General features: G+C 45.6%; 1 long non-coding RNA gene and 1 pseudogene across 1 annotated transcript; one reads left to right on the top strand and one right to left on the bottom strand.

Annotated features, from left to right (window-relative positions):
• Nucleotides 1–28,484: 28,484 nt before the first annotated feature.
• Nucleotides 28,485–29,856, top strand: LOC139228012 (sorting nexin-18-like; annotated as a pseudogene).
• Nucleotides 29,857–45,422: 15,566 nt separating this feature from the next.
• Nucleotides 45,423–54,019, bottom strand: LOC139228243 (uncharacterized). The gene is made up of 3 exons (XR_011587533.1): nucleotides 53,781–54,019; nucleotides 50,461–50,556; nucleotides 45,423–45,534 (listed from the first exon to the last, which is right to left on the bottom strand). It is a non-coding gene; the product is annotated as an uncharacterized lncRNA (long non-coding RNA).
• Nucleotides 54,020–72,089: the final 18,070 nt, after the last annotated feature.

The following is a 72,089-nucleotide window of genomic DNA, read 5'->3' as shown; positions in this document are numbered from 1 at the left end:
GTCGGTCGACAAGCAGATTTCTTCTTCTCTACAATTGGTGCTTGGCCCGAGCCAAAAGGCCACACCCAGCCAAACTGGAACGACGAGTTTCTGCAATTAGTCAATTAGCATACGAATGCCCAATCAACAGAGAGTGCCATTGAGCAGCAACACTTCAAAGCACTCAGCACTCCCTCTAAGAAGTGTGCAAGAGTAGTGTGTGTGGTCTCACTGTCTGGTTTTCCCTGTGTCCCCATGGGAGAGCATCTGCCTCTGCTCAACCCTTCTTCTAACAGTCTGACTGAGTGGGGATTCATGGGTAAACAGCTACAACCTGCCATTCTGTGACCAAAATGTGTTAGCATGTACCAACTTGGCTCATTTGGCAATTCTTGCTTGTGAGCCAATGGATTCGGGTTTACTTCAGGACTTGAAGTCCAGTGGAGTGCTATACCATTGGAGGAGCCATTCTTGGGGGGTGATGTTAAACTTAGAAAAACATCCTAAAGTGTTTCACGGAGATGTAATCAACAAATGTAATTCAAAGTAATTCATTGTACACGTAGCACTTTAAAGTGTTTCGAACAGATGTGATATGATATTATAAATTCACACCAACCTGCTACACAACTTTCCTATCTATACTTTATATATTTACAAACAGCTGGGGTCCATGCGTGCGTGATTGGAGGCGGGTCCGGTGGGAAACTTGAAATATCTTGCAGCGGGTTGGGAAACTGCCCCCATGCGCCTTTCCGTCGAGCGCGTTTGCCGGCATGGCAGTGACCCGAACGGCAGAGGCGGGCGAGCTAATTTAAATCATTATGAGGTGCTTGTCAGACCCTTAAGAGTCTTTTTAACCCTACCTTTCAAATGTCAGTGGGTGACCACAGGAATCACACAGCTCGGGAACCACGTCTGTCAACCTGATCCAGTGCACAGCATGGAATGTATAATTAAAAACTCCCACCTCACAGCTGCTCACCTTCCTCAGGCAGTAGCTGTTGCTGACTGCATTGCCAGCACAGATTTAGCTGTCTGCAGGCTGCAAGTGTTTCCAGCAATGTTGTCATCCAGTGCCACCTCATTGTTAGAACCTATCACATCCTTGACAGTTGCTTCTGTCGTCTCTACTTGGCCTGCCATCTATTGCATCAGCATGGGTGCCGTTTATACTGTCTCATCTTGGTTCTCAGAATTGGACCACGATGAGCTCCAACACCAGTAGCACCAGGCACACCAGCAGCACCAACAACAACAACACCAACCTTATCATCAACACCCTGATGCTGCACAGAACAGAGGCCATCAGCGCAGGGCTGCACCATGCCGGAGGCAATACCCCCAACAAAGGGTCATCATCATCATAGGCAGTCCCTCGGAGTCGTGGATGACTTACTTCCACTCTAACAGTGAGTTCGCAGGTGACTGAGGAGTCCAATGCAGAACCTGCAGTCTCTGTCACAGGTGGGACAGACATCGGTTGAAGGAAAGGGTGTTCAAGGGGCCTGGGTTGACGCATGCTCCTTCCGCTGTCTGTGTTTGTCTTCTGCTTGTTCTCGCCGATGGGACTCGAGATGCTCAGCGTCCTCCCGGATGCTCTTCCTCCACTTTGGATGGTCATAGGCCAGGGAGTCCCAGGAGTCGGTGGGAATGCTGCACTTTGTCAAGGAGGCATTGAGGGTGTCCTTGAAGTGTTTCCTCTGCCCATCTGGGGCTCACTTGCCGTGTCGAAACGTCACGTAGAGTGCTTGCTTTGGGTGTCTCATGTTGGGCATGCGGACATTGTGGCCCACCCAACGGAGCTGATCAAGCATGATCAATGCTTCGAAGCTGGGCATGTTAGCCTGAGCGAGAACACTGATGTTGGTGAGTCTGTCCTGCCAATGGATTTGCAGGATCTTGCGGAGGCAGCACTGGTAGTACTTCTCCAGCATTTTGAGGTGTCTGCTGTATATAGTCCACGTTTCTGAGCCATATAGGCGGGCAGGTATCACTACTGCCCTGTAGACCATGAGCTTGGTGCCGGATTTGAGGTCCTGGTCTTCAAACACTCTCTTCCTCAGGCAACCGAAGGCTGCGCTGGCGCACTGAAGGCGTTGTTGGATCTCGTCATCAATGTCTGCTCTTGTTGACAGTAGGCTCCCGAGGTATGGAAAATGGTCCACGTTGTCCAAGGCCTCATTGAGGATTTTGATAATCGGGGGGCAGTGCTGTGCAACGGGAATAGGTTGATAGAGGATCTTTGTCTTGCGGATGTTTAGTGTAAGGCCCATGCTCTTGTACGCCTCGGTGAAGGTGCAGATGATGGCTTGGAGTTTGACCTCCGAGTGTGCGCAGACACAAGTGTCGTATGTGTACTGTAGTTTAATGTCAGAGGATGGGACGACCTTGGATCTGGCCTGGAGGCAACGGAGGTTGAGCAGATTCCCATTTGTTCAATAATTTAGCTCCACTCCGGCGGGGAGCTTGCTGAGGATGAAATGAAGCATTGCAGCAAGGAAAATCGAAAAGAGCGTTGGTGTGATGATGCAGCCTTGCTTGACCCCGGTCTGGATGTGGATTGGGTCTGTGGTGGATCCATTGGTTAGGATCATGGCTTGCATGTCATTGTGAAGCAGGCGGAGGATGGTGATAAACTTTTGAGGGCAGCCAAAACGGAGAAGGACACTCCATAATTGCTCATGGTTGACAATGTCAAAGGCATTTGTGAGGTCAAAGAAGACCATGTACAAGGGTTGGTGCTGCTCCCGCATTTCGCTTGTAGTTGTCATGTGGTGAAGACCTTGTCTGTTGTACCCCATAGTGGACGGAATCCACATTGTGACTCCGGGAGGAGATCTTCAGCCACAGGGAGAAGATGATTGAGAAAGATTCTTGCAATGATTTTCTCTGTGGCCGATAACAGGGAGATTCCTCTTTAGCTACCGCAGTCGGACTTGTCCTCTTTTTTAAAGATGGTCATGATCACGGCACCCCTGAAATCTCCTGGCATGCACTCCTCCTTCCAGATAAGAGAAATTAGGTCATGTATTCGTGTCAGAAGTGCTTCTCCGCCATGCTTTCGTGTTTCGGCGGGAATTCGATCTGCTCATGTTGCCTTGTTATTCTTCGGCTGACGGATGACCTTTTCTAGTTCGTCCCGTGTTGGAGTTATGCTGAGATGGTGGCGAGTAGCATGCTGCGGGATGGAGTCGAGGACACTCGCGTCAAAGACAGAGTCTCGGTTAAGGAGATCTTCAAAATGCTCCTTCCAACCAGCACTGACTGCCTCTCTGTCCTTGAGGGGTACTTCCCCGTTCTTGGCCAGCAGTGTGGTAGGACCTTGGGTGCTTGGGCCGTACGTGGTCTTGACTGCGCCGAAGAATCCACGCACGTCGTGGTTGTTGGCTAACTGCTGGATCTCCTGTGCTTTTTCCACCCACCATCTGTTTTTTAGGTCACGGGTTTTTTTGTTAGACCTCAGCCTTCAGCCGTCTGCAGAGCTGCTTTCTTGCTGTCGTGTTGGGTTGCTGTTTTAAGTTCAGAAATGCCTTGCGTTTGCAGCTTATCAGCTCCTGGATCTCCTGGTTATTCTCGTCGAACCAGTCTTGATGTTTCCCAGTCGAGAGATCGAGCGTCTCTTCGTATGTGCTGATTATGGAGGTCTTGAGGGCAGACCAGGCGCTGTAGACACTCTGAGTCTCTGGGTTATCGAGGGTTGCCAGGTTGGCAGTGAGGCGTTGGCTGAATAAGGCTTTCATAACAGGGTTTTTGAGGTCCTCTGCGTTCATTTTCCTGTGGCATTGTTTTTGTTACCGTCGATGTTTTGGGGCTACATTGATGGTAATGATGGAGCGGAATAGGCAGTGGTCCGTCCAACAGTTGTCGGCTCCTGTCATGGTGCGGGTGATGCACACGTCATTGCAGTCCAACACAGGGTATACAGGCAGAGGATGAGCTTCCTCAACATGATTGAGCAGCAGTACCATAGGAGGCCAGGCTATCGCGCCAAGTCGTCGCAGACATTTGCACATTTGCACAAGACTTGCGGCCAAAGGAGTTGGTGAACACGCCTTACCAGTGACTGTCAAAGTCACCAGCACCCTCAAATTCCTGGGCAGCTGCCATGACTCTTTTGTCCTGTGCCAGTCCACCCGCCCTCAGCTCTTCACACCTCCAAACAGGTTTCCAGCTGGCTGTTTGGAGACGAGGGCTATTCACTGAACATGTGACTCATGACACACTTGAGGAGGCCAAGTACTGAGGCCAAGGAGAGATATAATGAAAGCCACATTTCCACCAGATGTGTCTTAGAGCAGACAATAGGCATGCTGAAAATGTGCTTCAGATGCCTTGACAGATCTGGAGCCTCTTCAGAGGAGGAGGAGCAAGAGGTGGAGGAGCATGAGCTGGAGGATGAGGAGGAGGAATAGGAGGAACCTGCAGATCCCACCAGCACCTGAGCACATTGCTGCCTGGGAGGCCAAAGATAGGCTCATCATAGCCAGATTTATTTCACTTTATGCATTACACACATATGGCTGCCTCATGCTGTGCCAGGTTGGTATCACCCCAAGCAATATCATAAATGATCCGTACAATGACCAAGCCATTTTTTTTACACTGACCACCAGTGCTGGAGGTAACCTTATGTCTCACCATTCATTCCAACTCACAAAGCCACTTCCAAAGGTGCACACAAATTTATCCATGACCAGAAAGTGGTGAAAAAAGAGATTTTTATGTGTGAAAATACATGACGGAACCTATACAGAATCATTGAGCAAAACACTCAAGTGGCTACCATTGTGAATCTAATTGTGGTTCATCTTTCTCTTACCTGTGCTTCTACAAGATGCTTCCCCTGTGGCTTCTACAGAGATAGAAGCAGCCTGCTTACTTCCCTGCTGTGATTGCTTAGATGTTTTTGGCAGATGTCCTCTGGGTTTGGAGCCCTGCCAAAGTCTGCTCCTTCTACGATTGTATAGGGGTAGATTGGGCCATCGCTATCCGAGGAGGCAGCTGTAGCGATGTGTGAGTGCTTTGTGAGGAGCCCCCACTTCCATGTCCCCTCTCACCATCATCCCTCGTGGGCCATCCGCACTTCCCTGCTAGCAAGGAGATGGAGAGCATCTTGCTGTACAGCACAGAGGCCATGAGGACCCATGTCTACATTGACATCCATCCTAGAGAGGAGGTCTATGAGCATCTGCCATATTTTGTCCGTAGATAGCCATCTATTCTTTATAGATAGCCATCTATTCTCCACAGAGACCATGTGCTCCAGTGAGTAATGCATTAGCTGCTCCATGCAAGTGGCCATCCTATCCATGGAAGAGCCCATAGTAGCCATTGCCTGCGACATGGTGGTGCTCATGTTGGAGATGGACTCCTCCATTCTCTGGACATTTGCAGACATCACGGTCGCAAAACCTGCCAGAGCCTCCTGCACTTCTTGCTGCACCTCCAGGATCAGCTTCTTTCTGGATGGTCCCCATGCAGCCGAGCAGAGCTGGGAGTGTCCTGTGTTCTCTGGCGAGGAATCTCCACTGCTGGCCTTGTCTTCACCATCTGCTGTTGATCACTTGTGAGTTGTGAGACACCAGCTGACAACACTACTCTATCTCGCGTGGCACCTACCAAGGTGTGCGGATCTGCATTGATGCTGAGTGTACTTATGTCTGGTGACAGTCTGCCCTCAGAGCCTGGAAGCTCCTCTGAGGAATCATCATCCTCTTCCTCCTGGACAGTGGGGGCACTCTTGAAGGACCTGGGGGAGAGTAAAGAGATGTGTTGGATATGTCCTATGAAGAATGGGTACAGATACCATTATGCACATGATGACCATTCAGTGGCTACTGACATAAGCCCCTATATGAGTGACTGATGTACGCCATGTGTCTGTATGAGATGTAATTCTGTCACCGGGTTGCTGAGATGTCCCCCTCTCTCTGTCTCCCACCTCCAACTGCTCAGTGACTCCAGAAACTTCCAAAGCAGCCTCCCCTGCTGATTTTAGGGTCGCCATTGATGGCGTTCCATCTCTAGTTCTCTCCCTCTCCCTCTTATTGTGTGCTGTCTTTTCCTTTAAGGTGGGTAAGAAGAGAAGGTAGAGTGAGAGTGACGGAATGAGTGTAAGGAATGGATGGGTTTACACCTTGAGAGGGAGACTATGATGGAGGGTGGTACCAAAGTCAAGTGGCCTCCTTGTGTGTTGTTGGTTAGTATGATTGCATTCAGATGAGGGTGAGTGTGAGGGGTGGCTAGTGAGGTGGGGATGTGATAATGTAGATAGAGAGGGACGGAGGTGCAAGGTATGTTGGTGTGAGTAAGGATGTGCAGGAGTAGGGTTGGGAAGGCAGAGTGATGGGGATGTGATGAGAGGCACAGCAGGAAGAAGTTGAGTGTGGCCTTATGCTCACCTTTCCTGATCGAATGAGATTGTTGAAACGTTTCCAGGTCCTCCTGACCACATCCCTGCTGTTTACCCCCCCTGCTATTTGGAGCCAGGCTCTTTTGGCCTCCTAGGGAGGTCTCTTCTGCCCATTAGAAGGGAAGAGGACCTCCCTGCATGCTCTGACTCCCACCACAAGCATATGGAGCATATTCTACAAATACTCTGGGAGGACAGACGGACCAACGTTAGCGTCCTCGACCAGGTCAACATCCCCAGCATTGAAGCACTGACCACACTTGATCAGCTCCGCTGGGCAGGCCACATTGTTCGCATGCCAGACACGAGAGTCCCAAAGCACGCGCTCTACTCGGAACTCCTTCACGGCAAACGAGCCAATGGTGGGCAGAGGAAAAGTTACAAGGACACCCTCAAAGCATCCCTGATAAAGTGCAACACCCCCACTGATACCTGGGAGTCCCGCCAAAGACCGCCCTCAGTGGAGGAAGTGCATCCGGGAGGGCGCTGAGCATCTCACGTCTAATCGCCGAGAGCATGCAGAAATCAAGTACAGGCAGCGGAAAGAGCATGCAGCAAACCTGTCCCACCCACCCTTTCCCTCAACGACTATCTGTCCCACCTATGACAGAGACTGTGGTTCTCGAATTGGACTGTTCAGCCACCTAAGGACTCATTTTTGGAATGGAAGCAAGTCTTCCTCAATTGCGAGGGATTGTCTATGATGATATGTCGATGATGATGGAGGGAGTCACCAGAGAACCTGGGTGCAGTCACTTTTGGCACTCTTTGCAGCAGTCCAATTGTGCAACCTGCAAACTTCGAGGTGAACCTTCAAATGCAATGTGGCCATGGCTCCTTTAAATATTCCGGCTGAAAATACGACATCGGTGACGTCATCAGACCCGTGCCATTTAATTGGGCCGGGAAACATGCAGGGCGGCCTTAATAGGCCCCATTAAGTCAATTTGCGGAGCGGTTTGGAATCAGGAGCGAGGTCGCGTCTCACCACGGTCACTGCCTGCACCCGACCCGCCCAGGTACGGAAAATTCCGGCCAGTAAGTTGATTCGAAGAGTGGCTTTTCCAAACTTCTCAAAAGGCAGACTATGAAAACACTTGGTAATGGGTGGCTAGATATAAATCATTAAGTGACCTTATTTCACAGGCAGCAAGTGAACATACATAGCAATATTCGGACTCTGTTCAAATATTACAACTTATTTTCACATAATTAATATACAATAATGAGCTTGCTATGCTTCCCTACATCAGTGAATCATCTCACTTGGCTTAAACAAAATAATTTCTAACTACCCTCTGCATTCCTATCTTCTCGCAGCCTATGCTGGATCTGAATGCCCATTTAATAAAAACCTGGCTACCTGTGAGTGCCTCTGTTTTCTCTCCCGGTGTTCACAGCCTGATAGTTTTCAATAGTTTCAGCCCCGCCACTGGCCACGGCCTCAACAATAGCCGCTCCAATGATGGCAACTACCATCTCCTCCATGAGGGTAAGTACATACCACCGTGCCTGTCTCCCGCCGGGTTTGACGATTTTGAGTCTAAGCAGCAAAAGTGCATCTCCGAAACAAAGGTGAATTCTTAGTAGGCCGATGTGGGCTGTGCCTGTACGGGTAGCATGTTATGCACCCCATGCCCGGCTAACTCTAGAACTCTATTCCTGTGCATTTTCAGCAGAGTAGCCGGGCGTTTATGAAGCCTGGTGATCAATGTGCTGGCGGCCGAGGATAGTTTTGCTTCCTTCTTTAACAAACTCTTTTTGTCTTCACAGGAACAGTCAAATTGAGAATTGGCAGGGTTGATGGTAAGAGGTTGTTTACCCTGGCTGGAGTGTCAGGAACTGCGGGTCACAGTCTCAGGATAAGGAGATAATTCTCTGCCCCAGAGGGCTGTGGATGCTGAGTCTCTGTATATATTCAATGCCGAGTAAGATAGATTTTTGGAGTCTAGAATCAAGGGATATGGAGATCGGGCGGGAAAGTGGAGTTGAAGTCAATGATCAGCCATGATCTTAATGAATGGCGGAACAGGCTCGAGGGGCCGTAGGGCCTACTCCTGCTCTTATTTCTTATGTTCTTATCTTCTGCTGCTACTGGTTTTGCGTCCACTTGTCCTGCAAGAGAGAGGGAAGTGGGTCAGTGAGTGTGGTGCAATGTGTTTGGGTGATGTGGCTGTCATGGTTGAATAGCTGGCAGTATGAGCAAGTTGTGAGATGTGGGTGTGAGCCTGAGTGCTGAGCAGTGCTCAGTGTGCAAGGGTGAGGTGAAGCTATGAATGTGATGTATGAGTCATGATTGATAGAGATTGATGGTAGGTGAGTGATTGGGATGTGGTACACTGAGCAGTGTCTGAGCCTAGTGGTTCAGTTGGTGGGATATGGCATTTGAAGATTAATGCACTGACCGTGACCTCTCATGTTAGGTCACTGAATTTCTTGTGGCAAAGCATCCAGGTCCTTTGGGGCTTGACTCCTGGAATTGACTGCCACAGCTATCTATAGATATGTGAAGAGAAAAAGATTAGTGAAAACAAACGTAGGTCCCTTGCAGTCAGATTCAGAAGAATGCGGAACAAAGAAATGGCGGACCAGTTAAACAAATACTTTTGTTCTGTTTTCACGAAGGAAGACACAAATAACCTTCTGGAAATACTAGGGGACCAAGAGTCTAGTGAGGAGCTGAAGGATATCCTTATAAAGCAGGAAACAAAGAAATGGCAGACCAATTGAACAAGTACTTTGGTTCGGTATTCACTAAGGAGGATACAAACAACCTTCCGGATATAAAAGGGGTCAGAGGGTCTAGTAAGGAGGGGGAACTGAATGAAATCTTTATTAGTTGGGAAATTGTGTTGGGGAAATTGATGGGATTGAAGGCCGATAAATCCCCAGGGCCTGATGGACTGCATCCCAGAGTACTTAAGGAGGTGGCCTTGGAAATAGCGGATGCATTGACAGTCATTTTCCAACATTCCATTGACTCTGGATCAGTTCCTATGGAGTGGAGGGTAGCCAATGTAACCCCACTTTTTAAAAAAGGAGGGAGAGAGAAAACGGAATTATAGACCGGTCAGCCTGACCTCAGTAGTGGGTAAAATGATGGAATCAATTATTAAGGATGTCATAGCAGTGCATCTGGAAAATGGTGACATGATAGGTCCAAGTCAGCATGGATTTGTGAAAGGGAAATCATGCTTGACAAATCTTCTGGAATTTTTTGAGGATGTTTCCAGTAAAGTGGACAAAGGAGAACCAGTTGATGTGGTATATTTGGACTTTCAGAAGGCTTTCGACAAGGTCCCACACAAGAGATTAATGTGCAAAGTTAAAGCACATGGGATTGGGGGTAGTGTGCTGACGTGGATTGAGAACTGGTTGTCAGACAGGAAGCAAAGAGTAGGAGTAAACGGGTACTTTTCAGAATGGCAGGCAGTGACTAGTGGGGTGCCGCAAGGTTCTGTGCTGGGGCCCCAGCTGTTTACATTGTACATTAATGATTTAGACGAGGGGATTAAATGCAGTATCTCCAAATTTGCGGATGACACTAAGTTGGGTGGCAGTGTGAGCTGCGAGGAGGATGCTATTAGGCTGCAGAGTGACTTGGATAGGTTAGGTGAGTGGGCAAATGCATGGCAGATGAAGTATAATGTGGATAAATGTGAGGTTATCCACTTTGGTGGTAAAAACAGAGAGACAGACTATTATCTGAATGGTGACAGATTAGGAAAAGGGAAGGTGCAACGAGACCTGGGTGTCATGGTACATCAGTCATTGAAGGTTAGCATGCAGATACAGCAGGCGGTTAAGAAAGCAAATGGCATGTTGGCCTTCATAGCGAGGGGATTTGAATACAGGGGCAGGGAGGTGTTGCTACAGTTGTACAGGGCCTTGGTGAGGCCACACCTGGAGTATTGTGTACAGTTTTGGTCTCCTAACTTGAGGAAGGACATTCTTGCTATTGAGGGAGTGCAGCGAAGATTCACCAGACTGATTCCCGGGATGGCGGGACTGACCTATCAAGAAAGACTGGATCAACTGGGCTTGTATTCACTGGAGTTCAGAAGAATGAGAGGGGACCTCATAGAAACGTTTAAAATTCTGACGGGTTTAGACAGGTTAGATGCAGGAAGAATGTTCCCAATGTTGGGGAAGTCCAGAACCAGGGGTCACAGTCTGAGGATAAGGGGTAAGCCATTTAGGACCGAGATGAGGAGAAACTTCTTCACCCAGAGAGTGGTGAACCTGTGGAATTCTCTACCACAGAAAGTAGTTGAGGCCAATTCACTAAATATATTCAAAAGGGAGTTAGATGAAGTCCTTACTACTCGGGGGATCAAGGGTTATGGCGAGAAAGCAGGAAGGGGGTACTGAAGTTTCATGTTCAGCCATGAACTCATTGAATGGCGGTGCAGGCTAGAAGGGCTGAATGGCCTGCTCCTGCACCTATTTTCTATGTTTCTATGAAATTGTGTTAGGGAAATTGATGGGATTGAAGGCTGATAAATCCCTGGGGCCTGATAGTCTGCATCCCAGAATACATAAGGAAGTGGCCATAGAAATAGTGGATGCATTGGTGATCATTTCCAACAGTCTATCGACTCTGGATCAGTTCCTATGGACTGGAGGGTAACTAATGTAACACCACTGTTTAAAAAAGGAGAGAGAGAGAAAATTAGTAATTATAGATCGGTTAGCCTGACATCAGTAGTGGGGAAAATGTTGGAATCAATTATTAAAGATGAAATAGCAGCACATTTGGAAAGCAGTGACAGGATCGGTCCAAGTCAGCATGGATTTATGAAAGGGAAATCATGCTTGACAGATTTTCTGGAATTTTTTGAGGATGTAACTAGTAGAGTGGACAAGGGAGAACCAGTGGATGTGGTGTATTTGGACTTTCAAAAGGCTTTTGACAAGGTCCCGCACAAGAAATTGGTGTGCAAAATCAAAGCACATGGTATTGAGGGTAATGTGCTAAAGTGGATAGAGAACTGGTTGGCAGACAGGAAGCAGAGAGTCGGGATAAACGGGTCCTTTTCAGAATGGCAAGCAGTGACTAGTGGAGTGCCGCAGGGCTCAGTGCTGGGACCTCAGCTCTTTACAATATACATCAATGATTTAGATGAAGGAATTGAGTGTAATATCTCCAAGTTTGCAGATGACACTAAACTGGGTGGCGGTGTGAGTTGTGAGGAGGACGCTAAGAAGCTGCAGGGTGACTTGGACAGGTTAGGTGAGTGGGCAAATGCATGGCAGATGCAGTATAATGTGGATAAATGTGAGGTTATCCACTTTGGGGGCAAAAACACGAAGGCAAAATATTATCTGAATGGTGGCAAATTAGGAAAGGGGGAGGTGCAACAAGACCTGGGTGTCATGGTTCATCAGTCATTGAAAGTTGGCATACAGGTACAGCAGGCGGTGAAGAAGACAAATGGTATGTTGGCCTTCATAGCTAGGGGATTTGTGTATAGGAGCGGGGAGGTCTTATTGCAGTTGTACAGGGCCTTGGTGAGGCCTCACTTGGAATAGTGTGTTCAGTTTTGGTCTCCTAATCTGAGGAAGGACGTTCTTGCTATTGAGGGAGTGCAGCGAAGGTTCACCAGACTGATTCCCGGGATGGCGGAACTGACTTTTTGAGGAGAGACTGGATCAACTGGGCGTTTATACACTGGAGTTTAGAAGGATGAGAGGGGATCTCATAGAAACTTACAAGATTCTGACGGGACTGGACAGGTTAGATGCTGGAAGAATGTTCCCGATGATGGGGAAGTCCAGAACCAGGGGACACAGTCTTAGGATAAGGGGTAGGCCATTTAGGACTGAGATGAGGAGAAACTTCTTCACTCAGAGAGTTGTTAACCTGTGGAATTCCATACCGCAGAGCGTTGTTGATGCCAGTTCATTGGATATATTCAAGAGGGAGTTAGATATGGCCCTTATGGCTAAAAGGATCAAGGGGTATGGAGAGAAAGCAAGAAAGGGGTACTGAGGGAATGATCAGCCATGATGTTATTGAATGGTGGTGCAGGCTCGAAGGGCCGAATGACCTACTCCTGCACCTCTTTTCTGTGTTTCTTGGTCTATGTTTCTATGCTCCCCCTGCCTTTGCAGAGTTTGCCTGCAGGGGCTCCTGGCCCCCTGTAAATAGAGAACCTGTCTCCTCCTGACTACCACCTCCACCGAGGCCTCCAGTGCAGGTTCAGAGAACCTTGGAGCACACTCTCTCCACTGTTGTGCCATAATTCAGTCTTCTACCTGCTCAGACTCTCTTCCACAAACATTTCCAGCCAGAATGCACCTTCCCTTTAAGATGTGCAGGCTAGCTTTAACCACAAACTTGGGCACCATGATGAGGCATGCAGGCACTCAACATCACATTTAGTGCTGGCTTCACACTGCAATCATTTAAATTAGCAAGCATTTTAAATGTGCAAGTTAATCACGCACTCATGATCCCTGCACTCGTTTTCGAAGGGCTATCACATTTAGCCCCTCTTGGAGTATTTCTGGCTAATTGTTAGATTTTAGCTTTGTTAGGTTCAAAATAATTAACAATAAATAAATGGTTCAATATTTGTGCAACTTCTTATCAATCCACAGCAAGTTAACGGATACAATTCAGTTTACTGCATGAGAAATGTTGCATTACAGTGAATGCTTGCACAAATTTAGACAGCTGAAAATGCTTCCTAATGTTTTGCTGTGCTTCACACCTTGCTGGATGAAGCCATCTGATTTTTTTTGAACAGCAGCCTCATTGCTGCTAAACTAGGAATGGGGAAAAATTCAGCCAGGGCCCTACTCCTGATCACTATCCAGTTAACCTCTAAATTCCATGGCCTAGAAATTCGGTAGCCCCCGAAAGTGGGCCTGGGGATTGCGATGTGATAGGAACCCGTATCCGTTCGGAGTACTGCAGGCAACATGCAAAATTCGTGCTGCCTGTTACTTTGTATGATTGTGTTTCTTAGCCGAGCGCTGAACACGCTGCTGAGTGGCTAAACGCTCAACAGGAGGCCCAAGGTAATGTGAGGCTAGCACCAATTAAAGTAAGCCTGCACAATATAAAGGCAGTCTGCGCCTCTTAAAGGGGAGGTGCCTTCTGCCTGCAACTTCTCCTGCAAGAGAGAGGGAAGTGCGTCAGTGAGTGTGGTGCACTGTGTTAGGGTGATGTGGCTGGCATGGTTGAATAGCTGGCAGTGTGTGCAAGCTGTGAGATGTAAATGTCAGACTTGCAGCAGTGGTGGAAGTGATTGTGAAGGCTGCTGTCAGAAAAAGAAGACTGAGTAATGGCTTAACAGGCCAGAGAAAGAGCTCCAAGATTTTTCGATTCAGAACTGGAGGCATTGGTCCAGGAGGTCAACTCCAGCAGAGAAGTTCTCTCCCCACAGGGGGCCAAGAGGCCCTCCAGGCAACAGACGGGAGCAGCTAGGCAATGTGATTAATGCCAGCAGTATAGCTGTGAGGACTTGAACTCAGTGCAGGAAGAAGTTCAATGACTTCACACATCAGGTCAAGGACAGTGAATTCATCTTCAAATGCCATACCCCACCATCAGTGCAGGAACCACTAACCTCACACAAAGCTCAAAGCACCACATCCCATCACTCACCTAACAACAATTTCTACCAAACATGCTTCATATCTCCCATTCATAGTTTCACCTAACCCGCACATACTTACACTTACATCTCACAGCTTGCACACACTGCCAACTATTCAACCATGACAGCTACATCATCCAAACACATTGCACCACACTCACTGACGCACTTCCCTCTCTCTTGCAGGACAAGTTGACGCATAACCGAAGGCAGCTGGAGCTAAGCGGCGGGAGACAGGCTCGGCTGCATGTCCTTACCCTCATGGAAGAGATGGTGGTTGACATCATTTGAGTGGCTATTGTTGAGGCCGTGGCCAGTGGCAGGGCTGAAACTATTGAAGATGATGGTATCCTCATACCTAATCCTTCTTCTCACGCCCCACTTGCCCCTCATCCCAGAATCTCTTTTGCTTTACAAGCTGCAGTTGGTGTAGGTTCACACCTCTTGCTTCCCCCCACCTCCCTCACCACAACCCTACTCTTGTGCCTTTCTCCTTTCAGATACTCAAGAACTGCAACCTGGTCAGGAAGTGGTGGAAGAGCAAGAGATGGAAGAGTAGGAAGGCAGTGATGAAGAAGAAACATTGTCAGTTAATTTCACACTCTCAACCACCAGCTCAGACATTGACACTCGGGGTAATTTAATGGATTGTTTAGAGGTGGGATCTGCATGTGATGAGTCACTGGGCATGAGTGGCCTACAGCACGGCAGGGGGCAAGGGTAGCAGAGGTGCCAGCTCACCGAAGCGCGAGGTCACACATGTATTCTGCTGCAGTGGACTCAGATAAGGACTTCGATGGGATAGCCTACAGATGAAGGCTGATGGGTGTGCACACTGAAATATTTGGTGCAGACCTGCCAGAAAGCCTGCGTACAATGTCAAGGAGCATGGACTAGTTCGACACCAACCTTGCATAGAAATTTGTGCAGAGCTTGGAGCCCATCCTTTCCAGCATGGAAGTGGTGGCCAAATCCATTCGCGCACTTGTGGACCCAACCATGATGCAGCATCTGATGCTCGATGTCTCAGCTTCCATTGCAGCACAAGCAGAAGCCACCCAACATCTGGGTGCTGCAGCAAAAGCTCAGGCTGAAGTCATGCAAAGTCAGCTTGCTGCCACGCAAGCTCAGACTGCTCTCATGCAAGCTCAGTGTGCTGTCATCATGCCGGCAGATAGCAGTGCTCAACGGGCCTTGCAGGGTGTCACAGCAGCCCAGCAATCTCTCCTCCAACAGATTACTAGGATTGGTGAGGTGTCGCCCCAGGGGAGTGGCAGTGACTCCGTGGAGCACGCGCCTGCTGTCCTCTCTCAGGATGACAGCGGTCATCCTCCCATCCCTGCCACTCCACCAGTGCCCTAGCTGTTGCCTGTCAATCAGCCAGCCCAGACTGCTGCCGCCCATGTCGAGATGGTACAGTCCGACGCTGGGCCTTCGAGGCCCAAACCTGCTCGAGGTCGTCCACAAAGCCATCAGCAGTCTTCCTTCCAGCAGCCATATTGCAGCCACTGGGGTAGGGCTGCGTAGGAGCACTAGGACAGGCAAAGACACATGGAAGAAAGGCACTAAGAGAATGCACATGGGTGACTAGTTGACGTTTGTATGCAATATGATTTGCAAATTTGGGGGTCAAAATTCAGTTTCACCCCATTTGGGGGCGGTAACTGAGGCGAGTCGGGACTTCCTGCGTCCAGCACTGAAGTCCCACCCCGGCCACGAAATTGGGAGTACTGCCCCCAAGAGGAAGTGGAGCGCAATGTCGGGTGTCCACTTCCCCTCAGAGACGGCACTGACGTGCTAACCGTGGGAATTTTCAAGCGCTACGCACAACGCCGTGTAGACCGCCCCTTCCATTAAAGGGGAAGGCATTTTGTGAGCTCTGCAGTGGGGTGAGGGGTGCCGTATCAGCAACCCAGTACAGAAGCAGAGTGCCGGGCTGTATCAACGTGGCACGGCTCCCGTGAAATAAACAACGGTAGGCCAGACCGATAAGTCAGCCGGGAAAAAAAAAATGGTGCCGCGCATCTCCCCTTTAATTTTCACCCGGCAAGCGGAGTGCAGCCCGGTTCGCGACCCATGAGGCTGGCACTGACATCGCCCACGGCAGCCTAATGGGGCGCTGCTCAATTTCCACAGAGCAAAAACAAGTAGCCGCGCATGGGTAAAATCCGGCCAAAATTTTTTTGCATCTTCAACTTATTTTACAGAAATAGGTTATTTCATAGAAATGATAACTTGAGGTATTTGTGTAATTGAGTTGGTTACTGGAAAGGAAATAACACTTTTGAAGCATGTCTCTTTGTCACAATTAGCTTGCTTCTCACTTCTGTTTGCATTTGCAGGCATTTGGTGCTGTTCTGTGTATGTGTGTGAGGACACTTGCATGAAATATATTTATAGCAATTCATAGAATTCCCTTGACAGTTGACTGATCAATAAACAAGAGCCTGATAATAAACCTCTGGTCATTACGCATGTGTACCACAGCAGGAGGTGCACTGTGCCATTGGTGGACATTTTCTTTTTAAAGCATTTTATAGAAAATAACTGTCTATAAATGGGTGAGGTAAATAAAATGGACTTCATGCTCCAGTGCTTGAGAAGAAGTTACTCCGATAGAAGTCAAATAATGCACTTTGCTGTTGGCTCATCGGTAAAAAGAATTGTGTTACATTTTATGTCGCAAAGTTTCTTATTTGGTACTTTCAACAGTTTATACAAGGTGACATGTCATGCATGTCTGGATAATTCTGTATATTTCTAAATATATGTTACATACACTATTGGTACAGCTTTTTACAGTGTTGGTATTTCTGATAGAAACATAGAAACATAGAAAATAGGTGTAGGAGTAGGCCATTCGGCCCTTCGAGCCTGCACCACCATTCAATAAGATCATGGCTGATCATACAACTTCAGTACCCCATTCCTGCTTTCTCTTCATACCCCTTGATCCCTTTAGCTGTAAGGGCCACATCTAACTCCCTCTTGAATATATCCAACGAACTGGCATCAACAACTCTGAGGTAGAGCATTCCACAGGTTAACCACTCTGAGTGAAGAAGTTTCTCCTCATCTCAGTCCTAAATGGCTTACCCCTTATCCTTAGACTGTGACCCCTGGTTCTGGACTTCCCCAACATCGGGAACATTCTTCCTGCATCTAACCTGTCCAATCCCGTCAGAATTTTATATGTTTCTATGAGATTCCCTCTGATGGAGGTGTGTAAGAAAATGGACTCTGAAAACTCCTCTCTTGTATTCCTAATAAGTTGCAAATATGATTTTCCTTTTCCTGGCATCTCCACAATGTTGAAATATGGCTGATCATCTTCTAACATTCTTTCTTAGAACCTCCAAACTTTGGATTTCGATCCCTCCGTTACCATTCCTTTCTTCTCTGAAAACAGCAAACAAAGTCTCATTGGATAAAATGTCAGTGTAAAACATTTTCAGAAAGCATTTTAAGCAATTGTGGGAACCTGGTAGCCAAATACTACAATCACAGGGTAAGATACACTCATTAGAAAATAGCAGCTGTGATGTGTCAGACAGTGTGACACCTTTAACATGGAAAATGTCCATTACAGCATCACTTACAGGAGTAACAGGTACTGTAGGATTTTAATGAAATGCACACTCCATGATGGGGGTGGGGGAGCTGGATTTTAGCACCTCCACAAATGGTGGAAGAGGTTTGGGGGAGGTATTAAAATGTCAAAAATCCCAAACCTGACCAGCGCAGGTCTTCCTGCCCGACAACATGCCAGCCTTCCAATTTGGCTAGCTACCGGCCTGGAAACGGAGAAAAATAATTTAAATGAGGCCCTGCTGTTAAATTCAGCATAAGAACGTAAGAAACAGGAACAGGAGGCCATTCAGCCCTTCGAGGCTGCTCCGCCATTCAATAAGATCATGGCATCATGGCTGATCTTCTATCTCAACTTCACCTTTCCGCACTATCCCCAATTGCCTTGGTTTCCTTAGTATTCAAAAATCTAACAATCTCTGTCTTGAATAGACTTGATAACTGAGCATCCACAGCTCTCTGGGGTAGCGAATTCCAAAGATTCCCAAACCTTTGAATTAAGAAATTTCTCCTTATCAGTCCTAAATGGCCGACCCCTTATTTTGAGACTGTGACCTCTTGTGCTAGCCTCCCCAGCCAGAGGAAACATCCTCCCAGCATTTGCCCTGTCAAGCCCGATAAGAATTTTATATGTTTCAATGAGATTACCTCTCATTCTTCTAAATTCTAGTGAATATAGGCCTAGTCTCCTCAATCTCTCCTCATAGGACAATCACCCCATCCAAGCAATCAGTCTGGTGAACCTTCGTTGCATGCCCTCGAAGGCAAGCATATTCTTCCTTAGGTAAGGAGACCAAAACTGTACACAATATTCCAGGTGTGGTCTCACCAAGGTCCTATCATTTGCAATAAGACTTGGTGGGGGTGAAATCCAATAGCATGGGCATTGCGATGCGAGGTATGTCCACACACGTTGAAAGGAGCTCAGGCTGCCTGCTACTTTACAGGATTGTAATATTGGATGCGATTATGGGTACAGTTGTACAGGAAAGTTTGCTTTGTGGTGGCTTTTATTGAGCATTGTGACCAAGAGGACAATGTTCAGTAGCAGAAGGAAGTTAAGGCGTGGGACAAATGTCGAAAGGGGAACTGGATTTGTGTTCACTGGTACCGCAGGCGGAAGATTCGATCCCAGATATCATGACTCTTTACTCTTGTACTCCAATCCTTTTGTAATAAAGGCATAATACCATTTGCAAGCAAAACCTCCACATTACGCAAGATTGTCAGCTGTGGCTCAGTTGATAGCACACTTGCCTCCGAGTCAGAAGGTTGCGGGTTTAAGTCTCACTCCAGGTATTTGAGCACAAAAATCTAAGCTGACACTCCAGTGCAGTGCTGAGGGAGTGCTGCACTGTCGGAGGTGCCGTCTTTTGGATGAGACGTTAAACCTAACGTCTGCTCTTTCAGGTGGACGTAAAAGATCCCATGGCACTATTTTGAAGAAGAGCAGGGGAGTTATCCCTGGTGTCCTGGCTATTATTTATCCCTCAATCAACAAAATAAAAACAGATTGTCTGGTCATTATCACATTGTTGTTTGTGGGAGCTTGCTGTGTGCAATTGGCTGCCACGTTTCCCACATTACAACAGCGCCTACACTTCAAAAAATACTTCATTGGCTATAAAACGCTTTGAGATGTCTGGTGTTTGTGAAAAGGCGCTATATAAATGCAAGTCTTTATTTTTAATTATTACCCGCCTTTACTGGTTGCTACGACTGCACCCGGCTCCCTGCTCACTCCCTTTAAATATCGGGGCCCATTTATCAAATTTGATATGTAATAGATGATTGAATGTATCTAAACAATTGAACTTTTTGTTTTTTTAAATGGCTGTAACAATGTTTTCTATCAGAGGTTTATGCCTATGTGAGAAGCCTTGAGTTCATACTTTTTTTTCTATAAAAGCAGAGACTTTGGAGAGATTTGATTGAGGTCTTTAAAAAAAATGAGAAGACTCTGTTCACGTGGATAGACTATTGAATTAGATAGGTTATGGAGAATTAGGGGAAAAGTGTATAGATTATGTAAGTATAAAATTAAATTAGGTTTTTCTCTTTGTGCAGAAGACTATCGACTCAAGTTGCCGTCGCATGCAGCGCGTGCGGTTCAAAAGGGAGCTGGACAAATTTCTAGCTATGGCTGATATCACAGCATACAAAAGGTATGTGGGGTATTGGGCAGTGTGTCTGATGGTCCCTGTGGTCAGCTGGAACTTGGTTTTGTCATCTTCGGGAGTCGGAGAGGAGTTTCCCAGTTCTTTTCTTTGAATTGGTATTGGTTTTTTTCCAAGGTTTTCTCCCCCTCTCCCAGTAGATGATATGGCTGCTGGTGAATGGGGGAGGGCAGTGGAGTTCATGGGGAGCCTATTATCAGCAAGGGTAGACATCGATGACGAGGTCCAACACCGCCTCCAGTGCGCCAGCGCAGCCTTCGGTCACCTGAGGAAGAGAGTGTTTGAAGACCAGGACCTCAAATCTGGCACCAAGCTTATGGTCTACAGGACTGTAGTGATACCCACCTTCCTGTATGGCTCAGAGACATGGACCATATACAGTAGACACATCAAAGCGCTGAAGAAGTACCATCAGCGTTGCCTCCACAAGATCTTGCAAATTCACTGGGAGGATAGATGCACCAACGTCAGTGTTCTCGCTCAAGCCAACATCCCCAGCATCGAGGCATTGACCACACTCGACCAGCTCCGTTGGGCGGGCCACATTGTCCGCATGCCCGACACGAGACTTCCAAAGCAACCGCTCTACTCGGAACTCCTACACAGTAAGCGTGCCCCAGGTGAGCAGAGGAAACGTTTCAAGGACACCCTCAAAGCCGCCTTGATAAAGTACAACATCACCACCGGCATCTGGGAATCCCTGGCCCAAAGTCGCCCTAAGTGGAGGAAGAGCATCCGGGAGGGCGTTGAACACCTCGAGCCTTGTCGCCAAGCGCAGGCAGCAGATGGAGCGGCAAACCAGACTCCCCATCCGCCCCTTCCTTCAGCCACTGTCTGTCCCACCTGTGACAGACTCTGTAATTCCTGTATTAGACTGTACAGTCACCTGATAACTCACTTTTAGAGTGGAAGCAAGTCTTTCTCGATTTCGAGGGACTGCCTATGATGATGATCATGAAGCTCAGCAGCATCTGATGGTTTGATTGCATGTTCAGACTTTCTCTGCTTTAAAGGAGGCCCGTGCCTCCTTCAAGCTCTCTGTGAGGAAAAATTTGTCTGCCAACTATTGTATAATCTGGTCACTGTGAAACCTTCCTCGCCTCAGATGTAAACCGTGGGTATGTTGGTTGCATTGTGGGGAGTTTCCCTTTGCCCCAAATTAGAGAAAGTGGAAAGGCCACGAGTGGTTTTTAGGCAGGCGCAGGCCTCTTTCCAGGCTGACAGTATTGTTGCCATTGGTCTGTTTTACAAATTAATCTCTTGGGCTGCTGACCAAACCTTAATAACACTGCATTTTCTTGCAGAGTCATTTGTCATCATATATAAGGAAATTGTTACTAGATTGAGGAGATTTTGTAAGTAGACTAATTTTAAGCAAAAGTCAGTTCTAAAGATTTAGGCCAAATGTGACTGTTTTGATTGGGCCACAACATGTTTGGATAGCAGTAGATGATATATCACAAACTATGATGGCTCCAGCCTTCCCATTTACCCTTCAGAACTGCAAATTTACTAACTTTCCTTTCAGGTGCAGCTTAAAACCATTCCTCTCACAGTTCCAATAAGTATCATTTTCATTGGGGATTATCCCTGAATATCCTTTGTAACCATCGACCATACATCACCTTTTCCTAGCAGACCTCAGTTCTGGTCATTTTTCTTCTACAGACACAAGCTTTACGTCTTTTTATAGAAATGTATGTACCTTCCAGGCTCTCATTAACTAGCTTCAGCACATGATTGTGTCTTGAGCAGTACCAGGCACATTGTTGGGCACTAAAGCAAACATTCAGTATGGTTCAGTATTAATCTTTTTTCAGATAAAATACTCCTTGGAGAATCACTCAGCCCCAATATGGTTAGGTTCAGAGGTACAGACAGTAATCCATTAGGTGATTCTTAGCAGAAACTTGAGCCAACTGAACACAGATGCCCATATATCACTCCATGAGCGCTTCATATCCTTTACTGTAGCCCAATTCATCCAGCTGTTTTGTTGTCCCATCTGACCTGATCTCACCAGTCCTTTTTCTTCTCTTGTCCTCTCAATTCTATTACCACCAATGAGGACTCCCAACCCTCCAGGATTATCCTGCAGTCTCCAGGAATTAAAGATCTGTAGGATTTGTCTACACAATTCAAACATCAACCCTTGGCAACATGAGCAAAAACGTTTTTACACAGCGAATGGTTAGGATTTGGGATGCGCTGCCTGAGAGGGTGGTGGAGGCGTATTCAATCACGGCTTTCAAAGGGAATTGGATAAGTACCTGAAGGAAAAAAAATTGCAGGATTATGGGGAAAAGGCGGGGGAGTGGGACAAGCTGAAGTGCACTTGCAGAGAGGCAGCACAGGCTCGTTGGGCCAAATGGCCTCTTTCTGTGCTGTAACCATTCTATGGCCCCAAGTTTCCACACGCGGCAAAACAGGCGCCCCTCCGAGCTGGGTGCCCGTTTTTCGCGCCAAAAACGGCGCCTGAAAAAAAACGCGCTATTCTCGAGCGCTTTGCAGCTCGATGTCTGCTTGGCGCGGCGCCCGGGGGCGGAGCCTACCACTCGCGCCGATTTTGTAAGTAGGAGGGGGCGGGTACAATTTAAATGAGTTTTTTTCGTGCCGGCAACCCTGCGCGTGCGCGTTGGAGCGTTCGCGCACGCGCAGTGTGAAGGAAACATTGGCACTCGGCCATTTTAAAAAGTGCTGCAGAAAAAGTGAAAATTTGTTTATTGAACCCTTGCGAAGGCTTGTATTTTAATTTTCTTGATATTTCTGTGTGTGAGGGTGAGGGAGTGCATTCTGTAATTAAAGATAGACTGATAAACGGGACACATGCACTTGTTTGAGACTATTCAAATTCTTTGTAGCTGTTCAATTTTTAAAATTTTTTAATAAAACCACATTGCCCTTCCATGATCAGCACTGAGGCTTCTTGTAGCTTTCTCCCCCTGCCGTCCGTCGGGCCCAACGGCAAACCGCTGCCTGAAAGGTCTGCCTGAAGCACTTTCACAAAGGTAGGAACATCGTTTATTTAATCTTTTCTTTGCTTATAAATTTTTATTCAGGTTGGATTTATTTGTATAATATTTGTATAAGTATAACTAAGGATTTATTGTAGAATTTAATGACTTCCCTTCCCCCCCCTCCCTCCCCCCACACCTCGTTCCCGACGCCTAATTTGTAACCTGCACCTGATTTTTTTAATGTGTAGACAAGGTTTTTTCAAGCGTACAAAAATCTTCACTTGCTCCATTCTAAGTTAGTTTGGAGTATGTTTTCACCGTGGAAACTTTCAAATCAGGCGTCAGTGGCCGGACACGCCCCCTTTTGAAAAAACAATTCTGTTCAAAAGTGAAACTGTTCTATCTGACTAGAACTGCAGAAAACTTAAATGTGAAGAATTCCGATTTCTAAGATATTCCGTTCTCCACTAGTTGCTCCTAAAAATCAGGAGCAAATCATGTGGAAACTTGGGGCCATAGATTCTATGATTATCAATCATTTCTGAAAAGTACTATGCAAACAAATCTCTTTCAGGCTAAACAACTTTATTTTCGGACCAGCTGTGACTCAGTGGATAACACTCTCGCCTCTGAGTCAGAAGGCACTTGAGCACAAAAATCTAGGCTGACACTCCAGGGCAGTGCTGCACTGTCGGAGGTGCCGTCTTTCGGATGAGACGTTAAACCGAGGCCAGGTCTGCTCTCTCAGGTGAATGTAAAAGATCCCATGGCATTATTTCAAAAAAGAGCAGAGAGTTATCCCAGTGTCCTGGCCAATATTTATCCCTCAATCAACATAACAAAACAGATTATCTGGTCATTATCACATTGCTGTTTGTGGGAGCTTGTTGTGCACAAATTGGCTGCTGTGTTTCCCACATTACAACAGTGACTACACTCCAAAAGTACTTCATTGGCTGTAAAGTGCTTTGAGATGTCCGGTGGTCGTGAAAGGCGCTGTATAAATGCAAGTCTTTCTTTTTTAAAATAAAAACAGAAAATGCTGGAAATACTCAGCAGGTACTCAAATACAACTCTCTACTTCACAAAGGTTGTATGAACATGTGGCAATCATTTAAATAAAGTTAGAAGCAAAATACTACAGAGGCTAGAAATCTGAAATAAAAACAAAGTGCTGGAAATACTCAGCAGATCAGGCAGCATCATTCAGTCAGTCATAGGCAGTCCCTCGGAATCGAGGAAGACTTGGTTCCACTCTAAAAATGAATCCTTAGGTGACTGAACAGTCCAATATGAGAACCACAGTCCCTGTCACAGGTAGAACAGATAGTCATTGAGGGAAGGGGTGGGTGGGACTGGTTTGCCGCATGCTCTTTCCGTTGCTTGCGCTTGATTTCTGCATGCTCTCGGCGATGAGACTCGAGGTGCTCAGCGCCCTCCCAGATGCATTTCCTCCACTTAGGGCTGTCTTTGACCAGGGACGCCCAGGTGTCAGTGAGGATGTTACAATTTATCAGGGAGGCTAATCATTTAAATAAAGTTAAAAGCAAAATACTACAGACACTAGAAATCTGAAATAAAAACAAAGTGCTGGAAATAATCAGCAGATCAGGCAGCATCAGTGGAAAGAGAAATAGAGTTAATATTTCAGGTCAATGGAATGTTATCGACCTGAAACAATGGGCCCAAATTTGGCACACTCATTTTTTCGGCGCCAGAGATACGCTGACTTCGTAGGCTGAAAACGGTGCCAAAAAAATCTCCTCGGATTCTGGCCGCTCTGATGACTCTCCCGGGGCTTGGCGTGGCCAGTGGATTGGGGGGGCGGAGCTAGGGCCCTGCGTGTGAAAGAATGCTGGCAGCACTGTGCATACGCATGCGCAGTAGCGAATAACATTGGCAATCGGCCAGTTCCCTGTGCTCTCCCGCCCGGTCGTCCCGCCCACACTTATCCCCGGCCGAGTGGCCTGCCACACTGACCGGCTGGCCCGCTGTCCATTGATTCCTACAGCCAGCCAGCTTGTGTCTTCTGCGAGCCCAACCCAGCCCAGCCTGCCTGTGTCTTCTGCGAGCCTGTGGCCAATTCCTTGTGCTCTTCCACCCGGTCGTCCTGCCCGCACCTATCCCCGGCCGACTGGCCTATCGCACCAGCCGGCTCGCTGACTTCCCAGGCCGAGTTTGGAAGGTAGGACTTAAGTTTTATTTTTTTTTTTTTCTTGATGGTTTTTATGCTTCTTGAATGTTGTTGTGCTTTGTTTAGCGCTTTGCAAGGTCTTCTCCGGTTCCCTTCCCGCCCCTATCTCTGGCTACCTGCACTGATTTCTTAACTCTCCGCAAGGGTTTACTGTGCGGCTACAAGTGGCCACAAACACTGGCCTAAGTTAGTTTGGAGCAACTATTAGCTGTCCAAAGTGGCTTAAATGGCCAAAACGGGCGTAGGTGGCTGGTAACGCCCCCTTTTGAAAAAAACTAAACTAAACTAAAAAAATTCTAACTAACTCAGTTACACTGGTGCAAATTGAATGTGCAGAATGGGGATTTTTAAGATACTCCAGAAAAATCAAGTTGCTGTAAAAAAAACGGAGCAACTCCTGGCCAATTTTGGGCCCATTAACTCTGTTCCTCTCTCCACAAATGCTGCCTGATCTGCGGAGTATTTCCAGCACTTTCTGTTTTTATTTCAGATTTCTAGTCTCTGCAGTATTTTGCTTTTAACTTTATTTAAATGATTGGCACATGTTCATACAACCTTTCTGAAGTCGAGAATAATATTTGAGTTCTGCCAGGTGCTCAGTCCATCACATTCAAGGATGTCCTCTTCTTATACATTCCTCTTGGTTGGGCATGAGTACCATTTGTTAGGCCTCAATGATTGATAGTTTATACTCGATCATGACTGACAGGTAAGTCAATTGAGGCTCGGTGCATCTCACATGACTCATCAGACCGATACGTTCTATTGTCTAATCATGCTGCTTAATCACCTTGTTTGTTGACAGATTCCATTACGTCCGTGGCCTCTTAATGATCACTTTGTCTATTATCAGATTTAACTGTCTCCACAATCTCTTAATTGTTTTAAAAACAGAAAATGCTGGAAATATTTAGCAGGTCAGACAGCAGCTGTGGAGAGAGAAACAGAGTTATTGTTTCAGGTCGATGACCCTTCGTCAGAACTTAATTGTTTTGTCTGATGGCCCCATTTGCCAAAGACACCAAAACCTGTTGGGCAACTTCTGGTGACAGTTTTGAATTGACTGTCGACTTTAAGCATGTCCTGTTTTCACCAGCATTGTCTAGTTTCGGGATGGTTGTTTCTTTGTTCAATCTCTCTGCCAGACAATCAGTCTGCATGCATGTGATTGTGGGTTGCTTTTTAATTATCTGTAAGTAGCAGGAGTTAGCAGCCAAAAGTTTAACTTTTCAAATGTCACTTCTGAAAACTGCTTTGAGCAACCATTGGGAAAAATCACAGGGACATTAAAAAAATATAGTTTTTAATTTTCTTTCAACACTTTTGCTTATAAGTTATGGAAAAGAAAGACTTGAATTTATACAGCGCCTTTCACGACCACCAGATGTCCCAAAGCAGTTTACAGCCAATTAAGGACTTTTTGATGTGTAGTCACTGTTGTAATGTAGGAAATGCTGCAGCCAATTTGTGCACAGCAAGCTCCCACAAACAGCAATTTGATAATGACCAGATAATTTGTTTGAGTGATGTTAATTGAGGGATACATTTTTGGCCAGGACACCGGGGAGAACTTCCCTGCTCTTCTTCAAAATAGTGCAATGGGATCTTTTATATCCACCTGAGAGAGCAGACTGGGCCTCAGTTTAACGTCTTATAAAAGTATTGGCAATGGGAAAAAAAGGCTGTTTGACTGGGCGGGTGGTTGGAGGCAACAGGTCATGTGATGAAACCTCCAACCCTACCACCAATCCCACTGATCCTAGAACAACAGTGTGGTGGCCCTGACCTGCGAGAGACCATCAGCAACAGGTCGGGGCCATAAAAGGAGCGGCGAGCAGCAGCCATGGGCAGCGTGGCGGCACACCATTTCAAGGTACAGCACGAGCTGGTGGTGACGGCAGCGAAGAGGATGTCATCAAGGTCCAGGTCGGTGATTGGAGATACAGCAGGAGCGGCGAGGTCGGGACGAAGGAGCGGCGAGGGAATGCAGAAGGATGTGATCAGGACTTGGGAGAGGTGTGAGTTCGGGGCCAGAAGAGGCAAGGGCCCAGGGGCAGGACCGGCCAGCTCACACTACAATATGTGTGCACACAAGGCCCATGCAACAGACCTGGTCTCCAGTTGTCCTGGGTAATCCTTTCCACTGGACCAAGACCTAGCTCTGTCAAGCCTGTGTGGTGGCTGGTGTGCAACGGACACCACACATTAAAGAAATCCACGTACAGGCATCTTCCACCCTTCAAGATGTAGTTCGGGACCTGGAATATTAGGTCCTTCATTGAAACACCTGTGAACTCATCCCTTTTTGGCGAGGAAGCAAGTCATCCTCATTTCGAGGGATTGCCTATGATGATGATGAGAATAACCAAACTGTCCGTTCATCAAACTTGACGCTGCCTTTTCTGTTGTTTTTCATGTACTCCATGCATTTTAAATCTACCAAAACTAACTTCAGTCTGTAAAATAATTGTGGATACATGTGGTTTGAATGATCCCAAGAAAATTTGGACTGAAATTACCCAATATGTGAACACTGTAGCCTACATTTAGCAATACTGACAGCATTATCAATGATATTTTTCGAGAAATATCGATGGCAAATATTATAAGCTGTAATTGGGACGTGCCTATGTTATTTCACAAGTAAGAAAAAACCTGCAAATCACAAGCACTGCAAGTGTGAGTGGATAAGTATCATTTAATGTATTTTCTCTAGAATCTATACCTGAATCAATCTAAGCTGACTCAATTCAAAGAGTTTGTTAATTTGAGTATAGTGCCAACTGTTGAGAGATAATACACATGTGTATCTAGGTTTTGGCACTGATTTCTGATCATGAGGCAGTGAAACATAAGGACCCATTGCGCTTATTTTAAACTTGAGATGTTCATAGAATCATAGAAAAATTACAACACAGAAGGAGGCCATTTGGCCCATCGTGTCCATTCCGATCGAGAAAGAGCAACCCAGCCTAATCCCACATTCCAGCACTAGGTCTGTAGACCTGTAGGTCACGGCTCTCTAAGTAGTTTTTAAATGTGATGAGGGTTTCTGCCTCTACCACCCTTTCAGGCAGTGAGCTCCAGAGCCCCACCACTCTCTGGGTAAATTTTCTTTTCCTCATCTCCCCTCTAACTCTTCTACCAACTACTTTAAATCTATGCCCCCTGGTTATTGACCCATGTTCTTCAAAAACAGTACCATTTTAATAATTTTTATTGGTGGATAAATAGTTACATTAGTAATATTTCTGGAAAGCATCGTACTTTAATATTAGCCCTGTAACCTCATGACACAGGAGCGGTGGCGTAACTAGAGGATGTGGGCCCCAATGCAAACATAGATTTTAAAAAATCACAGAACGACAGGGAAAAGTGCAGCTGGCCAGGGAACACCCCGCGCAGCCACCCCTCGTGTGAGGGGGTCCGGGGGGCCGAAGAGCGAATTCGGGGTCTGGGGGAGCCGGTGTGAGGGGGAGCTGGGACCGGTGTGAGCGAGGGTTTACAGGGTGGGGGGTTACGGCGGGGTCCGGGAGCGCAGCTGAGCTGGGTGTGGACGGCAGGACGATGGCGTTCCAGGCTCGGGCTTTGTACGATTTCCAGAGCGAGAATGTGGGCGAGATCTCAGTGCGGGAGGACGAGGTGCTGATCGTGTACAGCGAGCATGACATCGAGGGCTGGCTGGAGGGGGCCAAAAGCCGTGGCCAGAGGGGCCTCTTTTCGGCCTCGTACGTGCAAGCCGGGAGCGGGGGCGAAGCTGCACCCGCTGTCGGTGCCGGTGCCGCCGAGACTGCGCCTCCCGCTATGCCAACATGCCGACTGGCAGCTACGACAGCCTGGCGCCGCCTCAGCCCCCCAGCGGCTTCCCCCTGCCGGCCTGCCCTGCCGCCAGCACCTTCTGCCCCCCACCTCTCGCCCAAAGGGACGGTGGCGGCCTCGGGGGGGCTGTTCCTAGCGGGGCTGCAGCACCAGGCGTCGAGCAGCATCGCCGACAACTGGGACGACGACTGGGATGATAACTCGACGGTGGCGGATGGGCCGCTGTCCAGGGGCGGCATGAGTGGGGGTGGCAGTGGCGGTGGGTTCTCGGATTTCGACGGAACAGGCCGTTATTGAGTGAGCACGGAGGCCGGCGGCCGGAATGTCGGTGGGGTCGGTGTCCTCCTCCTCCTCGGCCGCCGCCGCCTCCTCCAAGAGCACGGACATGGTCAGCAGGAACCTCAACCGCTTCGCCACCTTCGTCAAGTCGGGCGGCGAGGCGTTCATCCTGGGCGAGGCGGCCGGCTTCGTCAAGGACGGCGACAAGATCTGCGTGGCGGCTGGCCTGCATGGTCCCGAGTGGCAGGAGACCCCTTACCCGTTCGCCTGCTCCATCGACCAGCCCACCAAGCAGACCAAGTTCAAGGGCATCAAGAGTTACATCTCGTACTGCCTGGTGCCAGCCACACCCAGTGCCTGGTCAACCCGCGCAACAAGCACTTCGACTGGCTGTAAGGCCGGCTGGTGGAGAGGTTCCCCGTCACCCCAGTGTCCCATATCCCCAAGAAGCAAGCCACCGGCCGCTTTGAGGAGGACTTCATCTCCAAGAGGAAGAAAGGGCTGACCCTGTGGATGAACGACATGACGAGCCAGCCGGTGCTGGCCTGCTGCAACGCCTTCCCAACACTTCCTCACCTGCAACAACGAGAAGGTTTGGAAGCAGGGCAAGAGGAAAGCCGAGAAGGGCGACATGGTGGGGGGCAACTTCCTCCTGACGCTCAGCACCCCGCAGAGACCCCTCGACCTGCAGGAGGTGGAGAGAAGGTCGACAGGTTCAAAACTTTCACCGAGGATGGACGAGAGCATTTTCCAACTGAGCCACACCGCCAACGAGTTCGCGAGGAAGCAGGTGGTGGGCCCCCCTTCAGGCGAGGGCCCCAATACCACTGCATTGGCGTAGTTACGCCACTGCACAGGAGGTCAATATTTGCATCAGTTGAGTGTGCTGTTACTTCAGGCCTAAGTGATCAACACATTTTGTCAACAACCTGGGAAAGTTCCAGCATGAAACTGGTGCATCTCTATAGATCAAGAACATCCTTGCAGCTGTGTCTTATGGAAACCTGCTGTGTTGTGTGAGGATCGTTAGTTCAATGGTGTAATGGTGAGCACTCTGGACTCTGAATCCAGTGATCCGAGACCGTGCCATCCTCGTCTGCCATCCGGACACGCCATGGCACAACATCTTGCCATCCGGAGGAGGCGGGGGTCCCCGATGGAGGGCACTCTACGCGGGAGTCCTCCCACTATTTATCGGGGACTTAGCAGTCCCGTGCAATAAATTTTTAAGCCGGTTCACGGGCTCCCAGGCTGCCTGCAATTTCTGCAGTCTGGAAGAGTCTGTGTTCCACGTTTATATGGAGTGTGCGAGGTTGCAGCCCCTGTTCCATTATTTTAAGGGGTTGCTCCTCAATTTCTGGCTGCACTTCAGTCCCACACTCCTGATCTTTGGGCACCCTGTGCGGAGGGGAGCGGGTAGGTCCGAGGGCCTCCACGTAGGACTGCTCCTGGGCACGGCCAAGGGTGCCATCAGCCGGTCCAGGCAGCGGGCGGTCGAGGGGGTCGTTCAGCCCGACTGCCTGCCTCTCTTCCGCGCGTACATCCGGGCCAGGGTTTCCTTGGAGATGGAGCACGCGGTGTCCACCGGTATGCTCGCGGCCTTCCGCGAGAGGTGGGCGCCGGAGGGACTGGAGTGCGTCGTCACCCCCAGCAACCAAATTTTAATTTGATTTTCTATGTTTTAAAGTTTCATTTGTTTTAATTGCTGGTTTTAGTGTCCCCCTCCCCTTTTATAGGGGGCACTTGTAAAATTTATGATTTTAGAGCCCAAAAAAAACACACAAAAATCCACAAAAAACAAAAAATTTTTTTAAATGGCAGTTGAAAAGTGTTTGGAGTGTCCCCCAGATCGGGGGGTGGGGGGCACTTGATTTAATGTTTATTTTGTTTCCAACCAAAAAGAGTTGAGTTGTGTGAGGACAATTAAGATAATTAACAGGTGCATCTTAGTATAAACAGTAATTCTTTGAGAGATTTGCAGAAGGTTGCAGTTGTTTTGTATGAGCACGATAGCATTTATGTCTTTTGTTTCCCCAAATCTCTTATGCACTTATAATGTGTTTTGTGCATTCGTGTAATGTTAAAACCCGTGCTAAGAATTTGTTTTGCATGATTTGTGATTATATTGCACATTAAACTTTTAAGAGTACAAGATTAGAATGGAAAGGGGCGCTTGTCTTTTCATATAATTTTGAAACCTAATCTAGTATCAAATTTAGTATCTAGTGTCAAATTTTGTCTGACACCACTCTTGTGAAGTGCCTCAGGATGTTTTACTGCATTAAAGGTGCTATATAAATACAAGTAGTTGTAGTAGTAGTAAGAAAGAATGTATGTCACCCTGGAAGAGATGAAGAAACACAATTATGGTAATATCTTGCACTATAGCTCTTGGAAGTCATGAGTAAAATTATAGTTGCTAGTGGGAATGCAATTGTAACTGATTTTGGGGGGAAAATTAAATTACATTCTTCGTTTTAAACTGCGTATATGAAAGTCACATTTGTATTTTTGGTTTACTTATTCTATGGAAGTGTTCACATGCAGTGATTTTTTTTTTCCATCTCTGCAAAACATCCATCAGATGGTTTAAGATAACAACATTGAGCAACCTTCCGACAACCTAACTTTAAATTAATAGTGCAATGTAATGTTTGGCTATTTTGGGAAAAAATGATAGGCTGTGAAAAGTTACAGCTTTTGAAATTGATCAGATCCTAGTATGATAGACATTACACATAGATGGGTATAATTAATAAACAATTATTTTAGCTTTTAACATTGTTGTCGGCAATTTATAAGTGTATCTAAGGGTTAAGTCATGGCAGGACAGCTGGGTCATGTGATATGCTCCTCCTGTACCATGTGGGAACACGGGGACAACACCAGTGTCCCTGACGACTACATGTGCGGGAAGTGTGTCCACCTCCGGCTACTGACGGTCCGCGTTGTGGAGTTGGAGCTGAAGGTGGATTCACTCTGGAGCATCCACGATGCTGAGAATGACGTGAGTATCACGTGTAGCGAGTTGGTCTTACCGCAGGAGAAGGGTCCACAGCCAGCGAGGGAATGGAAGACCAGCAGGAAGAGTAGTGCAAGGAAGGTAGTGCAGGGGTCCCCTGTGGTCATCCCACTGCAAAACAGATACACTGCTTTGAGTGCTGTTGAGGGGGATGACTCATCAGGAGTGGGCAGCAGCAGCCAAGTTCATGGCACCGTGGCTGGCTCTGTTGCACAGGAGGGCAGGAAAAAGAGTGGGCGAGCGATAGTGATAGGGGATTCAATTGTAAGGGGAATAGATAGGCGTTTCTGCGGCCGCAACCGAGACTCCAGGATGGTATGTTGTCTCCCTGGTGCAAGGGTCAAGGATGTCTCGGAGCGGGTGCAGGACATTCTAAAAAGGGAGGGAGAACAGCCAGTTGTCGTGGTGCACGTTGGTACCAATGACATAGGTAAAAAAAGGGATGAGTTCCTACGAAATGAATTTAAGGAGCTAGGAGCTAAATTTAAAAAGTAGGACCTCAAAAGTAGTAATCTCGGGATTGCTACCAGTGCCACGTGCTAGTCAGAGTAGGAATCGCAGGATATCTCAGATGAATACGTGGCTTGAGCAATGCTGCAGCAGGGAGGGATTCAAATTCTTGGGGCATTGGAACCGGTTCTGGGGGAGATGGGACCAGTACAATCCGGACGGTCTGCACCTGGGCAGAATCGGAACCAATGTCCTCGGGGGAGTGTTTGCTAGTGCTGTTGGGGAGGAGTTAAACTAATATGGCAGGGGGATGGGAACCAATGCAGGGAGATAGAGGGAAACAAAAAGGAGGCAAAAACAAAAGACAGAAAGGAGATGAGGAAAAGTGGAGGGCAGAGAAACCCAAGGCAAAGAACAAAAAGGGCCATTGTACAGCAAAATTCTAAAAGGACAGAGGGTGTTAAAAAAACAAGCCTAAAGGCTTTGTGTCTTAATGCAAGGAGTATCCGCAATAAGGTGGATGAATTAACTGTGCAAATAGATGTTAACAAATATGATGTGATTGGGATTACGGAGACGTGGCTCCAGGATGAGCAGGGCTGGGAACTCAACATCCAGGGGTATTCAACATTCAGGAAGGATAGAATAAAAGGAAAAGGAGGTGGGGTAGCATTGCTGGTTAAGGAGGAGATTAAGGCAATAGTTAGGAAGGACATTAGCTTGGATGATGTGGAATCTATATGGGTAGAGCTCCAGAACACCAAAGGGCAAAAAACGTTAGTGGGAGTTGTGTACAGACCTCCAAACAGTAGTAGTGATGTTGGGGAGGGCATCAAACAGGAAATTAGGGGTGCGTGCAATAAAGGTGCAGCAGTTATAATGGGTGACTTTAATATGCACATAGATTGGGCTAACCAAACTGGAAGCAATACGGTGGAGGAGGATTTTCTGGAGTGCATAAGGGATGGTTTTTTAGACCAATATGTCGAGGAACCAACTAGGGGGGAGGCCATCTTAGACTGGGTGTTATGTAATGAGAGAGGATTAATTAGCAATCTCGTTGTGCGAGGCCCCTTGGGGAAGAGTGACCATAATATGGTGGAATTCTGCATTGGGATGGAGAATGAAACAGTTAATTCAGAGACCATGGTCCAGAACTTAAAGAAGGCTAACTTTGAAGGTATGAGGCGTGAATTGGCTGGGATGGATTGGCGAATGATACTTAAGGGGTTGACTGTGGATGGGCAATGGCAGACATTTAGAGACCGCATGGATGAACTACAACAATTGTACATTCCTGTCTGGCATAGAAATAAAAAAGGGAAGGTGGCTCAACCGTGGCTATCAAGGGAAATCAGGGATAGTATTAAAGCCAAGGAAGTGGCATACAAATTGGCCAGAAATAGCAGCGAACCTGGGGACTGGGAGAAATTTAGAACTCAGCAGAGGAGGACAAAGGGTTTGATTAGGGCAGGGAAAATGGAGAATGAGAAGAAGCTTGCAGGGAACATTAAGACGGATTGCAAAAGTTTCTATAGATATGTAAAGAGAAAAAGGTTAGTAACGACAAACGTAGGTCCCCTGCAGTCAGAATCAGGGGAAGTCATAACGGGGAACAAAGAAATGACGGACCAATTGAACAAGTACTTTGGTTCGGTATTCACGAAGGAGGACACGAACAACCTTCCGGTTATAAAAGGGGTCGGGGGGTCTAGTAAGGAGGAGGAACTGAGGGAAATCCTTATTAGCCGGGAAATTGTGTTGGGGAAATTGATGGGATTGAAGGCCGATAAATCCCCAGGGCCTGATGGACTGCATCCCAGAGTACTTAAGGAGGTGGCCTTGGAAATAGTGGATGCGTTGACAGTCATTTTCCAACATTCCATTGACTCTGGATCAGTTCCTATGGAGTGGAGGGTAGCCAATGTAACCCCACTTTTTAAAAAAGGAGGGAGAGAGAAAACAGGGAATTATAGACCGGTCAGCCTGACATCGGTAGTGGGTAAAATGATGGAATCAATTATTAAGGATGTCATAGCAGTGCATTTGGAAAGAGGTGACATGATAGGTCCAAGTCAGCATGGATTTGTGAAAGGGAAATCATGCTTGACAAATCTTCTGGAATTTTTTGAGGATGTTTCCAGTAGAGTGGACAAGGGAGAACCAGTTGATGTGGTATATTTGGACTTTCAGAAGGCGTTCGACAAGGTCCCACACAAGAGATTGATGTGCAAAGTTAGAGCACATGGGATTGGGGGTAGCGTACTGACATGGATTGAGAACTGGTTGTCAGACAGGAAGCAAAGAGTAGGAGTAAATGGGTACTTTTCAGAATGGCAGGCAGTGACTAGTGGGGTACCGCAAGGTTCTGTGCTGGGGCCCCAGCTGTTTACACTGTACATTAATGATTTAGACGAGGGGATTAAATGTAGTATCTCCAAATTTGCGGATGACACTAAGTTGGGTGGCAGTGTGAGCTGCGAGGAGGATGCTGTGAGGCTGCAGAGCGACTTGGATAGGTTAGGTGAGTGGGCAAATGCATGGCAGATGAAGTATAATGTGGATAAATGTGAGGTTATCCACTTTGGTGGTAAAAACAGAGAGACAGACTATTATCTGAATGGTGACAGATTAGGAAAAGGGGAGGTGCAAAGAGACCTGGGTGTCATGGTACATCAGTCATTGAAGGTTGGCATGCAGGTGCAGCAGGCGGTTAAGAAAGCAAATGGCATGTTGGCCTTCATAGCAAGGGGATTTGAGTACAGGGGCAGGGAGGTGTTGCTACAGTTGTACAGGGCATTGGTGAGGCCACACCTGGAGTATTGTGTACAGTTTTGGTCTCCTAACCTGAGGAAGGACATTCTTGCTATTGAGGGAGTGCAGCGAAGGTTCACCAGACTGATTCCCGGGATGGCGGGACTGACCTATCAAGAAAGACTGGATCAACTGGGCTTGTATTCACTGGAGTTCAGAAGAATGAGAGGGGACCTCATAGAAACATTTAAAATTCTGACGGGGTTAGACAGGTTAGATGCAGGAAGAATGTTCCCAATGTTGGGGAAGTCCAGAACCAGAGGTCACAGTCTAAGGATAAGGGGTAAGCCATTTAGGACCGAGATGCGGAGGAACTTCTTCACCCAGAGAGTGGTGAACCTGTGGAATTCTCTACCACAGAAAGTTGTTGAGGCCAATTCACTAAATATATTCAAAAAGGAGTTAGATGAGGTCCTTACTGCTAGGGGGATCAAGGGGTATGGCGAGAAAGCAGGAATGGGGTACTGAAGTTGAATGTTCAGCCATGAACTCATTGAATGGCGGTGCAGGCTAGAAGGGCCGAATGGCCTACTCCTGCACCTATTTTCTATGTTTCTATGTTTCTATGTTTCTAAAGTCACAATTGTAAGATGTCCTCAGAGTTCCACTTTAGATGCCATGGCATTAAAATTAGCGGATTGTTTACATGCCCAATTTGGCACATCCAGGGTGGAGGTAAAACTGAAGTCTTGGCAACAGCACTGTTTTTGAAGAGACTTTTTATAATCGTTCATTTTTTAAACATCTGATACAGAATAAATACTACGATTGAAAAGAGAGCAGATGCAGCAACTTTGAAGAAACTGGTAGAGATATCTATGAAGATGATTTTCTAGAGAGAGAAGGAATTGAGAATATGATGAGAAGGCAGGTAAGTGGGGTTGATTCTTAAAAAGGTGATGCATTTGTTTGAGTTTAATGTCTGCTCTGTTCCTAAAAATTATTGTGTCTTTATTAGTAGAAAAGCTGATGATAGATGTGGACATGTTCAGGAATTCTGGCATACTTGGCACGGTTAGCAGTTTCAGAGCTCAAATCTCTCCAATGCTGTTTGGCAGGCTGCAGAGAAAACTCCTTTCATGTTCCATAACTAAATAAAGTTCAAAGCTGATAAAGATGAACAACTCCACGCACTACAGTCCAACCTCCTACAACAGGAGAAAAGTAGGCAGACTGTGGATCCTCTATGACGAATTGGATTGTAACTGAAAAAGCATTGCTAGTACTTAGATAGATCTCCCAGAATTCTGCCAAGAAGTGATGCTGTATCCTTCACATTCTATATCAACTTCTCCTGTCTGTGAAATTTGGTGGGTGGTTGGGTAAAGTGAGAGTTAAAAATGTGGCTTTAATTTCCTAAATACTATTGCAGTATGCTATAATATGCTGCAAAATACCACAACTCTTTTTATATAACACAACATGCATTGTTAACAATTCCATTGATTCTTCAAAACATAGAATGATACAGCACAGAAAGAGGCCATTCGGCCCATCGTGCCTGTGCACCATCTTTAGTAGAGCTATCCAACTCGTTCCTCTCCCTTGCTCTTTCCCCATAGGCCTGCACTTTTTTTCCCCTCAAGTATTTATCCAATTCCCTTTTAAAAGTGCTTCCACCACCTTCTCCTTCTCTGCTCGAAGGAAGACAACCCCAGCTTCTCCAGTCTCTCCACATAACTGAAGTCTCTCATCCCTGGTACCATTCTAATAAATCTTTCTGCACCCTCTCGAAGGCTTTGACATCCTTCCTAAAGTGTGGTGCCCAGAATTGAACACAATACACCAACAGAGGCCTAACCAGTGTTTTATAAAGTTTTAGTCTAACTTCCTTGCTTTTGTACTCCATGCCTCTATTAACAAAGTCAAGGATAAAATATATATATTTTTAACAGCCTTCTCAAATTATCCTTCAAAGACTTGTGCACATACACCCCGAGGTCTCTGTTCCTGCACCCCCTTTAAAATTGTCTAATTTAATTTATATTGCCGCTCCTCATTCTTCCTACCAAAATGTTTCACTTCATACTTCTCTGCGTTAAATTTCATCTGCCATGTGTCTGCCCATTTCACCAGTCTGTCTATGTCCTCCTCAGTTTTCCAGTGATTTGCGGCGTTTTATTGGCGCGCTGCTTTTTTTGGCCTAATACAATTTTCCCCAATCAAAGTGCGCCAGCGTAACTCGGTTAGTTACGATTTTTTCGGTTAGTTTTTTTTCAGTCATGGGGGCATAACCTGCCACCCGTGCCAATTCTGGCCATTTAGGCAAGTTTGGCCAGCTCCGATTTACTCCAATTTTTCTTAGGCTGGCGTATGTGGCCTCTGTAGAAAAACCTTCTGGTGAGTTAAGAAAATCGGCGCAGGTCAGTAAATCAGCAGAACAGGTGCCCAGGCAGCAACAGCAGGAGAGGTGGGAGAGTGGGAGAGAGGCGGCTGGGGGGAAGCCTTTTGGGCATAGTTAGGAGTGGGACCAGGAGGGAGGAGGCCAATCAGCCAGGGATAGGAGCAGGGACCGGCATTGGGAGAGGAGAGGAGAGGAGGGGAGGGGGGCGTGGGGGGTGAAGACTTTAATAATTTAATGGAGGTAAGTTGCTGTAATGTGCTTGTGCAGGTTGCTGTGAGCTGGCTGTATGTTTCACTTTGCAGCCTCAGCCTGCATTATGTCCCTGGTTACCGTGGCAACCCAATCTTTTTGGCGCAGATCTTGGGCTCCACCCCCAAAACTAAACGACAGGCTAGGCGGCGCCAAAATGAAGAATTCAAACGGGGAAACTTGGATGATTTTTCTTTGGCATACTTGGGCCCCAAAAAAACGGGCGTAACTCTTCAAGTACGGCAAAAAACAGATTTGGGGAAAATTGAGCCAGAAATCTCTTACTATCCTCTTCATCATTTACTACATTTCCAAGGTTTGTGTCATCTGCAAACTTTGAAATTATGCCCTGTATACTCAAGCCCAGGTCATTGATATATATATCAAAAAGAACAGTGGACCTAATGATAACCCCTGGGGAACACCACTGCATACCTTCCTCCAGTCTGTAAAGCAACCATTCACCACTACTCTCTGCTTTCTGTCCCTTAGCCAATTTTGTATCCATACTACCACGTTCCCTTTAATCCCATGGGCTTCAAATGTGCTAACAAGTGTATTGTGTGGTCCATTATTTCTACAATGTATCCTTTGCCATTACATGTTTTTGTTTTGGCTCCAAATGAACTCCAAAGGAAAATTGTGAGTCAGATTTCTGAACTTAAGTGGGTTGAATTATGAGGAAAGGTTGTCTACTGGGACTTTGCTTCCTGGAGGGAAGAAAGAAGATGAAGCAGAGTTCTTTTGAGATTATCATGGATGTGGAGAAGTTGGATTCTGAAAAGTTCAAGTGCGAGGACTGGGGATATATGTTGAATCTCGACAGTCAAAGCAAAAAAATTGTAATTATAGAAGTAAATGTCTTGGGAGATTTCTGTTAACATAAAGTGACAAAAGAATATAGGACATTTAGGTAAATATTATTTAGTAAGAGGGGGATAACATTTTGGAACAGATTGTCAGTGGGTTTCGTAGAATAAAAAGCCATGAGACATGTTAAAAAAGGACTAGATGAATTCCTGCTTGAAATGGGTCACAGGACTATTAATTTTAGAATTCTGGTGAGGAAAATGTTGAGAGATTTAGAAGGGTAGGCTAGATGGACTGAGGTCTGCATTGTTATCACAGATGCTTGGTCAGATTTATTACATTGAATTGAATTTCAGAATTTGCCATGGTGGAATTTAAACTCATGACTCTGAGGTTGCAAGTCTTGTAGCCTAACTGCTTCACAAAGGTACCATTTAACATTCTATCACTACTCGCAAAGGTCCGTTTAAAATTAGTTTGAAAAAAAAAGTAAACCTGAGCATTATGCATTTTTTCCTGGTTTATGTGCACATTTGCTTTTACCCCTTAGTGGACAAAGTTTTAAACAGATTTTTCTACAGGGTTAAAATAATAACAGATGCTACACTTAACCCTTGCCTACCTAAAACTGTAAAAAACATTGTGACTTCTCATTGATATTTCTGGGATTTACAGTGGCTTGGTTGGTTGTGCACTATCTGACAAAAAAATAATTCCTAAAGAGCAGGAAGGAGCAGACTCTCCAGTTTGATTGTCTGTCTGTGCTGAGTTAGCTGATCATAATAAGAGCCTTAGTGCCCCTGGACTGTCCATGTCTGCATACAAATCTGTGTGTCTGCATCCAAGTCTGTTGAAAATACAATCGGCTTGGCTTTGAAGATTTATATAGTTAAACATGGAAATAGCCACTTGGGTACGATGCAGGCTTCCGCAATGCTATATCCCAGGATGTGTCAATGCCAGCAGGAGGTTATCAGGGTGGGCAGGACATTAGATATTTCTTAAACAACAGTGTGCATAAAGAGCTACCAAGGACATCAGACATAAGAATTGTTCTGTCAAATCCCACCAAACATTAAATGCTTACGTGTTTTGTTTTGCACAGAGTGCAATGGGTGCACATGTGTTTATATATCAGAAAATCAAAGAACGCATTCCAGATTCTTAAAGCCACTGCACTGTGTTAAACTATTGTAAAATAAGCAGCCAAGATGCTGTTTTATCATTTGGACTACGTCACTGGTTATGTTATTTGCACACCACTCTTTTTGCTGGAAAACTAGGTGACACCTATGCCTAGAAAGTTCCTATATGGAGTGCCAGCTGTGGCTCAGTGAGTAGCACACTCACCTCTGAGGTCAAGAAGGTTGTGGGTTCAAGTCCCACGCCAGGACTTGAGCACATTATAAATCTAGGTTGACATTCCAGTGCAATGCTGTGGGAGTGCTGCACTGTCAGAGGTGCTGTCTTTCAGATGAGACATTAAACTGAAGCCCTGTCTGTGCTCTCAGGTGAATGTAAAAGATTCCATGGCACTTATCCCTGGTGTCCTGTCCAATATTTATTCCTCAATCAACATAACAGAAAATCTGGTCATTATCATATTGTTGTTTGTGGGAGCTTGCTGTACCCAAATTAGCTGCCGTGTTTCCCACAGTGACTACACTCCAAAGTAGTTCATTTCTGTAAAGTGCTTTGAGACATCAAGTAGTGGTGTAAGGTGCTATATAAATGCAAGTCTTTCTTTCTATACTGCCACTTGGATGAAAATGGGACATTATGATTCAAGAATAAACACAAAACATCTGCTTGATCATAATAGAATTGTCAGTGGGGAGACTTCAATCTTGTGTCTAAAATAACTATTCCTGATGTTTAATGGGCTGCAGCACCCACTTGTAGCCAATAAAGCAATTTATTAACGGACTCACTCAGTGCAGAAAGCAGTCACTATTCTCACCATGTACCAAATGCTAACCTACAGGAATTTATTTATAACACAATGCTGTGCCTGGATCGTGTACACTTTTAGGTACTGGTCCTGGGCTTGGCTTTTCTACATGTTGATAATAGAGACTGAGATCACAGGATAAATATTATTAAGAAAGGTCACTTGGCACATCTTAGTGAATCCATTCACAAGAAATCTGCAGTTCCTCATCCAAATCTCCAGCTGTTTCTTAAATTAATCCAATTTGTTTTGCCTCTACTACCCTACTCAAGTCCATTTCATGTGTTGAGTCCTTGAGTAAAGAAATACTTCCTGATATTAATCTTAAATTTCTTCATCCTCCATTGCTTTTTTCAAGTTGGTTCCTGTGAGCCTGGAGTTTGTGATCTGCACCTGCTACTTAGGATGTTAAATCCAGTTTCTGTAGCCTACCAGGAGACTTGTAGCTGACAGGTTTGAAGGAACTGCTCTATGCAATGAAGATGAAAAGAAGCAATTTTTTTGCATGTAAAATATTTTCAATAAATGTTATCATAATTTTGGTATGAAAATGGAATTTTGCCCAAAGCTGTTTTTTGGTGTATTACCAGCGTAACGCCTGTTTTTCTAGGCCAGAACTACTCCAAAAATAAATGTGCCAAGTTTCCCTGCTTTATTTTTCAAAATTGGCATCACGCAGCGTGTCCTGTAGCCTCGGGGGGTGGAGCCTACTGTCTGCGCCGAAAAAATGATGCCGCCCCTCCTGCGCAGGCGTGAAAAAAAAAAAGATGTGTTTGACGTGATTCCTTTCGCATGCCCAGTACAGCTGGCGGTCTGCAAACGGCCATTTTTAAAGAGCCAGTTGTGTGTGAGAACTTTAATTCTCATTGGAAAAATCGGAGCTGCAATACAAGATGCATCGCAGCACAAGGACCAAGAATTTCTTACAGGATGAAGTGCAGGCACTAGTTACTGTGATTGAGGGCAGGTAGCAGGAGCTGGACACCAGCAGAGGTCACATAAAAGTTCCACTCAAACAAATGAAGAAACACTGGAACCAACTTGCAGAAGATTACTGTGCAATGGTAACCACCCTGAGGTCTGGAGGCCAGTGCAAAAAGAAGTGGCAGGACCTTGGTCAAGTAGTTAGTGTAAGTAATATTTTCATTTTTCAATGGAATTGCAATTGTAAATGTGACCATCTGTATATGTCCCACCCAGCAGAAAGTCACCCTCTCTAAAAAGTTATATTTTCATCTTTGCAGAGGAAGGTGGCACACAACAAATGAGAAAGAACTCGAACAGGAGGAGGCCCGGCAAATCTGCACCCACTGGCACACTTGGAAAAGAGGGTCGCTGCTTTGATGGGTCCTGCCTGGAAAAAAGCAACCACCACTGCACAAGCTGGGCCCGCACTCCAGAGAGAGGGTAAGTCCTGCAAATTCAACAGTTTGGCTTTCCTAAATGTTAAATACTGCATGGGCTAGCCATACTTCGGTTCATGGGGATGTCTCCTTCAGCTACGCATCGGTTGATGCAATGTGCTATCATTTATTGTGGTCCTTCAAATCAGCCTGCTGCCTATGCAGTTTGAGCCTAATCATGCCACCCTGCTCTCTCCTCTGCTGCTAACCATTTGTCTGTTCTGTTATATTTTGCAGAACTTGAGGTCAACACTGATGATACAGAAGAAGATTCAGACGAGGATGAGCCTGAAGAGGAGAACATCTTCCAATCCCACCTTCCAGACCAAGAGCATGGGGGTGAGGGTGATGGGGAGGGGATGGATGAAGTCCCCACTATTGTACTCACATTGGAGGAGCTGCAGGTGCCCCCCATTCCGATGCTAGCCTCTTCCCTGAGTAGTGGTTTGAGTGTTGGTGGGACATTCCATGATTTCCCACTGTCCAAGACTGGGGGTTCCAGTGGGTGCAGCGAGGCACACCGAGGGCCCCATTGTCCCAGGTTGCAGGTCCCAGTGGGATGCAGCAAGGCATACCCAGTGCCCCACTGTCCGAGGCTGCAGGTCCCACTAGGATGCTGCGAGCCACACCCAGGGTGAGGAGGGGAAGGAGAGCTCGACTGCGCTGTCCTGAGGTGCAGGATCTAACAGATGTGGTTCAGATGATGGCAATGAGTGCAGAGAGTATTGACCTTACACGATCACTCCTGGACACCATCAGTGGAGTGGGTGATGAGGTATCGGGACTGTCGGGAGAAGTAACAACATTCTCTCGAGAAATGGGAACGCTGCCCACGAACATGAGGGAGGGAATATCTCAGTCAGCTGAAACCATGTCGGCGTACATGAGGGAGGGAATGCCATAGGTCGCTGATGTGTTGTCAGTGAACATGAGCGAGGGAATGTTGCACACAATGTTGCTCAACATGAGGGAGGGCATGTCACACATAGCTGAGACACTGGCATCAAACAAAAGATTGGGAATGTTGGAGTTAGCTGCTGCAATAAGGGAACACGCCCAGACTCCGTGCCCATTGACAGAATCAACTGCCACTCCCACTCCAATCCTCAGACCAGCCTCTGAAGAGGCCCAAGCCAGGTCTTCCACATTACCATCTGACCCCTCCTACCCCCCCATCAAGAAGTGCGCATTACCCGAGATTTTCGAAAGAGTAAGTTTCGTACCAACCCGAGAAACACTGCGCCACCGCCTACGGGCAGGGGTAGAGTCACCAAGACCAAGCACAACGGCGATCTTAGAATAAGGTGGAGGAGAGATGGGTGAGGCCTTTCTTTGCTGCTGCTGTTGTTATTATTGTTACTGTTGTAACTGTTCTCAAATTACAAGTTTTTTGTAAGTTATGTAAATTTACAAGTTTAAAAGTTAGCAAGTGATCTTAAAGTTTTTAAGTGATCTTAAGTGAAAACTTTAAAGTTTGATACAAGAATATGTTTATTGAAGTTAAGTACAAACAAATGTTAAACTTTTGAATAAAATATATTTTAAATTATAACTGAATCATTTACATTATTTGTTCCATTATGAACACAACTTTTGAAGTAAACAAGAATAATTTCCATCATTTGCTCCTTTAACACAACACAACATTATGGAACAGGTCCAAACAGTAAACATGGTCCATGTGGAATAGTTGCCGCTGAGCCTTCAGGCAGCAAAGCGTTCACGGATGAGCTGCTGGCACAAGGCTCGTGCAATCGTTAAAGGGGCAAGACAGCCCACCCTCCTCCGCCGTCATGCTCCGGGTTCAGGTAGTTGCATGGCTTCCTCGTCCTCGTCCTTGTCATCGTCCTCCTCATCATCATCTGCATCTTCCTCATTATCATCAGCCACTCTCACCTCAGGTGAGTCTTCTACTACCATCTGCTGCTGCGTCATGATGGCTAAATTATGCAGCATGCAGCATGCAGCACACAACAGTGAACTGACCGACAATCTCGGGAGTATAGCAAGTAGCCTCCGAAATGGTCCAGGCATCGGAAATGCTGTTTCAAGATGCTAATGGTCCTCTCTATTATGCTGCGCGTTGCAATGTGCGACATGGTTTATTCCTGGTCAGCTTCCGTCCGGGTTATGCGTAGGGGCGTCATGAGCCAGATGGCGAGGCCGTATCCTTTGTCTCCCAGTAGCCAGCTCTGCCCTTCTGGCTGCTGCTGAAACATGTCAGATATAACACTCTCGTGTAGGATGAATGCATCATGGGTGCTCCCAGGGAATCTTGCATCAACTGACATGATGCGATGCATGTCGTCACACACGAGCTGCACATTAATGGAGTGGAAGCCTTTTCTGTTCCTGTACATCTCTGAATCCTCCAAAGGTGCCCGCAAGGCGATGTGGGTACAATCAATGCAGCTCTGTACCTTTGGGAAACCAGCAATCCTGGAGAAGCCCACAGCCCTGTCACGCATTGCCTGGGTGGTCATGGGGATCTTTATGTAGCCATTCCTCCGAGCATATCGTGCAGCAGTCACCCGCCGAATGCAAACATGTGTTGCATGTCGAGAAATGGCACACACATCCCCAGTAGTAGCTTGGAACGATCCGGATGCATAGAATGAAAGTGCAGCTGTAATCTTGACTTCAACTGACAAAGCAGTCCTCCTGATGCTTCTAGGTTGCAGGTCTGCTTTTACCAACTCACAGATCAAATTCTTTGCAAAAACGCAGCCTTCTGACACAGTCTGCATCACTCAGGTGCAGGTATGAACGCCTGCCTCGATATGCCTGACATGAGTAGGCCTCCTGCCCATCACCCTACGGGCTCTGAGCTTCCTCATGCGATGACGTCGAATCAATTGTCTCCTCTGCAGCACCATCATGCAGAAGGCTCGCACAAGGTATGGCATTGTCAGTGTTGCCCCCATAATTAAATGTTACCTTTGCCAGTAGCTCAAAACGGCAGGTAGGCAGGGCAAGGTTCTTTGTTCTCTCTCTCGACAGGTCTGTGTGGACCACCCCCAGGTCTGAGCAGGTACAGTATCGGGACCGCCCCCCCCCGCCCCCGCCGCACCATCCCCCAACATCCTGGGCTACATTTGATGTGTACTGCAGTCTTCTGATGCCTTCCGATCACCTTCCAAAGCCCCCCACCTCCCTCTTCCCACTCCCCACGGGCTTCTTTTGCAGCTGAGCCCCATGTCCGGGAGCAGGACCAATTCTGCCAGCCGACACTCTGTCCCTCAAACCCTGTTTGCAGACGTTCAGTGGTGGCGTGTCAGTTGAAAAAATAGGAAAACTTACAGAATTCCATTAACTTCCATTTACTATGTTATAAGGTAAAAAATGTAATCTTTATTACGCACATTTAAGTCTTCTTGACTCTCCAAACTTCGCTGGCTGAAAAACAATGGCGTCTTTGTACAATGATTTTTCTTAAGTCACCAGAAGGTTTTTCGGGGGTGGTCACATACGCCGACCTAGGAGAAATATTTTGGGGACAAACTTACATAATTGACAAAAACTGCCGCAGACATCAGGTCATGACGCAAAAAGAAAACTAACCTAAAACAATTATAACTAATTAAGTTACACTGGCACACATTCCTTTGGGAAACTTAAATTTTTTAACCTACGCCAAAAAAAGCCGTGCACGCCAAAAAACAGCGCAAATCACTGGGGAAAATTGAGCCCACTTCAGCAAATTGGGTCACAGCGGGTGAAACGTGTTGGAAAGCTGTTCCACAGGCTCCCCTACATCAACTACTAACCTTGGGATCTTCCAGCGCAAGTGGCGAGGGACGTTGAATGTGCCCATATTTGGGCAGACATGAACAAATGATAGGAATACACCATCCAGTGGATTTCACTGCTGCATTCCTGGCATCCAGCATTGCTAAGGCAACTGAGGGAGGTGCTTTAAAAGTTAAAGGGTCACATTGCCTCGTGCAATCGATAGCACGAGGCAAGTTGTGCCTTTCATAACATCTTTTAATTTGCTGCTTTGGCACCAAACATCTTTTTATGTGTTGAGACTACCCAAACTCATTTCACATTGGTCCTTTGTAGCTGACAGACAGAAGTGACTTTATTTCATTGAACTGGGTTTGATGCCAACTCCAAATACTAGTTATGAAAGGACAGTGCTCTGTGTTATTGCACCACCCAGTCCCCATAGTAGTATTTTACTAAAGTGGTCGATGCATTGAATACTCTTTCCAAAGATTGTCTTGATGCTGGATTGGGGGTGATATATTAGTATGGATTGAGGATTGGCTAACAGAGATATGAGTTCAGTCACAGATCAGCCAGGATCTCACTGAATAGCGGCACCGACTTGAAGGGCTTAATGGCCTTCTCCTGTTCCTATGTTTCTATAGACAGAAAGCAGAGAGTAGGACTAAACGGGTCATTTTCCGAATGGCAGGGTGTACCTCGTTGAGTGCCGCAAAGATCAGTGCTTGGGCCTCAGCTCTTTACAATCTCTATCAATGACTTAGATGGGGGGACTGATAATATATCCAAGTTTGCTGACAATACAAAGCTAGCAACAATAACAACAACTTATATTTATATAGCGCCTTTTAATGTAGTAAAACGTCCCAAGACACTTCACAGGAATATTATGAGACAAAATATTTGACACCGAGCCACATAAGGAGAAATTAGGGCAGGTGACCAAAAACTTGGCCAACGAGGTAGGTTTTAAGGAACGTCTTAAAGGAGGAAAGAGTGATATAGAGGCTGAGATATTTAGGCAGGGAATTCCAGAACTTAGGTTATTGGCAGTTGAAGGCATACCCACAGTGGTGGAGCAATTAAAATTGGGGATGCTCAAGAGGCTAGAATTAGAGGAGCGCAGATATCTCGGAGGGTTGTGAGGCTGGAGGAGATTGCAGAGATTGGGAGGGGATGAGGCCATGCAGGGATTTGAAAACAAGGATGAGAATTTTAAAATTGAGGCATTGCTTAACAGGAGCCAATGTAGGTCAGCGAGCACAGAGGTGATGGGTGAGCGGGACTTGGTGCGAGTTAGGACATGGCGGCAGAGTTTTGGATGACCTCAGATTATGGATGTTAGAACTTGGGAGGCTGGCCAAGCGTGTGTTGGAATAGTCAAGTCTAGAGGTAACAAAGGCATGAATGAGGCTAAATGCAGCCAATTATCTGAGGCAGGGGAGGAGTCAGGCGATATTCCAGAGGTAGAAATAGGTGGTCTTAGTTATGCCACAGATATGTGGCTGGAAGCTCATTTTGGGGTCAGATATAACACCAAGGTTGCAAACAGTCTGGTTCAGCATCAGACAGTTGCCAGGGAGAGGGATGGAGTTGGTGGCTAGAGAACAGACTTTGTGGCAGGAACCAAAGACAATGGCTTCAGTCTTCCCAATATTTATTTAGAGGAAATTTCTGCTCATCCAGTATTTGGACAAGCAGTCTGACAATTTAGAGACAGTGGAGGTGTTGAGAGGGGTGTCATCAGCGTATATGTGGAAACTGATGCTGTATTTTTGGATGATATTGCTGAAGGGCAGCATGTAGATGAGAAATAGGAGGGGCGGGCAAGGATAAATCCTTGGCCCCCTCCGATTTCTAAAGATAGGTGAGAAAGTAAGCTGTGAAGTGGACGCATAGAGGCTGCAAAGGTATTTGACCGGTTAAGTGATTTGGCGAGAAGCTGGCAGAGTATATTATGGGAAAGTGTGAAATTATCCACTTTGATAGGAAGAATGGAAAAGCAGAATATTTTTTAAAAGCTGAGACTAGTAAATGTTGAAATTCAAAGGGATTTGATCCCTTTGGTCCCTTTGAGAGAAAGTTAACATGCAGGTATAGCAAGCAATTAGGAAAGCAAATGGTATGTTGGCCTTTTTTGCGAGGGGGTTGGAGTATAAGTGTAAGGATGCTTTGCTGCAATTATATAGGGCTTTGGTGAGACCACACCTGGAGTACTGTGTGTGGTTTTGGTCTCCTTACCTGAGGAGGGTTATGCTTGCCTTAGAAAGGTGTAACAAAGGTTCGCTAGATTGATTCCTAAGATGGAGAGATTGTCCTATGAAGAGAGTTTGAGTAGAATGGCACTATATTCTCTGGAGTTTAGAAGAATAAGAGGTGATCTCATTGAACGTATAAAATTCTTAGAGGGTTTAACAGGGTAGATGCTGGGAGGCTGTTTACCCTGACTGGAGAGTCTAGAACGAGGGGGGTCATAATTTCAGGATAATGGGTCGACCATTTAGCACTGAGATGTCATTCAAAGGAGTGTGAATCTTTGGAATTCTACCCCAGAGAGCTGTGGATGCTCAGTCGATGAGTATATTCAAGACTGAGATCACTAAGGGAATCAAGAGATATGGGGATCGGGTGGGAGAGTGGAGTTGACGTAAAAGTTCAGCAACGATCTAATTGAATGGCGGAGCATGCTCGATGGGCTGTATGGCCTACTCCTGCTATTTCTTATGTTCATTTCAATTTAAGCAACCATCAATGTGACTATACGCCTTTTAACTTCTCTTGATGACGGCTGCACCACTTTAATAGCTTCCAGTGGAAAGCGGTAGAAGTTCTTCTTTTATGCTGTGCACGAATCCTGTGTTTGCATATCGTGAAAGGTACCAAGTTCACCCCTGTTGCCTCCTTTTATGTTGTATCAGTTTCCTTTGCTTTTTATAAAATGAAATTTGGTATTGCATAAAAGCCTCACCATTCTGTTTTGAGGTCTTGCATTTGTTTTGCTTACATCATTCTTGTGCTCCACCTCTTCATCCCTGAATTGAGTTTTAAATTGCCTCATTGTCTACAGTACTGACTTCATTAATAATGCCAGTGGTAACCCAACATGCCTTATTGTTTGCGCCATGCAATTATTTGATTGGAATTTGGTTGTGACTGGATGCTGCAGTATCTTCTGCTGACAATAAACTGAAAGTTGTATTTTAGCAGAACCTTGGTGGAATTGTTGTAAGATTGTCAGCCGTGGGCCTTTATTGCAAGGGGGTTGGAGTATAAGAGTAAGGATGCTTTGCTGCAATTATATAGGGCTTTGCTGCAATTATATCGGGCTTATTAGAGAAGTTGGTAAGAAATCGTGAATTGGAACAAATAACTTGAGATTTTAAAAGTCTCTTCAGATTGATTTATAAGAATAATTGAATACATGCTTAGAATTTGCATTTTTTTTTAAATTCCCTGCGGATGTTATAACATTTAATGATTCATTTCATGATACAATAGCTAAAGCTACTTGAACAGTGTGAACATAAATAACTGATAACAAGCATCTGAAAGCCAAGAATGGTGTGACTGACTCCAACCTTGGGAGGATAAGGACAGGAGAGATGGGCCTTCAGGAAGTATAAGCAGGAAATACATGTGGAGAGGATGTGGATGCAGAGAGGATGTTTCCACTGATGGGGAGACTAGAACTAGAGGGCATAATCTTAGAATAAGGGACCATCCATTTAAAACTGAAATGAGGAGGAATTTCTTCTCTCAGAGGGTTGTAAATCTGTGGAATTCACTGCCTCAGAGAGCTGTGGAAGCTGGGTCATTGAATAAATTTAAGACAGAGATAGACAGTTTCTTAACCGATAAGGGAATAAGGAGTTATGAGTAGTGGGCAGGGAAGTGGACCTGAGTCCTTGATCAGATCAGCATGATCGTATTGAATGGTGGAGCAGGCTTAAGGGGCCGTATGGCCTACACCTGCTCCTATTTCTTATGTTCTTATGTTATGTTTTTATGTTTCACCTAAGAGTTGAGACAAAGAACTCGACATACCATAGGTTAAGTTGTCCTGCCCATTATTTTACGCCAGGCTCACCCCTAAAAAGAGAATAAATGAGATATCTAAAGAGCTTTTCAGGGCAGATGGTGCAAAGAAGAGCTGTTCGTGCCACCAGCCGTCTGTCCGATCAGAACTAATACTAGCTACTTGTCATGGTCATATGTCTATCCTAATTGTGTGTTGTGTTTGACTATATTTGAACTATCGCTCCTTAATAAAATTCCTTATGACTCCTAAGACCCTTTGGGTAATTGTGTGTGACCTGTGATCCTAATCTTACAAATTGTACTTTTATTCTTTCCCAACAAGTTGAAATGAGAGCACAGATGGATTGCGCTTCGAAAGGGACAGCGCAGACTCGATGGGCCAAATGGCCTCCTTCTGTGCTGTACTATCCCACGATTCTATACTGATGGCTACCTGAAGCTCCTGTTCACTAAAAGAAGAGACAGACTGAATGATATCTGATAACCCTCCGCACTCAGTATCACTTGTTTAGGACCCACAAAGCATTAATCATAAAGGGTGATTTGCAGATAATTGGATGGGACAGGCCTTTTTGTTTCTTTCTGTGCATTCAGACAGAACCAATCAATGCAAACAGCATGTACTCACTGACCTTTGATGAACTGTGTTCCAAAACATTGTTCTTCAGAAAAGACAGAAGATTGACAATGTGTCTATTTGGGTGTGTTTATGTAAATAGATTTTGAGGCTGTAGATCAATAACAAACACCAATATGTTAGAAACACTGACTATTTCAAACTAATGTTTTTAAGTAATTGTAATACTTTGCATAACACTGAACACGTAAATGCAGTCTTGGAAAAAATAGAGTGAACATCTTCATCTCTTTCATTTCCATGTCTGTTCAGCAGACACGGAGTCCAAGGCTCAATCCCTGTTCTCTGCTGAGTTGGCTGATCTCAGTTAGAGCAGCAGTTTGACATTTCAAATTGGCATCAGTGCCCCCGGGCCGAGGGAGGCAAAATGTTTCCTGCTATTCAGTGACCCCTGCTGAAAAGTGCATGTGTGGACTTAAGGTGAAGACAGGATTGGGGTTGAGGCGATGCCCTCTATAGTTGAATAGCCCGTTGGCGCACTCTGTCTAGGTTCAAGAATAAAGAATGGCCCCTTGGGAAAAGTACTAAACAACTGTTAGTACCTGTGGAACCACATCCCAGTTCAACCCTTACTGGAAGAGATCCGAGAAAATACTCCTTATAGTTTTCTAGCAGAGTTTTGTAAAAGCTATATTTCATATTTTCCGCATGTGGAACACTTCTTCAGTGACTCAGTTCGCAGCACCCTCGCCTCTGATTCTGAAGGTTGTGGATTCAAGTCCCACTCCAGAGACTTGAGCATGAAAATCTAAGCTGATACTCCAGTGCAGTACTGAGGGAGCGCTGCACTGTCAGAGGTGCCGTTTTTCAGATGAACGTTAAACTAAGGCCCCGTCTACTCGCTCAGATGGACGTAAAAGAACGCAGGGCACGATTTTGAAGAAGAGCAGGGGTGTTACTCCTGGCGTTCTGGCCACTATTTATACCTCAATCAACATCACTAAAACAGATTATCACATTGTTGTTTGTGGGACCTTACTGTGTGCAAATTGGCTGCCGCGTTTTCTACATTGCAACAGTGGCTACACTCCAAAAAGGTACTTCACCGGTTGCAAAGTGCTTTGGGACATCCGGTGGTTGTGAACGGCGCTTTTTATATGCAAGTTTTTCTTTTTTTCTTTGCTCCATTACAATTTCAGGGGACTGGATGATACAGAGGGTTAGCCCATTGTCTTTTCATTTCTGGGACCTCATTTTGAATACAGATCAGTCTAATGGAAGTTTTTCTCTGCAGGCTGCAAAGGTCCCAAAAGAAATGAGTCTGATAATCCAACCTAGTTTCTAATGGACATGGACATCAACAAAAAGTACCCATCCTTCGGCACTACTTAGCACTGAATTAACAATATTACTGACGGGTCATAAAATAATGTGAGGAATGGGAAACATTAAACTCGTGGAAGAGGTGTTCTTTTGAAATCGAGGTAAATGCTATATCTTGTGTTTCACTCCCTTTATATACAACTTTTGGTGAATTTTGATCATCAAGGTGAAAGCTGTGTGAAGGTGCTAACTCAGGTGCCAACTACCCTTCGGTACCTCATCCAAGTGGTTATAAACCTTTATGTGGGAGCCCTTGCAGTGAGTGCCAACAGACTGTTTGACCATGGTGTGCATGAGCCAAACCTGATCCTCACTCCATGTCTACATGTGCGTGTGTTCAAAGGCACCAGATAGCAATCAGGAGCAGATTTTTCCAACCATGGTCCAGTGGTATTGAAATCAACTGTGGCACCCCCACTGCTGTCCAGCTGAGATCAGCTAACTCATCACATAGCAGAATCAGATCGGAAACTTAGTAGCCTGAGTTGCTCAATGTTGCTTTCATTTTTTACTCCATGAGCTATTGGGCCCAACTTTGGCCATGACTTGCATCAGTTTTTTTGGAGTAAGTTGTTTTTTCTGGCGTAAGTTTAAAAAATGCCATTTTCCCCAAAAAATTTGCTCCAGAGTAAATCAGTTAGGTCCGATTTTTTTTTTTAGGTCAGTATTTTTTTCAAAAGGGGGCGTTCCCAGACACTTACGCCAGTTTTGGCCATTTATGCAACTGTGGCCAGCAAAAGCTTACTCCAAATCGACTTAGGTCAGCGTATGTGGCCAGCTCTGAAAAGCCTTGCGGGCAGTGAAGAAAAAGCAACGCACATTCGGCAGACATTAGGGCAGGGATAGGGGAGGGAGGGGAACTGGAGAGGACCTCAACAACCAAGCACCAAACATTGCAAGGAAAAGCTCAAACAATTAAAATACTAATAAAAATGAAGTAAATCCTACTGGAGAAATGCGAGCTGCTGGCCGCGATGTCGGGGGGTGGGGGTGGGGTGCTAACCAGAGAGAGAGAGATGCTGGTATACAAAATATTCTTTCTCCTCCCCTCCCCCCCTCAAAACTCTCCTCCTCCCCCCCAATACACTCTTTCTCTGCCCCCACGCCCCAAATTCTCCTCCTTCCCGCCCCCCCCCCCGCCCAATCAAATCTCTGAAGGACAACCAATAAATAAAAAATAAAACCGAAGTCCTACCTCGCCCGGGAACTCAGCGGGCCAGCCGGCCGGTGCGGGAGGCCACGCGGCCGGGGATAGATGCGGCGAGATCGGGGCGTCCCTTCGGCCGGGGATAGGGGCTGCGAGCATCGGGTCCTGCTCACAGCCCGCAGGACATGCTGGGAGGGCAGGAGCATGTGCGCAGACTTCACTGCGCATGCGCGCAGGTGCCGGCACTGTTTTCGGTGCTGGCCTGTTGCTCCACCCCCCTACTTCAGACTGCACACCACGCTGGGACTCTGGGGACTCCGAAGAGTGGCCAGGATGGGGCCCCTTTTTTCCGGCGTCCTTTCCAGCACACAAAAAGGGGTTGGGCAAAGTTAGGCCCATTGAAACGGCTAAAAATGTAACTTTTAACAGCACATCAGTAATTTTCCTATAAAACACATAAGAATATTTCTGCAAGAATTCCTGACTAGTGAAAACCTCTTGCAGAGTAAATGTCATTATTTGACGAACTGTGGTCTAATAACTATGGTACAATCCATTGTTTATTATAGCTAGTAGTGCAGAGGAACTGATTTGACCTCATTGCTGATAGGGTCAATGTCCTGTTGAGAGGAACTGATTTTGATGACACATCTGTTAATGCAATGATATGGTAGCACAGTGGCTAAGTTGCTGAACAAGTAATCCAGAGGCCTGGAATAATAATCTGGAGACGTGAGTTCAAATCTCACCACGGCAGCTGAGGAATTTAAATTCAGTTAATTAAATATAAATATTATCATCTGGTTCACTAATGTGCTCTAGGGAAGGAAATCTGTCATACTTACCTGGTCTGGCCTATATGTGCAATGTGGTTGATAGCAACTGCTCTCTGAAATGGCCCAGCAAGCCAGTTGTATATAAGACGACTCATCACCACCTTCTCAAGGGCAATTAGGGATGGGCAATAAATGCTGGTCTTGTCAGCAATGCCCACACCCTGTGCATGAAAAAAAAAATCTATGAGGAGGTCTATGCTCTATTACAATCAATTAAGATTTTCCCCAAGCAAAGGTAAATGTGTTGTACGTTAATATTTCAGGCAGGATTTGTACATGAGATGCACTGGATGTTTGTGGAATACCACATTGTTACAGACTCCTTCTACATGATCGTATTTAATTTGAACAATCAGTAGAATGCTACATTAGGACAAAGTTGGTAAATAGTGTTGCTATGCTGAGTAGGATTGCAGTTCTGAACTAGAAACACTCAGCAGGTCAGGCAGCACCTGTGAAGAGAAACAGAATTAATCTTTCGTCAGAACTGGAAAAAGTTAGAGATGTAACAGATTTTAAGCAGGTGCAGAGGCAGAGGGGGAAAAAAGAAAATACTTGCATTTATATAGCACCTTTCACGACCACCAGACGTCACAAAGTGAAGTACTTTTGGAGTGTAGTCACTGTTGTAATGTGGGAAAAGCGGCAGCCAATTTTTGCACAGCAAGCTCCCACAAACAGCAATGTGACAATGACCAGATAATCTGTTTTGTTATGTTGATTTAGGGATAAATATTGGGCAGGACACCGGGGATAACTCCCTTGCTCGTCTTCGAAAGAGTGCCATGGATCTTTAATGCCCATCTGAGAGAGCAGACAGGGCCTCAGTTTAACGTCTCATCCGAAAGACGGCACCTCCAACAGTGTAGCCTTCCCTCAGCACTGCACTGGAGTGTAAGCCTAGATTTATGTGCTCAAGTCTCTGGGGTGGAACTTCAACCCAAACTGTCTGACTCAGGCGAGTGTGCTACCCACTGAGCCACAGCTGACACTGAAAGAACAAAATGGAATGCCTGTGATAGGATGGAAGGCAGGAAAGATTAAATGACAAAAGGTATAATAGTACAAAGTAAAAGGAGATGGTAATGGGACAAGTAAGAAATAAAAGATGAGTCAAGAAGAGGTGTAAATGTGAATGGCAGGATCATCAACAGCTGTCATATGAAAAAAGTAGGAACAGAAGTTATGGTCTAAAATTGTTGAACTCGATGTTGAGTCCAGAAGGTTGTAAAGAGCCTAATCGAAAGGCGAGATGCTGTTCCTCGAGCTTATGTTGAGCTTCATTAGAACAGTTTATGAGACCGAGGACAAAGAGGCCAGAGTGGGAATGGAGCGGAGAATTAAAGTGACAGGTGACTGGATACTCGGGTTACGGTTATGGACTGAACGGAGGTGTTCCGCAAAGCAGTCATCCAATCTGCATTTCGTCTCCCCAATGTAGAGGAGATCGCAGCGTAAGCAGCAAATACAGTATTCTAAATTGCAAGAAGTACAAGTAAGTCGCTGTTTCATCTGGAAGGAGTGTTTGGGGTCATGGACAGTGAAAAGGGAGGAGGTAAAAGGGCAGGGGCTGCATCTCCTGTGCTTGTACAGGAAGGTGCCGTGAGAAGGGGAGGGGCTGTTGGGGATGATTGAGGAGTGGACCAAGGTATCTTGGAGGGAATGGACTCATCGAAATGCTGAGAGGGGAGGGGAGGGGACGATGTGTTTGGTGGTGGGATCAGGTTGGAGATGGCGGAAATGACGGAAGATAAACCGTTGAATGTGGAGGCTGGTTGGGTGAAAGGTGAGGACAAGGGGAACCCTGTCATTGTTCTAGGAGGGAGGGGAGGAGGTGAGATCTGAAGTGCGGAAAATGGAACGGACATGTTCGAGGGCCATGTCAACCATGGTAGGATTGCAGTTCTGTTCCATGTGAGAATTTGCACAATTGAGTGAGTGAGAACATTAATCAGTTTTCAGTTGGTGTCTGCATTAAACTGATTTAATGCAGTCCCCTCCCTCCTAGAACAATGACAGGGTTCCCCTTGTCCTCACCTTTCACCCAACCAGCCTCCCACATTCAATGATTTATCTTCCGTCATTTCCGCCACCTCCTTACTACAGAAATAAGAGTTTCAATGTTCTGATCTTTATTTCTTTACCCTGATGACAATATAGATTGACACAGATTTAGCATTTTTATGTTTGAGGCTAATAGTTTAATGGGAGTAAAAGTGATTTTACTTTACATACTGTAGAAGGTGGTTGGAAATTCTTTTGATTCAATCAATTTGGCTGATAGCTGTTATGTATGCAAACCTCACCAATGTGTAAGACTTGCCACCAGGGGGCACACCTGTGGGAGACCTAAGGGTCACCTGTGCACCTGGGCAACCAGGTATAAAAGACAATCCACCAGGCTGCTTCCTCACTTTGGAATTACATTAAAGAAACCAAGGTCACAATGGTTTGAGCTTACAACATAGTCTTCTGGAGTTATTCTGAACATAATAATTGGCGACAAATTACAGATCACGAACTTTCATCCGGTAATGACTGCCATTGGTATTCATCAGAGATTTGTTGAGGGTGATGATTGGGAAGCCTTCATTGAGCATCTCGACCAGTACTTCGTGGCCAATGAGCTGGACACGGCTGAGACAGCGGTCAAGTGCAGGGCGATTCTCCTCACCGTATGTGGGTCTTCGATATATGGCCTTGTCAAAAATCTGCTGGCACCGGTCAAACCAACAGACAAGACGTACACAGAGCTGTGCACGCTGGTTCGGGAATACCTCAAGCCGAAGGAGAGCATCCTAATGGCCAGGTATCGCTTTTACACACACCATCGCTCTGGGGGTCAGAACGTGGCGAGCTTTGTCACTGACCTAAGACGCCTTGCAGGACAGTGCGAATTTGCTGGATCTTTGGGGGAAATGTTGCGGGACTTTTTCGTGCTTGAAATCGGCCATGAGGTCATTCTTTGCAATCTGCCAAATCCCTAGATCTGAGCAAGGCCATCACGATAGCCCAGGTTTTCATATCCACGAGTGACAACACGAAACAGATATCTTCACAGCATCGAAGCTCACCGGCAAATACTGTGCATAAAATAATGCCTTCAGCAGGCAGACCTATACATGGCAGGGCCTACACGACCGCAGAGGCCAGGCCTAGGGTGACTCAGAGGCCGCTATGGGGTGTGAATGCCTATCCATTAACACCATGTTGGCGCTGCAGGGGCAGTCATGGAGCCCATCAATGTCAATTCAAGCACTATGTGTGCAAGGGCTGTTGAACAATGGGGGCACCTCCAGCGAAAATGCAACGATCTCTGACTCACCATGTGGCAGAGTCAGCAGAGGATGACCGATCCAGCGCGGATCACGCTGAACGAACAGGAGAGGCGACCCAACCTGAGGATGAAGAGGAAGTGTATGGGGTACACACCTTCACCACCAAAAGCCCTCTGCTAATGTTAAAAGTTAAACTTAACGGCATTCCAGTCTCCATGGAATTGGACACGGGGGCAAGTCAATCAATCATGAGCCAGAAGGCTTTTGATAAACTGTGGGGCAACAAGGCACAGAGGCCAAAACTGAGCCAGATTCACACAACACTGTGCACGTACACCAAAGAACTCATACCTGTTATCGGCAATGCTGCAGTGAAAGTATCGTACGACGGAATGGTGCTTGATTTACCACTCTGGATTGTACCAGGCGATGGCCCAACTCTGTTCGGCAGAAGCTGGCTAGGAAAGATCCGATGGAACTGGGACGACATCAAAGCACTGTCTTCGGTGGATGACGCCTCGTGCGCCCAGGTGCTAAACAAATTCCTGGCGTTATTTGCACCAGGCATCGGCAACTTCACAGGCGCCAAGGTGCAGATCCATCTTGTTCCTGGGGCATGGCCCGTTCATCACAAGGCCCGAGCAGTCCCATATATAATGCGAGAGAAAGTCGAGATCGAGCTGGACAGATTTCAACGAATCATATCACCAGTCGAGTTCAACAAGTGGGCCAGTCCAATCGTGCCAGTGCTAAAGAGCGATGGGACGGTCAGAATCTGTGGGGACTACAAGGTAATGATCAATCGAGTTTCCTTACAGGACCAGTACCCATTACTTAAAGCGGAGGACCTATTCGCAACGCTAGCAGGGGAAAGTCGTTCACCAAGCTAGATCTAACCTCTGCTTACATGACCCAGGAGCTGGCTGAACCATCAGAGAAATTGACGTGCATCAATACGCACAAAGAACTGTTCGTGTACCACAGATGCCCCTTTGGGATTCGCTCGGCTGCGGCCATCTTCCAGAGGAACATCGAGAGGCTGCTGAAATTGGATCCATGCACCGTGGTGTTCCAAGACAATATCTTGATCACTGGTCGCAACACCACCGAATACTTGCACAACCTGGAAGAGGTTCTAAAACGATTGGACAAAGTGGGACTCAGGCTGAAATGCTCCAAGTGTGTTTTCCTGGTGCTAGAGGTCGAATTTTGGGGGAGAAAGATTGCGGCAGATGGCATCAGACCCACGGACTTCGAGATGGAGGCCATCAAGAATGCACCGAGACCACAGAATGTAACGGAGTTCCTGGGACTCCTCAACTATTTTAGTAACTTTCTACTGGGGTTGAGCACTTTGCTGGAACCCTTGCATTTACTGCTACACAAGGGTGATGACTGGGTTGGGATAAATCTCAAGAGACAGCCTTTGATAAGGCCAGAAACCTGCTATGTTCGAACAAGTTACTTGTATTGTGTGACTCATGTAAACGTTTAGTACTAGCTTGTAAATGCATCTTCGTACGGGGTCGGTTGTGTGTTACAGCAAGCCAATGTGTCAGGCAAACTGCAACCGGTTGCATATGTGTCCAGAAGTTTATCCAAGGCTGAAAGAGCCTACAGTATGGTTGAGAAAGAAGCGTTAGCATGTGTATACAGAGTTAATAAAATGCACCAATACCTATTTGGTCTCCGGTTCGAGCTCGAAACTGACCACAAACCACTTACTTCACTGCTCTCAGAAAGCAAAGGTATCAACACCAATGCTTCGTCCCGCATCCAAAGATGGGCACTAACATTGTCTGCGTATGACTATGTAATCGGCCACAGACTATGCACTGAGAACTGCGCTGATGCCCTCAGTCGGCTACCATTGCCCACCACCGGGGTGGAAATGGCGCAAACCTCAGACTTGTTTCTGGTAATGGTTTTGCCAAAAAAAGGCAGCGAATCGTTTATACGCGACCTACACAGTACCCACCCAGGCATAGTCATAATGAAGGCTGTCGCCAGGTCGCACGTTTGGTGGCCCGGCATTGACTCCGTATTGGAGTCATGCGTACACCAATGCAACACTTGCTCACAGTTGAGCAACGCATCCAGGGAGGCCCCACTGAGCCTGTGGTCATGGCCCTCCAAACCATGGTCCAGGGTCTACGTAGATTTTGCTGGCCCTTTTCTAGGAAAGGTGTTTCTAGTAGCAGTGGACACTTACTCCAACTGGATTGAATGTATAATAATGTCATTGTGTATGTCCACTGCCACCATCGAAAGCCTCAGGACCATGTTTGCTACCCATGGTTTGCCCGACGTCCTCGTTAGTGACAATGGACCGTGTTTCACCAGCTCGGAATTCAACGAGCTCATGACCCGCAATGGCATTAAGCATGTCAGGTCTGCCCCATTTAAGCCCACATCCAATGGTCAAGCAGAACGGGTAGTCCAAACCATCAAGCAAAGCTTGAAACGTGTAATGGACGGCTCCTTGCAGACCAGGTTATCTCGGGTCCTGCTTAGCTACCGGATGCACCCCCATTCGCTCACTGGGGTTCCCCCTGCAGAATTGTTAATGAAGAAAGTACTCAAAACCAGGCTCTCCTTAGTCCACCCGGATCTCAATGATCACGTAGAAACCCGGCGGCACCGACATAACGTGTACCATGATCATGCGGCTGTATCGCGTGGCATTGAGGTTAATGATCCTGTGTTTGTTCTCAATTACGGTCATGGTCCCAAATGGATTGCTGGCACTGTTTTAGCCAAGGAAGGGAATAGAGTGTTTGTTAAACTGTTGAATGGGCAAACATGCAGAAAGCACTTGGATCAGACCATCATAGGCAGTCCCTCAGAATCAAGGAAGACTTGCTTCCACTCCCAAAGTGAGTTCTCTGGTGGCTGAACAGTCCTATACGAGAGCCACAGACCCTGTCACAGGTGGGACAGACATTTGTCGAGGGAGGGGGTGAGTGGGGCTGGTTTGCCGCGCGTTCCTTCTGCTGTCTGCGCTTGACCTCTTCATGCTCTTTGCGTGATGCACTTTCTCCACCTCGGGCGGTCTTCAGCCAGGGTCTCCCAGGTGTCAGTGGTGATGTCACACTTTACCAGGGAGGCTTTGAGGGTGTCTTTGTAACGCTTCCGCTGCCCACCTTTGGCTCGTTTACCATGACAGAGCTCCGCATAAAGCATTTGCTTCGGGAGTCTCATATCTGGCATGCGAACTATGTGGCCTGCCCAGTGAAGCTGATCGAGCGTGGTCAGTGCGTCAATACTGGGGATGTTAGCCTGGTCGAGGACGCTGATGTTGGTGCGTCTGTTCTCCCAGGGGATCTTGCGGAGACATCGTTGGTGATATATCTCCAGCGACTTGAGGTGCCTTCTATACATCGTCCATGCCTCAGATCCATACAAGAGGGCAGATATTACTACAGCCCAGCAGACCATGAGCTTGGTGGTAGATTTGAGGGCCAGGTCTTCAAACAGTCTTTTCCTCAGATGGTCAAGGGCTGCACTGGTGCACTGGAGGCGATGTTGAATCTCAGCATCAATATCTGCCTTTGCTGACAAGAGGCTCCCGAGATATGGGAAATGGTCCACGTTGTCGAGGGCCATGCCGTGAATCTTGATGGTTGGAGGGCAGTGATGTGCGGCAGTGACAGGCTGGTGGTTGACCTTTGCCTTACGGATGTTAAGCGTAAGGCCCATGTTTTCATATGATTCAGTGAATACATTAACTATATGAATCAGACCAAACTGCGATTCACTGACAACCAAGAACAGTTTGAAGAAGATTTTACTATCTATGATCCACCAACACACACCCAACCAGCAATCGACCTCGCTGTCAACCACAAGGATGAACCCACCATGCCCGACAGTCCGATCAGACCAGCCGCACTGCCATGCAGCAATGATCCGACCAATTCACCCATGCCAGGACTTCAACTCAGGCGATCGACCAGGGAACGCAGAGCACCAGATCGCCTCAACCTGTAAATAACTTGTACATAAGACTTGGGGGGGGGTGGGGGCGGGGGAGTGATGTTATGTATGAAAACCTCACCAATGTGTAAACTTGCCACCAGGGTGCGCACCTGTGGGAGACCTAAGGGTCACCTGTGCACCCCAGGCAAGCAGGTATAAAAGGCAATCCACCATGCTGCTTCCTCACTTTGGAGTTACATTAAAGAGACCAAGGTCACAATGGTTTGAGCTTACAACACAGTCTTGTGGAGTTATTCCGAACATAATAATAGCCATTAATAAGTAATTACTGGCATTATACCATCAGAGAAGATTCACAGGAAATAAATGTCTTGATGATTGGAAAACTTCTAGATTAAAAATCCATAACTATCCCGGAAAATGGGCCACATCTTTTATTTTAGAAATATAAAAGCTTGCTAAAACTAATCTGTGTTGCCAGTATATTTGGGTCAATTTGCCAATTCCTGTAAACATTTTTTGACTTTACCTTTGAGTGGTCAGAATATGACAGTAACAATGCATTCACACTCCAGTGATGTTAAATTGAGTGTACATCAGGCATGAAGGCCTGAACTGAGTCCTTTCTCCAGAGAGCATCTCTCCACTTAGTTCTGGTATCAGACTATCCTGACTGTGAATTCAGGTTGCATCGGACAAAAACAGAACAATTTACACCAAATACTCCAGTTATAGTGAAAAGATTGCACAATTTTAGAATTAATACTTGCATCAAACTGACTAAAACTCTCGGTGATCATCTGGCAATTTAATTGTTCCCTCTGGGCCCTCAGAGCAAGGAACCTGTTCATCGCCGGTTTATTGCTTTATTATGCACTGGTATTAATTTAGAAGGGGTAAAATTATTCCATTATCGCTTCTGCAGGTGCAGTTTTTCTTAATTACTACAGACATAATCTGCCGATTGTGCCATTTTTTAAACCCGCAAACTTCCCACCGATCAAAGTGTGAAATATTGATACAAAGGAGTGTCAATCAAGTTAAAGCACAAATCTGGCGGTCAGGAGTGAATTAGCTCATTCTACAATGAATTATTTTGAAACAAAACTGGAAAATAATCAGTCTCCTTTAAGGATAGTAAAAAAGTTATATGTTAATGGTGCTTTATTATTTCCAATGGTTTAATGTAAAGTGTTGTTTGTGAACAGATTGGATATTGATGAAGTTCAGTGTGTTTGACATGTTGTAAAAAAAACTCAGTAAAGAGGAAACTCTACAGGGCAGGAAGATTATAGTTTTGATGCAAATTAACATGTCACAGTTACCAAGTCATTTGTGAGGGTGGAAAGTTAGACTATAAAGGAAAAGTGAGTCAGGGAGGTTCACTAGACTGTCATGGGTAGTAGGTGGGCTAGGAAATTCACTGGAAGTTAATTAGGTAGGTTGAAAACTTATCAGGGAGAACAGAAGCCTGAGCAACATGAGGGAAGTGAATCAGGGAAGTTAAGAAGTCTTTTGTGGGTTGTATGAGAGAGAAACAAATTTGGGTGATTAGCTGTTTGATGGAAAGAGGATGTGGGATTGCAGAGAGAGGAAGTATGGTAAAGGTAACCCTTTTGTGTTTCTTCCTGATCAATTCATTCCTCTTTTCCTGTTAGAATTGATCCTTTGTGGCATATCACAGTTCTTTCCTCCCTTTTAACACAACTTTTAAAGATAAAACTGACATATTTTGTTCCAGCCAAGTTGAAGGTATAAATCGTCAAATAGTTTTGGTGAGAGAAAAATCGTCAGCTAAGTAAGTTAGAAAATTGTTTAACTTCCCAAAAAGATGTGTAACTTCATTTTTCTCATTTTTAGCACTGCTTAGAAAAGAAGGTTATGGGAAAGTTCTTATGCAGAAGAACACACAGGTAGATTACCATGAGGAAGAGGGCGGCATGTAGCATTATGACTGGGTTGATCTTATTATTCACATCACAAACATCCCACTCAGATAGGATTGTGTGAACGTATTTTATGAAACTTTTCACAGCATGTATTATGTCATTTTTGTTTACGTAGTAGGTAAACGTGGATTCCTGATGCTGCTTAATTTATCAAAGGAGCACATTATGTCAGGAAATTGTGACTCTTGTTATAAATCACTTGCCTTGGAATCTTGAATTCTTGCTGAAAATAAATTGATGAGTTCTGTGCTTATCAAGGTGAAGAATGTAAGTCCTGGGGGAATGGAATCATTTGACACTTCCATGGCCATCAGTGGTAGTAAGGCCAACCAACTCAAAAATAGTACAGGCCAAATGGAATGTAAAGCTCCCCCTACTTCAGCTAAAAATGTGCCTAAGCCACAGCCTACACTACAGAAATGCACTGTACCAGTGCACCATTGTTCCATTGTCATATTTGCCATGTTGGTAGCTTCTTTGAGTGAGATTTCCGGTGTAGTTCAAATTTCATACTGGATATGGACAGTCTTGTGCTGTGGACTTGTACCAATAAAAGCTAGGTTGAGACTCCCCAGACTCGTTTCACTTAGGCCATCAGAGAAACGATTTTTTGGGGCATTAGTCTAGGTTGCATTTCATCTAAGGTCTCGGGTGATTTAAAAAAAAAAACAGCATCACGACCAATTTCATCATCTAATCCACGAATATTAAATCTCAAGGACAGTTCAAGTTACAGTTAAAGCTTGATTGAGCACTGAGCTAGATCTGAAGGGAGGTGATTGTGGAATTGAAGTGACATGCCAGTTACAGGAGTATTCTTAAACAGATTGAAGATGACAATTTTAACTCTAGATTCCATCTATCGATATTGCTAATCTGTGTTATTCCCAGTGACTGGCCTGTTACTTAATGGTGTTAGTTAATCTATATCTTGGCTCATTGATCTGGGAATAACAGGTTGTTGTTTTAAAATTAATTTTAAAATTAAGAAGCAATGGAAATGTTTCTCTGAACCATATAATTGTTTGGCCAGACATTGTGACTGACTCTTTTTTGTATTTAAGATGGTTTGAATTATGCCAGAAACAGTAGGCACCTTACGCTCAGAGAATTTGAAATCATACTAGTAGCCAACCTCCATAGAAAACTAGAGTGGTGTAACTGTGCTGAATAAATTGCTTGGGCTTAGTCATGCTTAAAGAAAATCAATTTCATTGGATCTCCAAATTATGATGAAGTGAAGTAGCAGTGTTTTCCATTTGTGTATTTGCTCATGATGAATGTACAACGAACTTTAATTTATAATCTCAAAAAAAGGAGAAAATCTACAGCAACAAGATCAAAGGTATTCTTGCTGAACCCTGCGACAGTGTTAGCAACAGATATTGACACTGGCTCTGGATGCTGGATATTTGAACTCTCAGTGTATTGATTGGTCTTGTCGTAATTCAGGATAAACACAGCTTTACAAAGGATGAGTAAATAAGCCTCTTCCTTGGTACCTGGAATGTAAATATTGTTGGATTTCACCATCAACTTGTTTCCAGTAACATGGGCCGGAACTTGCTGGGAAAATAACGGCGGGTTAAAAGCTTGGTTCACGAGGAAGGTTTTAAGGGGGTCTTAAAGGAAGAGTGAGAGGTGGAGAGTCAGGGGGGTTTAGACAAGGAATTGCAGAGTGTGGGAAATGGCCGCCAATGGTGGGGCAATGGGAAGGGAAATACACAAGAGGTTAGAAACTAAAGAATGGAGAGTTTGGGGGACTGAGTTGTCAGACTGGAGGAGGGTACAAAGATAAAGAGTTGCAAAGCCATGGAAGGATTTAAACATGAGGATGAGAGTTTTAAACTTGGGGATTTGGGGGCCCGAGTGCTAATGTAGGTCAGCAAGAACAGGGGTGGTGGGTGAGCAGAACATGATGTGGGCTATGACCCGAGAGGCAGATTTTGGGATAAGATAAAACTTACAGAAGTTGCACTGGATATGGGGTCGGAAACTCAGCTTGTGGTCAAACAGGGCAATGAGGTTACCAGCCGCCTGGGTCGGCCTGAGACAGTGGCCAGGGAGTGGATAAAAGTGCTGTCGAAGTTATGGAGTTTGTGTTGGGAGCCAAAGACAATTGTTTCAGTCTTCCCATGTTTAGCTGGAGGGTATTATGGATCAAACCGGACTGGATGTCAGACAAGCAGTCTGATAGCGGACAGGCAATGGAAAGGTCAAGAGAGGCAGTGGAGAAGTAGAGCAGGGTGTCATCAGCATCTATATAGAGGGTGTCTCCATGCCTGCAAATGATGTTGCCAAAGGTCAGCATGTAGATGAAGAAAGAGAGCGGGGGAGGGGCAAGGATGAATCCTTGGAGTTTCCAAAGGTAATGAATGCAGGGTTGGGAAGACAAGCCATTTACAGAGATGTTACAAACTGGTAAGAGTAGACCCAAGCAAGGGCAGTCCCATTAAGGTGAACAAACGCGATGCCTTGGAGGAAAATAGTGCGATCAACTGTGTCAGAGGTTATAAAGAGGATGAGGAACAATGATGTCCCAAGCTTAAAGCCACAATGTCAACCACTCCACAATCAATACAAAGTGTCAGAATTCAGGATAAGCACAGCTTTACAAATATCAGTAAATAAACCTCATCCTTGGTATCAGGAATGTAAATATTGCTCAATTTGATCATCAACTTGTTTCCAGTAATATTACTTGGTCGATAGGCTCTCAATCCTTTAACGGGGATAAACTTGGGGATAATGAGAATAAACTTGGTTATAACTTTGGCAGGGAGTTGTGGGCTAATTTGCCTGTAAACCCATTCTGCATCTCGAACTTGAGTATCCATTCACTTCATTTTTTACTATTACTTCTTCATTGTCTCGCACTCAGCTCTGGTAAAGGCTGCCGATGGGGTGAAATGCCTTCGGAGCTTTGTCTAAAGCTGTAAGGAAGATGTTCCCTTTTTCTGATACTTTCTTTTAATTGTCTGTGGCTTTTAAAACATTTTTCTAATTCTCCCCTCCCACCACTCTGTGCTGCCTACAGATATCCAAATCTGCATCTGAAGCTATATATAAATATGATAATTAGTCACTCCTGTAAGCTGTAAAAAAAAAATTCCAATTCAGAAATGTGCCCATGCTCTCATTTAATTATCCAATAGTGTATCCCAGGGGTTTAACAACAGGGCCCTTTTGTGACATGAACTGGATACAGTGTCCCCTCACCTACTTCTCCCATTTTTCTGAAGGTGGGCTGAAACACTTTTGTGAGACAGGACCAAATACAATTTGTTAAACTGCTTTATTTTGCAGACCACATGTGAACATACCTTGTAAGATATGTAATAAAATCTCACCTTGATTCAACCTTCATCAAGAGAAAGAAAAATAATAAAAATTCCTATCTTCCTATTACTAGCCTTTTGATCCTGGCCATCTCTGGGTTTCAGATGAATGAGTTGCTCCTCAAAATTTGCTGGCCGACTGACTGCCCATGTATCTCCTTGTCCCTTTTCTATGTGTACCCAGCCAGTGGGAGAGCTATCCCTCGGCTCTTTGCCTGATCAGTAATTCACCAGTATGTCTGTCAATGAAACCTTCCACCCTCCACACCCATTCGGAGCGGGTTTAAAGAAAGCATCTTCTACATTGTCAAAGTTAATTTTGTGCCGTCCAATGATGAACGAGCCTGGGACAAGATCCTCATTGCATCAGATTGAAATAGTGTGAGCTACGACATTCCACAAACTGCGAATTCTGGCTAAAATACACCTCTTCAATGCCTGCAGCCTCCAGCTGTCTTAAAATACTTGTGTGAACTCATTTAATTTTAAAACCGAATGCTTAAATATACTCATTTCCAAAACCGTTCTATGAAGAAATAAATATTGAAAAATCCCAAAATGTAATATGCACTGCTATCAGAAAATCCAGGCTCATAAATTCCCAAAGCATAAATTAACTTGCACAAAGATTTTTGTTGTAAAAATGGTCAAACTTGTCAGTTTTCAATCTCTTCTGAAGGTTCCCTTCCCACTTTTGGCAGAAGCAATTGGGAACCACAACTACGTGCATATATATATCAGATAAAAAAGTTGCTTTGATTATTTGGGTCTCAGTTGATCAAAATCTTTTTTCAATAGTTGAAAGTTTTGCGTATTTATCGAATTCCAGTCATGAAATGAGGGGATATCAGTAATTTTTTCAGGAGTAAGAAGTACCTGGTCATCTAGGTAGGCCTCCTTTTTATAGAAACAATTGAATCTCGCTGGTGGGCTAGCTGCTCTCTCGGGGAAAGCATTGGGCAACCACTGAGGACAGCTATAATTTGAAGCTGGGGGGCCGTCGATGGCCAGATTTTAGTTGGCCCACCAAATGTGGCTCAATGTCAGAAAAATAGTGCCTGGTACACATTCTTTCTAAAGTGCTGATCTTCCGACAGTTGAGCCTGCCCGTACAGCAGCACTGATGGTAAAAATGGACGAATCCAGAGAGACAGTCCGCCTTCCCGATGAGAGGATTGCACTGGAAGCTGGGTTGTCAATGTAAAGAGCAAGGGAACCCTTAAAGAAATCCTAATATGAATTATTCAATGTAATATAAAAACATAGAAAATAGGTGTAGGAGTAGGTCATTCGGTCCTTCGAGTCTGCGGCAGGGAATTCCATAGGTTCAACATGGATTCATGAAGGGAAAATATGTTTAACTAATTTACTGGAATTCTTTGAGGATATAACGAGCATGGTGGATAGAGGTGTACTGATGGATGTGGTGTATTTAGATTTCCAAAAGGCATTCGATAAGGTGCCACACAAAAGGTTACTGCAGAAGATAAAGGTACACGGAGTCAGAGGAAATGTATTAGCATGGATAGAGAATTGGCTAACTAACAGAAAGCAAGAGTTGGGATAAATGGGTCCTTTTTGGGTTGGAAATCGGTGGTTAGTGGTGTGCCACAGGGATCGGTGCTGGGACCACAACTGTTTACAATATAGATAGATGACCTGGAAGAGGGGACAGAGTGTAGTGTAACAAAATTTGCAGATGACACAAAGATTAGTGGGAAAGCGGGTTGTGTAGAGGACACAGAGAGGCTGCAAAGAGATTTAGATAGGTTTAGCGAATGGGCTAAGGTTTGGCAGATGGAATACAATGTCGGAAAATGTGAGGTCATCCACCTTGGGGAAAAAAAACAGTAAAAGAGAATATTATTTGAATGGGGAGAAATTACAACATGCTGCGGTGCAGAGGGATCTGGGGGTCCTTATGCATGAATCCCAAAAAGTTAGTTTCCGGGTGCAGCAGGTAATCAGGAAGGCGAATGGAATGTTGGCCTTCATTGCGAGAGGGATGGAGTACAAAAGCAGGGAAGTCCTGCTGCAACTTTATGGGGTATTGGTGAGACCGCCCCTGGAGTACTGCGTGCAGTTTTGGTCACCTTACTTAAGGAAGGATATACCAGCTTTGGAGGGGTACAGAGAAGATTCACTAGGCTGATTCCAGAGATGAGGGGGTTACCTTATGATGATAGATTGAGTAGACTGGGTCTTTACTCGTTGGAGTTCAGAAGGATGAGGGGTGATCTTATCGAAACATTTAAAATAATGAAAGGGATAGACAAGATAGAGGCAGAGAGGTTGTTTCCACTGGTTGGGAAGACTAGAACTAGGGGGCACAGTCTCAAAATACGGGGGAGCCAATTTAAAACCGAGTTGAGAAGGAATTTCTTCTCCCAGAGGGTTGTGAATCTGTGGAATTCTCTGTCCAAGGAAACAGTTGAGGCTAGCTCATTGAATGTATTCAAATCACAGATAGATAGATTTTTAACCAATAAGGGAATTAAGGGTTACGGGGAGCGGGCGGGTAAGTGGAGCTGAGTCCACGGCCAGATCAGCCATGATCTTGTTGAATGGCGGAGCAGGCCCGAGGGGCTAGATGACCTACTCCTGTTCCTAATTCTTATGTTCTTATGTTCTTGTGTTCTTAACAACTCTCTGAGTGAAGAAGTTTCTCCTCATCTCAGTCCTAAATGGCCTACCGCTTATCCTAAGCCGACGTCTCCTCGTTCTGGACTTCCCCAACATCAGGAACATTCTTCCTGCATCTAACCTGTCCAGTCCCGTCAAAATCTTATACGTTTCTATGAGATCCCCTCTCATCCTTCTAAACTCCAGTGAATAAAGGCCCAGTTGATCCAGTCTCTCCTCATATGACAGTCCAGCCATCCCTGGAGTTAGTCTGGTGAACCTTGGCTGCACTCCCTCAATAGCAAGAACGTCCTTCCTCAGATTAGGAGACCAAAACTGAACACAATATTCCAGGTGAGGCCTCACTAAGGCCCTGTACAACTGCAGTAAGACCTCCCTGCTCCTATACACAAATCCCCTAGCTATGAAGGCCAACATACCATTTGCCTTCTTCACCGCCTGTTGTACCTGCATGCCCACTTTCAGTGACTGATGAACCATGACACCCAGGTCTTGTTGCACCTCCCCTTTTCCTAATCTGCCGCCATTCAGATAATATTCTGCCTTCATGTTTTTGACCCCAAAATGGATAACCTCACATTTATCCACATTATACTGCATCTGCCATGCATTTACCCACTCACCTAACCTGTCCAAGTCACCCTGCAGCCTTTTAGTGTCCTTCTCACAGCTCACACCACCACCCAATTTAGTGTCATCTGCAAACTTGGAGATATTACACTCACTTCCTTCATCTAAATCGTTAATGTATATTGTAAAGAGCTGGGGTCCCAGCACTGAGCCCTGCTGCACTCCACTAGTCACTGCCTGCCATTCTGAAAAGGACCCGTTTATCCCGACTCTCTGCTTCCTGTCTGCCAACCAGTTCTCTAGCCATGTTAGTACATTACCCCTAATACCATGCGTTTTGATTTTTGCACACCAATTTCTTGTGCGGGACCTTGTCAAAAGCCTTTTGAAAGTCCAAATACATCACATCCACTGGTTCTCCCTTGTCCACTGTGCAAGTTACATCCTCAAAAAATTCCAGAAGATTTGTCAAGCATGTTTTCCCTTTCATAAATCCATGCTGACTTGGTCTGATCCTGTCACTGCTTTACAAATGCGCTGCTATTTCATCCTTAATAATTGATTCCAACATTTTCCCCACTACTGATGTCAGGCTAACCGGTCTATAATTACCCGTTTTCTCTCTCCCTCCTTTTTTAAAAAGTGGTGTTACATTAGCTATCCTCCAGTCCATAGGAACTGATCCAGAGTCGATTGACTGTTGGAAAATGATCACCAATGCATCCACTATTTCTGGGACCACTTCCTTAAGTACTCTGGAATGCAGACTATCAGGCCCCGGGGATTTATCGGCCTTCAATCCCATTAATTGTCCTCACACAATTTCCCACCTAATAAAGATATCCTTCAGTTCTTCCTTCTCACTAGACCCACTGTCCCCCAGTACATTCGGAAGGTTATTTGTGTGTTCCTTCGTGAAGACAGGACCAAAGTATTTGTTCAATTGGTCTGTTCAATTGGAGGAGGATGCAAGTAATGTCCCTTTTAGGATCTAAGTGGCTCCAAGATGATGGTCATGGAAATTCAAAGCTAAGTAGTCAGCAATCAAATTCTTGAATCAAGCACGTCCATAGTCTTCCAACGCACTGCTGATCATTAACCAACAAGTCTAGCTCACCAATGGATCCTGAAGGAATAGACCTGTTGGGGGCTGGGATTCCTTTTCACACGACTCCAGACAATCATGCAATGTGCCAATGGGACAATCCTACCCAGATAAGCAGTGGTAAGCTTAATAGTGCACCGTACTAGTAAGCTGTGGCGTTTTAGTTGGTTATACTCCAGAGGAACCGCTATATATGCTTGAGCAGTTCCAAAGAACTTGGGCAAAAAGAAAGACTTGCATTCACGCCCTCAGGATGTCCCAAAGCACTTTACAGCCAATGAAGTACTTTTTTGAAGTGTAGTCACTGTTGCAATGTAGGAAATGCGGCAGCCAATTTGAGCACAGCAAGCTCCCATGAACAGCAATGTGATAATGACCAGATAATCTGTTTTAGCAATGTTGATTGAGGGATAAATATTGGCCAGCTCACCGGGGATAACTCCCCTGCTCTTCTTTGAAATGGTGCCATGGGATCTTTTCCGTCCACCTGAGAGAGCAGACTGGGCCTCAGTTTAACATCTCATCTGAAAACCGGAAGTGAAATATGTTCCTGAGGGAGAGAGTCTGCACTCTAATAGGTAAACGGAAATTCTACAGATGTAACTCTAGTTTGGAAACTCTTAAACATTGTGATGGGTGACCAAATATGTCAGAGAAAGGCTAACCAAAATAAAAAGTGTATTTAATTTTATGCTTAATATCCCACTGACTTCCACGTTCTGGAATATTAGATAGGCAGCAAAAAAAAGTTCATAGTCAATGAAAATTCACCTTGAGGTTTTAATATTTGTATCAGATTATATTGGTTGAGTGGAAGCAAATAGAAATTGTCATTTTTTTCGGTTATTTTTTATTGAATTTTCTCAATTATTAAAAACTGGGTAGAACACTAGTTTTTGGATATCCCTCAAAAATATCCCCAAATTTGCACTCAAAAATCCCCACATAGCCACTCACATGATTCTTAATTTGATTTTTGCAGGTACATATCAATTACAGATGAAACAATATGCTGCTTATCAGTGGAGGGAAACGCCAAGACTCATTTTCAGGGGCTTTGATGTGATATTCCACACAAACAACTTGAGGTAAAAAAACACCAAATTATATGAATTTAGAACAGAATGCAGGACTGAAAAAAAAATCAAATAGGTATAATGCCAGAGAAAAATCAAATCAGGTCATTTTAATGTGGGATGCATGAATTTGACAGTGTTAATGTCAGTTTTGAAAACCCTTTGTTCCAAAACAAATTGTGGCTGATTTTCCTCTTCTGGTGCAAGTTGTGTCGAAATCATTCAGAACTGATACTAATTCCACCTGACTGTTAAAGTGTCAACAGCACTCAAACGTCCTGGGTCAGCTGCATTTCATCTTTATTCACAGCTCCACGTGCAGACTTGGACAAGTCAAAGGAATACAAATGTGGTTGGAAAGGAAATTTGTGTCAGTGAAATTCAAATGGATGGGAACAATGAAAAGAGAGTGTCACAAGG

The sequence above is a fragment of the Pristiophorus japonicus genome, chromosome 17, assembly GCF_044704955.1.
Source record: "Pristiophorus japonicus isolate sPriJap1 chromosome 17, sPriJap1.hap1, whole genome shotgun sequence".
NCBI classification, from domain to species: Eukaryota; Metazoa; Chordata; class Chondrichthyes; family Pristiophoridae; genus Pristiophorus; species Pristiophorus japonicus.
This window is presented reverse-complemented; position numbering and strand designations above follow the sequence as displayed.